This window comes from Triticum urartu, chromosome 2 (genome assembly GCF_003073215.2).
Source record: "Triticum urartu cultivar G1812 chromosome 2, Tu2.1, whole genome shotgun sequence".
Taxonomy (NCBI): Eukaryota; Viridiplantae; Streptophyta; class Magnoliopsida; order Poales; family Poaceae; genus Triticum; species Triticum urartu.
This window is the reverse complement of record NC_053023.1, coordinates 200,845,658-200,917,746: the sequence shown is the minus strand read 5'-3', so window position 1 is coordinate 200,917,746 and position 72,089 is coordinate 200,845,658.

Below are 72,089 nucleotides of genomic sequence, written 5' to 3'. Positions count from 1 at the left end.
TCAACCAAAACTCACATTTGCTGAACTTGGCATATAGTTGATGTTCTCTGAGCTTTCCAAGTACCAAACGCAAATGCTCCTTATGCTCCTCTTCATTCTTTGAATAAACCAGGATATCATCAATGAACACTACGACGAACTTATCCAAAAATTCCATAAACACTTTGTTCATCATGTTCATACAATAGGCAGGTGCGTTAGTCAGACCAAATGACATAACGGTATACTCGTACAGTCCATACCTGGTGGTAAAAGCTATCTTCGGAATATCCTGTTCTCGAATCTTCAACTGGTGGTATCCTGATCGCAGATCGATCTTGGAAAATACCTTAGCTCCTTGCAAACGATCAAACAAATCATTAATCATTGGTAGTGGGTACTTGTTCTTGATCGTTACTTCATTCAATCCTCGATAATCAACAACCATCCTTAACGATCCATCCTTCTTCTCAACTAGAAGTACTGGCGATCCCCAAGGCGAAGAACTTGGGCGAATATATCCTTTTTCCAGTAACTCCTTAATCTGTTTCTTAATTTCTACCAAATCCTTTGCTGGCATCCTATATGGTCTCTTAGATATTGGCCTTGTGCCTGGCAATAGCTCAATCAAAAACTCAATATCTCTATCCGGTGGCATGCCTGGCAACTCTTCTGGAAATACATCAGGAAAATCCCTTACCACTGGTACTTCCTCCTTCACAACTCCTGTTAGGCAATTTACTTGTGTCCTCTTTGGCACATGCCGGGATACATACTTGATCCTTCTCCCTTCTGGGGTGGTAAGCAAAATTGACTTACTAGCACACTCAATATTCCCTTCATACTTTGATAACCAATCCATGCCTAATATCACATCCAATCCTTGAGATTCCAATACTATTAGGTCTGAGGGAAAAACATAGTTACCCATCCTTAATGGTAACCGATCACACCATAGACTAGCCACATACTCTGCTCCGGGCGAGGTTACTAACATGGGTGACCTAAGGGCTTTGGTTGGTAGGTTATACTTATCCACAAATCGCCTTGAGATGTATGAATGCGATGCACCAGTATAAAAAAGAACGAGTGCAGTAAATGACTTAACCAAAAACTTACCTATTACTGCATCGGGCTGAGCTTCAACCTCCTCCGCACTAACGTGGTTCACCTGTCCCCTGTTGAAAGGGTTCGGCTTCTTCCCTGAACTTCCATTGCCATTTTGGCCTTCAGGACATTCATTGGCATAATGTCCGGTCTTCTGACACATAAAACAAGTGACTTGGCTTAGGTCCTTCTTGGCTGGGGTTGAGGGGTTGGTGCGGTTCTGGCCGTTGCTTCCTCCATTGCAATTACCATTCTTGGTGCCATTGTGATTGTGCGTGCTACCTACTCCATGGGTATGCTGGAAATGTCCTCCCGGTCTAGGGGTAAAACGTGGCTTCTGCTGAGCTCTTGAATTATACTTTCCTTGTCCATACTTCCTCTTGCGATTCTCAATCTGCTGCTGCTTCCCTTCAATCATAAGAGCACGATCTACCAACTGCTGGTAGTTGTTGAAGGTTGCTACCATCAACTGCATGCTCAACTCATCATTCAGTCCTTCCAGAAACTTCTCCTGCTTAGCTGCATCCGTAGCAACGTCATCTGGAGCATAATGTGCTAACTTACTAAAGTCCTCCACATACTGGCCGACTGTCCGTCCTCCTTGGCGTAAGTTGCGAAACTCACGCTTCTTCATGGCCATAGCTCCTGCAGAAACATGTGCAGTACGAAAAGCCTGCTGAAACTAGTCCCATGTGACAGTGTCGACTGGGAAAGTGGCTGTGAAATTCTCCCACCATGATGCTGCGGGTCCTTCTAACTGATGTGCGGAAAACTTCACCTTCTTCGCATCTGTGCATCCTGCTGCGGTCAACTCCCTAGTGGTCTTGCAGAGCCAATCATCTGCTACTATCGGCTCGGTGCTACTGGAAAACATTGGTGGATTCAGCCTAAGAAAATTGGCTTAGTGGTCAACAGGTGGTGGTGGTGGGTTGTTGTTGTTGTTCTCCTGATTCTGATTCTGGACTAGCAACTCCATCAATGTGTTCTGCTGCTGGATCAACTGAGTGAGCTCCGGTGGAAAGGCAAATCCGGGGTCACGTCTCGGAGGCATCTGAGGGTTTAGAAAAGATGAGATATAAGAATAGATGGGGTCTAAAGAGAAAACACTACCCATATGCACATGAGGCAAAAGCAAACAATTCACTTCATTCAAACAAACAAGGGCATACAATTGATCTATCTATCGCAAAAGTGCTCAGACTACTATATTTACATGGTGGACTACTACTACTGATGAGGTGGTCTACTAGAAATATTCTTCGGTTGCAGGCTCCATGCTATCTGCTCCAGCTTCATCAACATAATCATCATCGCTACTATCTTGTTCCGAGTCGGTGCCGTCGACGATGATGTAATCTTCCGGGCTAATCTCCTTGGTTTCTTCGTCTTCATCTACTGGCGTAGGGCCTCCCATAAATATTCCGATCTTCTTGATCAGGTCCTCATTCTTCTCCACCAATACTTCAATATCCTCTTCATAATCTTCACGTGTAGCCTTGAGTTCTTCCTCCAGTTCCTTGATTCTAGTCTTAGCCTTCTTCAGATCTATCATGTCGGCGCACATCTGGTTCTCCTGTCGTCGAATGTGCTGGTTAAGCTCCTGGATAAAAGCTGCAATTGATCTATCCTTCCTCGTGCTGATCATCTCCCAGTGCTCATCTCGGCGCCCACGAATCTAGTAGATAGTATCCTTGAGATCATTGCGGTAGACTTCTCCAATGCGTCCCATGGCGATGTGAGCTGCCATGCTCTGTGCTAGACTCCAAGTTGGTTCATCAAAAGAAAACTCTATGGGCTCAGTGACTAGCATGAACGTCCTTCCTGGAACTTGAACTTGAATCATCCAGCGCTCTTCTTCAGGTAAAGTGGTGTTGTAGGTTCCTGTGAAGCTTGGAAATCCTATGTTCAGGTATCTAGTGACTTCCTTCAAGTGACGTCCAAAGGGTGTATCTTCATCCGGTTGTGTGAACTTGTTCCTGACATCCGCCATCCTAAAGAGTAGAAAAGATGAGAGGTTAGAAGAGAAGAGAGTGAATAGTGATCTAGGTCCTTTAGCTTAGTGGTCGTGCCCTACAGTCAGCGTGTGCTCTGATACCATCTCTGTAGCGACCAGACCTCAAACAGTCTGATCTCTATGCTCCGGTGTCATCCCTGGATCAGTAATGCTGACACCACACAGTACTCGAAGGGTTTTTAACAGAGTAGCAATCACACACTTATTACATCGAGTGTCTCAAGAGAGAACTTATTACAATAAATATGGCCTAAGGCCATCTAATAACGATAACAGTGGAAGGCTTGGAAGATAAGTGAGTCCATCAACTCCAACGACATCACTGAGTATAGAACCACGACCTAAAAATCCTTAATCGTCGTCTGAAAAGTCTGCAACATTAACGTTGCAGCCCGAAACGGGTCAGCACATGGAATATGCTGGCAAGGTAACACATAGAGAGTAATGGAATGAAACAGCTATACTATATGCATATCTGGCTGGTGGAAAGCTCTATGGTTACAGTTTTGCGTAGAGCCAATTTTTCCCTACTTCAAAGGAATAAATTTAATTACTATCATGGTGGTTGTTAAACATTGAGAATGGTTGACAGCATTCTCAATCCCAATTAAGCATCATCATTAAACATAACCCAACAAAATTAATTTAGAGTAACATGTTGAGATTCACATGATAATCCAAGTACTAAATACTCAAGATGTCCATAACCGGGGACACGGCTAACCATGATTAGTTTATTACACTCTGCAGAGGTTTGCGCACTTTTCCCCACAGGACACGATCGCCTCCGTTTGGTTTCTCGCACTACATGGTGTTTGAGAAGACGGATGACCGAGACATAGTCTTTCAGAAGCGCTAGCACCTTACGATCGGGTAGACCGTACCAACCTACATCCCCTACACCTGTTAGTCTACCACTGTAAGAGTTCGCATGACTTAGTCAACTATGCTAGAGCCCATAATAGCTTGTGGCTGCACACAGAAGTTTCTAGTATGAATAGTCTCATGATCCCTTTGAGCCCGGGTGGCGCTCCAAAAGAAAATAGGCAAGTCTTGGAATACCCAGGTGCCTCAATCCACCCAGATGTGTGTTTAAGTTGCCACCTTAGATAAACCATTAATTAACAAAACTCACATCTGTCATGGATATCACTCACCCAATCCACATCTACTAGCATAGCATGGCATAATAAGCAAACGTAGAAGTATCTCCCAAAGGTTTGATAATAAACGGGTAATAGGTACTACCTCAACTACTTCCCATCCCACAATTTAATTAGATCCTAATCATGCAATGTGTGAGGGTTGATCTAATGCAATAAAACTGGGTAGTAGAAAAGGTATGATCAAAGTGTTACCTTGCTGATGATCCGCGAAACCTAGAGATTCGAAGTAACAGGCGGCGCACTCCGAGTATTCTATCACAGACAAACAAACAAGCATACAATAAGTACTCATCTAATGCACAGGTAAAACTCAAATAAGAGATCTAACCAGAAGGTTCAACTTAAGAACTCCGGTTGGCAAAAAGAATCAAATCGAACGAAGCAACGAAAGTCAAACAGCGAAAGAAACAACTTTGTTCTAGTAATCTGGATCTAAGGCAAATTTTACAGTAGAAAAACCTTGTTTAAGTTGGTTAAACGGATAGAGGATTTCGAGACGAAACTCTAGGCGCTTGAATAGCCTGATTCCGATAAACGAGCGAAAAGTTAAACTAAAACGAAAATCGGATCAGGAATCGCGATCAGAAAAATCGCGGATTTAATCCGAGAAAAAGAAAAACGACGAATGCCGTTTTTTTTGTATTTTTTCCTCTTTTTTTTTCCCGGCACGAAAAACGAGGCGCGACGAACCTCGGATGGCGGGATCGTCGTCGTCGGCGGCGGCGGGTCTGGCGGCGCTCGCGGATCGAGGCGGGGCTGATGGGCTGGGGCGGGTCAGGGCGGCGCTATTTAAAGGCTGCCCCCGGGCGGTGTCCCGCTCGGGTACGGCTCGAAGTCGGTTCGTTTTTTTTTAAATTATTCCGCTCGGAAGAAAAATAAAAAGAAATACTAAACGGACTCCAAAAATTGCGAAATGAATTTTCACGGGCTTCTAAAATCAAGCCTCACAAGGTGAACATTTATTTGGGACCTAAATGCAATTTTGAAGAACGCACATTTTTCCTAAATTCAAATAAAATACCGAAAAACTCCGAAATAAAATCTTATTTGATTTTATTATTAAATCCTCAATATTTCTTTATTTTGGGAAAGTCATTTTATTCCGTCTCTCATATTTTTGGTAATAGAAATAATTGATGATAAAATAAATAAAATCAAATGATCCTATTCTCAAAATTTGAGAAAACTCAAATATGAAAATAACGAAATCCCCAACTCTCTTCGTGGGTCCTTGAGTTGCGTAGAATTTCTAGGATCAACCACAATGCATAAATAATATGATATGCATGATGATCTAATGTATAACATTCCAAATTGAAAATTTGGGATGTTACAGAAGCGTGCTACTACGAGTCTCTTGGGTTTGTAGATCATCAGCAAGGTAAGTAACACTTTGATCATACCTCTTTATCAACCAGTTTTTATGCATTAGTTCCAATCCTCAAACATTGCATGAGTAGGATATCCTAACATGTGGGTATTGGGAAGTAGATGATGAGGTAGAACCTATTACCTTTTCTTATCAAACCCTGGGAGTTACTTATACGTTATGCTTATACTGCTATGCTATGCTCGTAGACGTGGATTGGTTGAGTGTATCCATGACAGATGTCAGAGTTATTAACTAATGGTTAACTTAAGGTGACTACTTAAATACACATCTGGGTGGATTTGTTGCGGGCACATGGAGAATCTAGTGTTGTCCTAGGATATCCCCGAGTACCCGTGTGATCATCATATGGTTCGCCACCCAGTCTCAAAGGGATCATAAGATTATTCATGCTAGAAACTTCCGTGCACAGCCACAAGCCATTATGCGCTCTGGCATAGTTGAGTATGTTGCGTGACCACTTTCAGTGGTAGACTAACAAATGTAGGGGAAAGTAGGTGTAACTGTCTACCCAGAGTAAAGAGTAAATGCTTCTAAAAGACTGTGTCTCGGTCATCCGTTTCTCAAACACCATGTAGTGCGAGAAATCCAACGTAGGAGATCGAGTCTTGTGGGAAAAGTGCGCCAACCTCTATAGAGTGTGCAAACTAATCATGGTTAGCTGTGTCCCCGATTATGGACATCTTGAGTATCTGGTTCTTGAATTGTCATGTTGATCTCATCACTCTTAATTAATTTTGTTGGGCTATTAATTACTTTTAATTGCGATTGAGTTGAAGGAACCTTCTCAATGTTTATCAACCAACTTGATAGTTAAATAAAATATATTCCTTTGTTGTAGGGAAAAATTGGCTTTTCGCAAAAACCTATTGACCATAGAGCCTCCACCAGCCATATATGCATGTAGTGATAGCATTTACCTGTTCATTGCTCTACAGTGTTATATTGCCAGCATATTCCATGTGCTGACCCGTTTTCGGACTGCAACGTATTTTGTTGCAGACTTTTCAGACGAAGAGTAAGGTGCGCTAGGTCGTTGTCCTGCACTCAGCTATGCCGTTGGAGTTGATGGACTCGCTTTATCTTCCAAGCCTTCCGCTGTTATCTTATTTACATGGCCTTAAGCGATATTATGGTAATAAGTACTCTCTTATGAGATATTCAATGTAATAAGTGTGTGATTGCAACTCTGTTATAAATCTTTTGAAGTACTGTGTGTGGTAGCATTACCGATCTAGGGATGAAACTTATGCACAGAGATTTGACCATCTGAGGTCAGATCGCTACAAGATGGTATCAGAGCACATGCTAATTGTAGGAAAAGACCACTAAGATAAGCCATAGGACACTCTTCGATACTCATTTCTGACTCATCTCCATTTCCACTCTATAGATGGCAGACCTAAGGAACAAGTTTGCTCAACCGAATGAAGACACACATTTTGGACGACACTTGAAGGAAGTCACTAGGTACCTAAACCTTGGAATACCAAGCTTCACCGGGACCTACACCGCCATTTACCAGAAGAGGAGCATTGGATGATTCGAGTTCAAGTTCCAGGAAGGACATTCACGCTAGTTACTAAGCCCATAGAGTTTTCCTTTGATACGCCAACCTGGAGTCTAGGTAAGAGCATGGCAGCTCACATCGCCATGGGACGCATCGGCGAAGTTTATCACAAGGATCTTAAGGACACCATCTACCAGATATGTGGGCGCCAAGAGGATTAATGGGAGATGATCAGCACTAGGAGGGACATGTCCATTGCAGCCTTCATCTAGGAGTTAAACCAGCACATTCGTCGCCAGGAGAACCAAATGTGTGCAAGCATGATAGATCTGAAGAAGGTGATGACAAGGAACATGGAGCTTGAAGAGGAAATCAAGTCTACACGCGATTGATATGAGGAGGAAATCGCAATACTAGTAGAAAAGAATGATGACCTGACAAGGAAGCTAGGAGTATTCATGGGAGACCCCGTGCCAGGAGGAGATGACGACCATCCCGTGGACTACATCATCATTGACGACACCGACTCCGACCCCGACAGTAGTGATGATGATTACGAAGACGAAACTGGAGCGGATATCATGGAGCCTTCCACCGATCAAAATTTCTAGATGACCACCATATTATTAGTAGTATTACCCCGTGTAAATAGTAGTAGTCCGAGTATCTTGGTAACGATAGCTAGATCGATTGTATGCCCTTGTTTGAATTGAGTGGTGTGATATGAATGTGTTTGTCTCATGTGCATATGGGTAATGTTTTCTCACTAGACCTCACTCTATTCTAATCTGTCCCCTCTAAACCCATCAGATACCTCCGAGATGTGACCCCGGATTTGCCTCCCCACTGGAGCTCACTCAATTAATCCAACAGCAGAATGCCTTGATGCATCTACTAGTCCAGATCCAAGGCAACAACAATAACAATAACAACAACCCACCACCACCTCCAGTGGACAACTTAGCATGTTTTCTGAGGCTGAATCCGCCGGTGTTTTCTAGTAGCACCGATCCAATCGTTGCTGATGGCTGGCAACGTAGGATTGGACGGGAGTTGACCACCGCATGTCGCACAGATGCGGAGAAGGTGCGCTTTGCCGCACATCAATTAGATAGAGCCATAGCCTCATGGTGGGAGAATTACACAACCACTTTTCGCATAGCCAATGTCACTTGGGATCAGTCTCTGCAAGCATTCTGCACTGCCCATGTCTCTACAGGAGCAATGAATATGAAGAAGCGTGAGTTTCGCAACTTATGCTAGGGAAACCATACTGTGGGGTAGTACGTGGATGAGTTTAGCAAGTTAGCCCATTATGCCCGAGATGATGTGGCCACTGGTGCTGCAAAATAGTAGAAGTTTATGGAAGGACTGAATGATGAGATGAGTATGTAGTTGATGGTGACAACATTCACTAACTACCAGGAGTTGGTAGACCGGGACCTGATGATTGAAAACAAACAACAACAGATAGAGAGCCGCAAACGGAAGTATGGACAGGGGAAGTATAATTCTGGAGCTCAACAGAAGCCTCGCTTTACCCCTAACTCCAGAGGTTACACCCATAACCGTGGAGGCCATACTCACAATGGAGGAAGTTCACATAACCACAGTGGGCCCAAGAATGGAAATGGAAATGGAGGAAGTAGCAGCCAGCACTGTTCCAACCCAGCAACACCCGCCAAGAAGGATCTAAGTCACATTACTTGTTTCAAGTGCGGGAAGACTGGACACTACGCCACTGAGTGTTCTAAAGCAAAGAATGGAAATGGCAATGGAAGCTCGGGGAAGAAGCCCAACCCTTTCAACAGGGGACAAGTGAACCACGTTAACGCGGAGGAGGTTGAAGAACAGTCAGATGCAGTTATAGGTAAGTTTTTGGTTAAGTTATTTACTGCAATCATTCTTTTTTATACTGGTGCATCGCATTCATACATTTCAAGGGGATTTGTGGACAAGTATAAGTTTCCCACCAAAGTTCTTAGGACACCTATGTTAGTAAGATCACTAGGGGCAGAGTTTATGGCAAGCCAAGGACGTTTTCAGATGCCATTAACCATAGGTAGGCATGTTTTCCCCTCAGACCTAGTAATTCCGCAGTCACAAGTATTGGATGTGATACTAGGCATGGATTGGCTATCGATGTATTGGGGAAACATCGATTGCGCGAGTAAGTCAATTATACTCACCACCCCGGAGGGAAAAAGGATTAAGTATGTATCCAGCCATGCGCCAGGAGGACCTAAGTAAATTATCTCTCGGGACTTGTTCAGGAGGAAGTGCCTATAGTGAAGGATTATCCAAATGTATTTCTAGAGGAACTACTAGGCATGCCACCGGATCGAGACATTGAATTTTTAATAGAGCTGTTGCCAGGCACCGGACCGATATCAAAGAGACCATACCGGATGCCCGCAAATGATCTAGAGGAGATAAATAAGCAAATTAAGGAGTTATTGGAGAAAGGTTACATTCGACGAAGTTCTTCACCATGGGGAGCCCCAGTGCTCTTAGTTGAGAAGAAGGACGGATCTTTGAGAATGGTTGTTTATTATCGTGCGTTGAATGAAGTGACGATCAAGAAAAAGTACCCATTACCAATGATCAATGATTTGTTTGACCAGCTGCAAGGAGCTAAAGTATTTTCGAAGATCGATCTGCGATCAGTATACCACTAGCTGAAGATCCGAGAATAGGATATACCTAAGACAACCTTTACCACAAGGTACGAGCTATATGAGTACACGGTCATGTCATTTGGATTTACTAATGCCCCCGCCTATTTCATGAGTATGATGAATAAGGTGTTCATGGAGTTCTTGGGTAAGTTTGTAGTGGTGTTCATTGATGATATTTTGGTACACTCGAAGAATGAAGAGGAACACAAGGAGCATTTGCGTTTAGTTCTCGAGAAGCTCAGGGAACATCAGTTATATGCCAAGTAAAACAAATGTGAGTTTTGGTTGAAAGAAGTTGGATTATTGGACATGTTATATCAAGAGAGGGTATAGCATTAGACCTTACCAAGGTTCAGGTAGTCACTAATTGGCTAGCACCCACCTCAGTAGGGGAGATCCGCAGTTTTCTTGGACTCACAGGATACTACCGGAGATTCATTGAGAATTTCTCCAAGATTGCGAAACCCATGACGGAGTTGTTGAAGAAGGACACAAAGTTCAAATGGACAGATGAATGTGAGGCAAGTTTTCATGAGTTGAAGAAACGTTTGGTTACAACCCGAGTGCTGATTCTGCCGGATAGATGCAAGGATTTCCAAGTGTATTGCGATGCATCTCGCTTAGGACTTGGAGGTGTACTTATGCAAGACGGAAGAGTTGTTCATTTTGCCTCACGACAGCTTCGACCACATGAATTGAATTATGCCACGCATGATCTGGAGTTAGCAGCTGTAGTTCATGCACTCAAGACTTGGAGACATTTTCTTATTGGAAACCATTGTGATGTGTACACGGATCACAAGAGCTTGAAGTACATTTTCACGCAGAAGGAGCTGAATCTCAGACAAAGGAGATGGTTGGAGCTTATAAAGGATTATGATATGAAGCTACACTATCATCCAGGCAAGGCCAATGTCATAGCAGATGCTTTGAGCCGGAAGAGTTATGCCAATACCCTCGTAAGCGGAGGTTTTCAGCAGGAGTTAGTTGACGATCTCAAGGAGCTTCATTTGGAGATAGTTCCACGAGGTTTTGTCGCAGCAATGGAGGTTCAGTCAACACTATTGGGAAAGATTCAAGAAGCTCAGAAGGATGATAAGGAGATTGCTGAGATAAAGGAGAAGATGAGCAAAGGAAAAGCCAAAGGTTTTCGTGAGGATGAGCACGACACTTTATGGTTTGACGACCATGTATATGTACCCAATAATGCATAAATCATGAAGTTAATTCTACAGGAAGCTCATGTCTCGCCATACTTGATTCGCCCCGGAAACACCAAAATGTATTTGGATTTGAAGGAGCATTTCTGGTGGACTGGTATGAAGAAGGATATTGCCGAGTATGTAGCCGTATGTGATGTATGTCAGAGAGTGAAAGCAGAACATCAGAATCCAGCAGGATTACTGCAGCCTATGCCGATACCCGAATGGAAGTGGGACAAGCTTGGCATGGATTTCATCACCAGATTACCCAGGACACGATCGAGATATGATTCTATCTGGGTAGTAGTGGATCGTTTGACCAAAGTGGATCACTTTATTCTAGTGAAAACCACCTATACGAGGGCGAAGTTGGCTAAGATATATATGACCAGGATCGTATGTCCGCATGGAGTTTTGAGGACCATCGTATCATATAGAGGAACACAATTTACCTTGAAGTTTTGGAATCAACTGCACTAGACTTTGGGTACTAGGCTAGAATTCAGTATAACCTTTCATTCGTAGACAGATGGACAGACCGAGAGAGTCAATCAGACTCTGGAGGACATGTTGAGAGCTTGTGCGCTAGATTATGGATCAAGCTGGGATGATAATTTGCCATACGCGGAATTCTCATACAACAACAGTTATCAAGCTAGTCTAAAGATGGCCCCTTGCGAAGCCTTGTATGGAAGAAGGTGTAGGACACCGTTGATGTGGGATGAAGTTGGAGACCGTCAGTTGTTTGGACCGGATTTGATCAAAGAGCCTGAAGAGAAGGTTAAGTTGATTTGCAACAGACTAAAGGTAGCTCAGTCCAGGCAGAAGAGTTACGCAGATTCAAAACGCAAGGAGGTAGTCTATGAAATCGGAGACAGAGCATATCTTCGTGTGTCACATCTTCGAGGAGTTAAACGTTTTGGAGTTAAGGGAAAGTTAGCCCCAATATTTGTAGGACCGTACCGAGTTTTGGCACGTATGGGAGAAGTTGCCTACAAGTTGGAGTTACCCGAAGGACTGTCATGAGTTCATGATGTGTTTCACATTTCTCAGTTGAAGAAGTGCCATGCAGAGATGGCCGATATTCCATTGAGAGACATAGTGCGCCTGGAAGCAATTCAGTTGGATAGTGATTGGACCTACGAGAAGAAACCCGTCAAGATTCTTGAATTTGCCAACCGAGTTACACGCAGCAAGGTTATCAAGTTTTGCAAAGTTAAGTGGAGCCACCATACTGAGGATGAAGCCACATAGGAATGAGAGGAAGATATACGGAAAGACCACCCGCACCTATTTTCTAGCCAACCAGAATCTCTAGGGAGAGATTCATCTTAAGGGGGTAGCTTTGTAACATCCCAAATTTTCAATTTGGAATGTTATACATAGGTCATCATATGCATATCATATTTTTATTTGCATCTCGTTGCGATCCTTGAAATCCTAAGAAACTCAAGGACCCACGGAGGGAGTTGGGGATTTCACTATTTTCATATTTGAAATTTTCTCAAATTTGAAAAGAGGATCACTTTGGTTTTAATACTTTTCTTTCCGAAATATTTCCAATATAAAAAAATAAAAGAGAGGAGATAAAAGGACTTATACAAAATAAAAGAAATATTGGAGGAAAAACGTTAAAATCAAATAAATATTTTATTTGTGATTTTATTCCTATTTTATTTGAATTAGAAAAATATGCATTTTAGGCCAGAAAAATGTTCACTTTGTTATAAATATTTTATTTAGACGGTGAAAATTGTTTTTGGCACTTTAGAATTTTTTATATTTATTTAGGATTTTCTTTGGCGGATTTCTTTTTAAAAAATGTTTCCCGGACCGAACTGGGCCGAAGCCCAGCCGGCCCAGCTGCGCGCCGACTTAGGAGCCGCCTCGGGCCAGGAGACCGAGGCCGCCCCAGGCTATATATAGCCAAGGCCCGAGGCCGCCTCAGCCCCAAACCGCCGCCGCTGCCAGCTCGCCTCATGGCGCGTGCTGCCTCGAAATCCGCACCGCCGCCGCGCCGACATCGCTAGAGTTCGCCGCCGACCGTTTTTTTCTAGTTTTCATCGGTTTTTCGGGTAAAACCTAGATCTAGATCTAGATCCAGTTTTTTTCGCGGTTCGGTTTTTCTCGGTTTTCCGTCGGTTAGATCGGTTTTTCTCGGTTAGAGCTATTTTGCAAACGTTCGTTCATTTAGATCTAATAACGAGCGAATTCGTTCGTTAGCCTCTGTTAGCGGACGTTCGTCCGATAGATTTTTATTTTTATTTTACTTTCGGCCAGGGACCTATCCACGAATACTTTTATCGCATATTAGCCCCTGATCTTCAAACCCTAGCAACTTTTAACCGTTCGTCCAAATCCAGTGAAACCAATGCCAAAATTTTCATATCGAAGCCCTCTTTCTAGTTAATCAACTTGAACATGGTTTTGACAATTTAAAATTTGGTTTCAAGGAGATTTGAATTCGAAGTTCTTTTGATCGTAGTTTGAGTTTCGTAGCTCCGATTCGATTGATTCTTTTTGCAAATCGAAGCTCTTTAGTTGAACTTTTAGTTTGGATTTTCTTATCTGAGTTTTACCCTTGCATATATGCTTGATTGCTTATGTATGCTACTGTTTGTTTGCAATAGAATTTCCGGAGTGCGAAGCGTGCTACTACGAGTCTCTAGGGTCTGTAGATTGTCAGCAAGGCAAGTAACACTTTGATCATACCTCTTTATCACCCAATTTTTATGCATTAGTTCCAATCCTCAAACATTGCATGAGTAGGATCTCCTAACATGTGGGTATTGGGAAGTAGATGATGAGGTAGAACCTATTGCCTTTTCTTATCAAACCCTGGGACTTACTTCTACGTTATGCTTATACTGCTAGCTATGCTATGCTCATAGACGTGGATTGGTTGAGTGTATCCATGACAAATGTGAGAGTTATTAATTAAGGGTTAACTTAAGGTGGCTACTTAAATACACATCTGGGTGGATTGGTTGCGGGCACCTGGAAATCCAGTGTTGTCCTACGATATCCCTGAGTACCCGTGTGATCATCATATGGTTCGCCACCCAGTCTCGAAGGGATCATAAGATTATTCATGCTAGAAACTTCCGTGCGCAGCCACAAGCCATTATGCGCTCTGGCATAGTTGAGTATGTTGCGTGACCACTTTCAGTGGTAGGCTAACATATGTAGGGGAAAGTAGGTGTAACTGTCTACCCAGAGTAAAGAGTAAATGCTTCTAAAAGACCGTGTCTCGGTCATCCGTTTCCCAAACACCATGTAGTGCGAGAAATCCAACAGAGGAGATCGAGTCTTGTGGGAAAAGTGCGCAAACCTCTACAGAGTGTACAAACTAATCATGGTTTGCCGTGTCCCCGATTATGGACATCTTGAGTATCTGGTTCTTGAATTGTCATGTTGATCTGATCACTCTTAATTAATTTTGTTGGGCTGTTAATTACTTTTATTTGGGATTGAGTTGGAGGAACGTTCTTCATGTTTATCAACCAACTTGATAGTTAACTAAAATATATTTCTTTGTTGTAGGAAAAAATTGGCTTTTCGCAAAAACCTATTAACCATAGAGCCTCCACCAGCCATATATGCATGTAGTGATAGCATTTACTTGTTCATTGCTCTAAAGTGTTATATTGCCAGCATATTCCATGTGCTGACCAGTTTTCGGGCTGCAACATATTATGTTGCAGACTTTTAAGACGAAGAGTAAGGTGCGCCAGGTCTTTGTCGTGCACTCAGCTATGCCGTTGGAGTTGATGGACTCGCTTTATCATCCAAGCCTTTCGCTGTTATCTTATTTAGATGCCCTTAAGCCATATTATGGTAATAAGTACTCTCTTATGAGATATTCGATGTAATAAGTGTGTGATTGAAACTCTGTTATAAATCCTTCGAAGTACTGTGTGTGTCAGCATTACCGATCCAGGGATGACACTTATGCATAGAGATTTGACCGTTTGAGGTCAGATCGCTACAACCCCGAATGAACTTGGGGGTTTTTGATGATTTTACATTGCACTGTTACACGGGTGCATGATCCCTTGGCTGGCAACTCATCAAATTCATCGTACTCGTCCTCATCGGTAACATCGTCGACACCCAGTACCCTTCTCTTCCCATGCATCACTAAATGGCAGTTCTTATGCAAGGGGTCTTCCACAAAGAAAATCTGGGTAGCATCGCTGGCAAGAATGAATGGGTCCGCGTGATATGCCATCATTGTCCTATTAACACAGGTCTTCCTATACTCATCAATCCTTACCTGACCAAGAGGGATCCATGCGGACCTGAATAATGCCACCTTAACTTTCACATAGTCAAGCTCCCAAATCTCTTTGATGGTTCCATAGTATACCCTTTTATCAGCTTCATTTACAGTCATGCATTCTATTCGAACAGATCTGTTCTGATACGAGGTCTTCTGATCATGTTCCTCAGTGTAGAAAGTGTATCCATTTATGTCATAACCTTGGTAAGTCAACACCATAGGTGATGGCTTTTGTGCCAACCACGTAGCAATGTCATCGATGGACCCTTGTGCCAAATGATTCTTCGGCCATTCGATGTAGTTCTTAGTGTGCCCCTTCATCTACACATCTGATAAATGCTCCATTGGTAAGAAGCTTTGGCGTATCTCTGCCAAGTGTTCTTTGTCATAAGCGATGAGAACCGGGCTGTTAAGCAGTACCGTCAAATGGGCTTTCTCTGCCAATTCTACAGGTGCAGCCATTTGCGTGCCAGCAAGGACCGGCTTACCTTTCAGCCTTCCCTCGTGGCAAGAGAGGGGCAAACCTATAGGTCCTTGTTTCATGTTTTTGGTGCAAAACTCAACCACCTCCTCCTCGGTATAACCTTGTAGGGTACTTGCCTCTGGATGTTTTTGATTCTGACAAAAGCGTTTCAGTATTCCCATGAACCGCTCGAAGGGATACATGTTGTGAAGAAACACAGGACCACAATACTTTATCTCGTCGACATGGTGCATGGTGAGATGGACCATGACATCAAAGAATGACGGCGGGAAAAACATCTCTAGGTTTGACAATATTCTTGCAATATCATCTTGCATATAATCCAACTCTTCAGGATTTACAACTTTTTGCCATAGTTGGTTGAAGAAATCACAGAGGTCAATGAGTGTGTTTCTTTTATCTTTGTCCATCAGATTCCTGTTGGCCACGGGAGGATTTGTGTCAACATTACGTGGCAATCATGTGACCTCATGTGTCCCAACTTCATTTTACCTTAGCACACATCCATGAGACTTTTGATGTTTGCGCAGTAGGAAGAGGGTGTCTTAAGTGACAACAAATAGCTGAAGAACTGGGTTGCTTCTTTTGTACTGAAATTGTAACTCTCGCGAGCTTTGATGAATTTGTCATCATGTTCTGCTTCACTCTTGCGTTTTGATTGATCAACAGGCATATCGAGACGTGAACCGTCACCATCCTTTCTTTACCTTTAATCTTGAGCAGAGTACCAAGGATGCTTTCACATACATTCCTCTCTACGTGCATGACATCGATGCAGTGACGTACACGTAGAATCTCCCAGTAAGATAATTTCCAGAACACCGATTTCTTCTTAAAAACTTGACCCTTGGGTGTTTGTTTCACCGTCAAAGGATGGTTCTTTCCAAGCACAACATTAATTTTTTTAGCCATGTTGTGGACCACCTCCCTGTCATAGGGTCTTGGGCCCGCACCTGCCTCTACCGTACCATCAAATTCACCTTTCATCTTTCGGTATGGGTGAGTTTTCCATAAGAACCTACGATGACGCAAATACACTATTTTGTGCGAGTTGGAAGTCTTCTGTTAGTTATCCTATCATCTCCCTTTGTTCTCTGCCCTGATGTGTTGCCTAATACCGGCATATCTTGAATGCTGTGCACCAGCATCGCATGTAGATCGAAAATATCCTTTCTGTAAGCATCATAACATTTTACAGCAGGCACATCTATCCACACTGTCAGCATTTCTTCTACCAGTAGCTGAAAGTAAATGTTGATGTCATTTCTAGGTTGCTTCGGGCCTTGGATAATCATTGACATCATAATGTATTTTTTCTTCATACACAACCAAGGAGCTAGGTTATATATGCACAGAAGCACCAGCCATGTGCTGTGATTGGTGCTCATCTCCCGAAAAGGATTCATCCCGTCAGTACACTCCCCGAGCCTTATACTTCTAGTATCCTTGGCAAATTTTTCAAAATTTTTGTTGATTAATTCCCACCGAGCCCCATCTTTCGGGTGCCTCATAAAACTATCTGCAGTTCGCTCATCATGATGCCACCGCAACCTCTTTGCCTCTCTAGGGTTTGCAAACAAATGCCTCAACCTTGGAACTAAAGGCAAGTACCAAACAACCTTGAACGGGATTCCTATCTTGATCTCATCATCCAATTTGTACTTGTCCTTTGATCTCATGCGCTTGTATCGTGTTCTTGCATGTGGGACATGCACGCAAATCTTTGTACTCACCACGGTACATTATACAATCATTCACACAAGCGTGTATATTTTGTACTTCAAGTTCCAATGGGCAAACAATTTTCTTCGCTTCATTCGTGCTTCTGGGGAGCACATTATCTTCCAGAAGAATTTCTTTGAAAATACCTAACATCTCTGTGAAGCCCTTGTTTGATAGACCGTTTGCTACTTTAAATCTGAGAAGCGCCAGGGTGGCACTCAACCTAGAATATTTCTTTTTGCAACCTTGATACAATTCTTTCTTGGAGTCTGCATCAATGGTAGGCAGATCCTTGTACCCAATCATATCCTTTTTTGGGCCCTCGAAATCTGCAATCATAGCAGCAAAATATGGCATATCAAGATCGTCGTCATCTGCGTCGACGTCTTGGTTTTCCAGTGGGTGTTTCGGCTTTCCGGTGTTCCATTGGTAGCTTGACGCCTCTACCCCGATGTTAGATTCAACATTCATGTGACACTGATCGGGGTTTGGCATCTCGCTGCCCTGGGTATCTTCATCCATGACCTCCTCTTCACCGTGTCTGGTCCAACGTGTATATCCATCCATGAATCCCGTAGAGACTAAGTGCATCTGGACAACTGCAACTCAATGAAACTCTGTATTGACACAATCAGTACATGGACACAGGATGTAATCCGCATCACCAATTCTCCTCTTTGTACTTTCAGCCAAATTCATGAACTCTATGATAGCACTTATAAAATCTGCGGTTTTCCTATTCTTCATCCATCGAGATTGTTCCATCTGCAGCACATGAATGGTAATTAAAAACAAAACAACAACATTAATACACGGATTAACTACTGCCCAAAGATGCCTGCATAAATCACAAGGTTTTATTTTCATAATTACTAAGGGTGCTCCATGTTGTTATCTAGACGTGCAATGAAAAAAATTAATGGCCAGTCAATTTACATGCAGCGTACTAGTACAACAGTACCCTTAGGAATTGAATACCTTAATTAAGCCAGTCACGAAAAGAATATCTTAATTAATTAGCTGCACGGCGACCTCCACCCAGCAGACAGACAAGCGCGATGCGGTGGCACGCCGACACAGTAGGGTCGAGGAGCAAAGCTTAGTGCGGCTGCCGCCTGAAGTTCGACCTCCACTATCCCACCATCGACCGCGATAGATGTGCTCGAATCATGCCGCCGCCGACCTCGATGGTTGAGCTCCTCCTATCGACCGCTGCCGGCCGAGGATTGACCTCCTATGACGCCGCCACCGCCCACCGACCGAGGATTGAACTCTTCTCCGGTAGCGGCTGCCTAGGCCGCTGCCGCCATTTCTATATGAAGAGCGGTTGTTTTTTACGGATATCCGTAGAGCGGCTATTTACACGGTATCTCACTGTAACTCAATTATATGGACAGGGTAGTACATCACATACGGTTATGTAACGGCAACCGTGTCTAACCTATGTTTCCTTCTCACATGATTTGGTGCGGAAATCGTGTGTGACGTTGTAATATCTAACACAAACGACATGTATAAATAGTGTGCCGTATACAACATATAGTGCCATAAGTAGTTCCCAACCATTAGCTTATCTCCACAGTTTCCCCATTTCCCCCAAATCCCTACATAACCTCCAAATTCCCTTGCGTGGCACTGACATTGGGGGAATGCGGACGAGTGGTGCCGATGGTTTCGGTGCGGCTACTGCTGCTCGTATCGCTGCCACGACGGCGGTCGCCACCGTGCACTTTCCTAAGGTCATCAGTAGGTAGGTGTACTATGGATCCGAACCATCCTGTCAGGTTCTAATCTATCCTGATCTTTTTTAGCATGCCCAAAGTATAGCTCCTTGCTGAATCCATCCTGAATGACCCCCCCCCCAAGGAAAGCGATCTGCCGCTGGATCCAGAGCATGACTCCAGACTCCCGCAACACGAGTTCGACTCTGAATTTTGTGCCACCAAGAAGTACCAAAAGCTGGGTTGTGTGCATGGGCACACTCCCTCTCAACATGTATGTATGGAGCGATTCGACATTGGCAGGCGGTTTCTCAGTTGCCCCTTAGAGGTTAGTGCTAATTAAGTTCATCATTTTACTTCAGTTAATGCCACCGCTCATCCTGAATACTATTTAACATTGGCAGGGATATAAGGCTTGTGCTTTTGTTAACTGGCTGGATGAAGAATGGCATGGCAGGGCTCGGAGTGTTATCACCAAGCTCACAGAAGATAACGTAAACACTACAAAAAAGACACATCCGTGACATTTTGGGCCGAACATAATTTTTTCTGTCATACTTATGACACTTCTATGACGATAATTGTGACAAAACCCGGTATCATCATAGATGTGGTGGGGTCCTACTTCTCTGACAAAAAAATATGATAGAAAATGGGCTTTTCATCCTGGGCGGGCCGTAGATGCAGCTGCATGACATTCTTTAGGCCGTCCATCACGGAAAAAACCATGGTAGAAGTAAGGGCGAGGAAAATATCGGGGAGTTCCCAGTTATGGTGGGTGGTCGGGGTCCGAGTGATGCGCGTTTCTCTCGTACGTACACGCGTGTGGGCGAGGCATTGCGCTCTAACTAAAATCGAGCGATGCATTGGGCTCTAACTGAACCCGAGCGATTGCACTGCTGGCTACGCGTTACTGAACCCGAGCAATCGATCGATCCCTTGCTGTTAACTGAACCCGAGTGATTCCTTCGCTACTGCTGCTAACTGCAGCCGATCGATGCTGCATCTGGATGAACAATGAGCGTTGTTGGGGGGATTTGGATGAACTTTTCCTGGTGGGGCGTTGGATGAACAGGACCCCATGGTAGTAGAGGCCGTTGCTACTGGATGAATAGTACCCCGATCGATTGAGTCGGTGAATGAGTAAGACCCCGTGGAGGGCTGGATGAATAGTAGCCGGTGGAGGGCTGGTTGAATAGTAGCCGGTGGAGGGCTTGATGGACAGTAGCCCGTGGAGGGGTGGTTGAACAGGACCCCGTGGAGAGGGCTGGTTGAACAGTAGCCGGTGGAGGAGCGCGTGGTGGAAGCTGGATGAACAGGTGCCCGTGGATGAACAGTCGTAGGTGGAGGCTGGAGGAGGTCGACGTTGGATGAACAGTAGCCCGCGGAGGCAGTCGACGGTGGATATGAACAATATCCTGTGGAGTCTCCTTTTTATGTACGCCACACCCCTCCCGATGAACAGGACTCCCGTTTCGATCGTAGCGCTCCAACACAAGTCCGTTTCCTCTGTTTTGCGGTACGCCACACCCCTCCCGATCAATAGGACCCCGTTTCCACCGTAGGAGTTCCATTTCCTCTGTTTTGCGGTACGCCAGACCCCTCCCGATGATCAGGATCCCGTTCCGACCATGGCCTCGGTCGAACACAAGGCCGTTTCCTCCATTTTGCGGTACGCCAGGCGTCGTTTGCATCGGCTGTTCTGTCCAAGCCAGTTGGCTCCCGATGAACAGCACGCGTTCCGTTGCCTCCCGATGAACACGGTGCATTCCTTTGCCTCCCCATGAACACGACGACGGTGCAGCTTCTCCGTTCCGACCCAGCCATGTACACGAGCCCTGGCTGTACGTATGCGCTAGTAGGCGTTCGAGATCCTGCCCATATGTACATACGTGGCCGTATTTTATGGCGTGTGGTTGTTTGTACGTGTACACGGTTTAGACAGGACAACCTGAACTGCTACGTGGGGGGCTCTACTATGACATGTGCCGCTACTTACTCGGCCACGATTCATACTTGTAGGGAGACCGATCGACCAGTATGTACGTACATGTTCCGACAAGACAGACAACGGTACATACGCTTCACCGTGTGGGTCCCAGCTGTCATGGAGGATAAGGACGCACTTCCTTGCGTGCGAAGATATAGCTGCTGGGTCCTAGCTGTCAGGGGGGATATTTTTTGCATGTAATAAGGACGCACTTCCTTGCGTGCGAAGATGTAGCTGGTGGGTCCCAGCAGTCAGGGGGAGAAAACATTATTTTTTAGGGTAAAAAGGATGCAGTTGCATGCATGCGCCCATGGGCGTGGTGCGTCCCCACTGTCAGCCTCTCACGTACAGTTATCTTCCGATGACTCTTGGTTGTTGACCACATTGACCACACCGTGCCGAGCGCACCAAGGTCGGTGGACGACGGCAAGGCCCCAGACTGGAATGACCTGGAGATGGGGGAGATGCGGCAGTGGAGTCGTAGATGGAGAGGAGTGGGAAACTTGACTAGTTCGGGTGTGCGGCAGCACTGCCGCCCAAGGGAGATAGGAGCAAGAACAGAGGTTGAAGAAGGAGCACGGCTGTTGGATTAACATCCAACGGTCTAGCTACTAGAATCATTTGTTGATTAAGTTGACAAAGCCCTGCATACACGTCTGCTTAGTAGGCCCACAAGTCAGCCACCAAGTCTGCCGGGTCCCAGCTGTCATCGGGAGGAATGGTTTTTTTCACATAACAAGGAGACACTTCCTTCCATGCGAAGATACAGCCATTGGGTCCCAGCTGTCAGGGGGAGGAAACAACTTAATAAGGAGGAACTTTCCTTGCGTGCAACCATGGACCTTGTGGGTCCTAGCCGTCAGGCTCTCCACATAGAGTCCTCTTCGGATGACTCTCGTTTGTTGACCACGTCGCACCAAGCGCAGTGAGGCGGTGGACGACGGCGAGGCCCCAGACTGGAACGGCCCGAAGATGGGGAAGACGCGGTAGTGGAGTCGCAAACGGAGAGGAGTGGAAACTTGACTCGTTTGGGTGCGGGGTGGGCCTACACTCGGCAGAGAATAACAGGAGGTGCGGAGTTGAAGGATAGCCTAGCTGTCCGCGGGGTAGCGTTTAGCTGAGGCTCGCAAAACAACACCGCTGGATGCCGGAGGCTGGAGCAGGCAGTCCCGGCAGCGCTGGGGGAAGAAGACGAGAGATTGAAGAAGAATGCCGGCTGTTGGATGTAAATCCAATGCCTTGCTTAGGCTTGGACCTACTGGCCGACATGTCAGCCAGTCCATTTGTTTTTAGTCCATTTGTTGGGCTGGGTGAAACAATGAGGTATCATCTATGCACCCGTTTATGTATATGATAGAATTTAAAACCCATTTGCATTTTTCTCTAAATCCGCAGACTTGCTGGGCTAGGCGAAAATATCATGTTGGGCTGGACGAAGAAATGTTATAAAAACATAAACACATGATTGCACGTCTATTACTACATTGGTCAGTAAAATCTTTGCAAGCTTATGTACGCAATCACTAGGAGTTAACTTGCCAAGTTATATATAAACAATTATTACTATTATTTTGTAAGAACTTTCAATTTACGAAATAAAATATCATTTTAATTTGATGAGTGAATAGGACGTTTGGTATTTTTTTTAGGGTAGACGTGGGACAATTTGGTTGGTTCTAGGAAAAAGTACTGGGAGAAAACTCAGTTTACATCGAAAAAGAAAATGGGAGAAAATTCAGATATAGGATTAATGAAAACAAAAAATAAAGGAAGTGGGAAGGTCTATGTAATGGTTGGACGAACGACAGGCTTAACGGAACCTTATGTTGTTTCTATTATATATATATGTAATAAAATAAGATATAAATATAGATTCAGTTTTGCATTCTTATAGAAAACATAGGTTTAGTTTTGCATTCTTATAGAAAAATAGAACTGAGCTATGCGTCGTTTTGAAAAAACAAACATAACTTGGGCTGCTGATGTTATAGACAAGCTAGGTTGGGAGGCCCAAAGGCCGCTTGATACCTGCTGGATCCAAAAAATGTTGAAACATGTCATGGGCTGCCCATGTTAAACAACAAAACCTAGGACATGGACCCGGTGGGCCCGGGACTGTCAGCCTTTCGATGAATAGTTGTCTCCCTATTCCTCTTGTTTTGATGACCATGTTGGGAACGACAGACGGCGGCGTCACAGCGAGAGCACCAAGGCAGAGGATGACATCGAGACCTCGGACCGAACGAACCAGAGCGGGGGAAGACGCAGGCGGAGGGGAGTACGAGGGTTGACTTGTTCGGCTGCAGGGTGGGCCGGTTGAGCCGCCGCCGCCGGACAATGTGTAGGAGTAGAGGGATGGCCTGGCCAACGCCATAGGCTATGATGGCCAGCCGCTATATAGGAAGAGGACGAAAGATTGAACAAAATAAAGAAATACAAATGGATAGGTGGTTAGTCCCATATGTTTGTGTACGAGACCTACTGGGTCCACCTGAGAAGGGGAATATGTTGGGAGGAAGGAGATTCAAAGCACGGTAGCCGAGTGAACTAGTTTTTTTGAAACAGACAAGTGAACTAGTTACATACATAAGCAAATAGCCACTAGAAAAACCAAACAGGTTAATGGGTTCTTAAAAGAAATATTTCAGACAAAACAAATAATTACGACACATAGGCTAATGCATGAAACACTCAGATGATAAAGGTGCTTATAAACAGATAAAGTACAACATCTAGACCTTCCTGGCATGCTTGATCATAATGCTGCCACTGTCCATGTACTCATCGGTTACGGGAAGCAGTCACGCCCTCATGTCGAAGATCTGCCTGTACATGTCGTAGCATACATATGTGTCCTTGGCTGGGTAGGTTATGTAGGCTAGATTCAGAGGTACCTCCCACGTGTTCAGGTCCTTTGGTATCGTTGTCTTCTTTCATGTTGGCATATCAGGGGTCGATGATGGTCTCAGCGAGGTCAACCACGGATTCCTTCTCCTGCCAGTTGCCGATGATTATGTATTGCTTCGACAAGCTTGTTGCACTAGATGGCCGAATCGTCGCGTTCTTCCTTCTCTCCATCGTAGCGAAGGTGCAGTTGGCGCTGCCGATGAAACGGGCGAATGCTCCAGAACCTCTGATGGCCCTACAGCCGTGGTACACAAGAACCTTATCCCGCACACATACCTGGGAGACGGCGATCGCTGGTCCTTGTCAGGAGATGAATGGATGGGCACAAGGTCTAGTCCTGCGACCTTGTTCTTTATCGTCTTGTAGGTACTGCTTGAACTCGGCGAGGCAGAGCTTCACCGAGTAAGGATCGTTGGTGTACATCACATTCAACTTGGTGCAGCCATAGGACTAAACGGCAAACTTAAAGGGGAATTCCTTGCTGAAGTCCATATCCAGCAAGCTCACCCCTCAGATCGCCATTGGAGTCTCTTCAAGTGAACGAGTGGGTAGGCGGCGGCAACAGTTTGTTTTTCAGCTGTTGGGCAACTAGATTCACCAGTAAACTGAGTGTGTACATGCGACAATAGTTACTACCCCTCCCTCGCCCGCTGCACACCTGGCAGAAGATGCACCCTCAGCGCATTCAAATGCCTCCATTAAGAAACCTATTCCGGCCACACTTCGGTTCATGAGCGGGTCTGTATTGGTGTTGTAATAACAAGAGTTAGTGGTCACTTTACTTAAATTTAATTAGCTTTAATAGAAATTCATCCTTAAAACAAGCAATGCATTGGCTTGTTCTATCAGTGCCACAGGATCAACATGCACAACAATTAGAATTATTATTCTCAAGACGCACATGATCAGCACATTTGTCGCACTTTCACATAGATAATACTACCAAGTTTGAACTATTTTGTTATGGTTGTTGTCCTCTGCATCATCATACCGTGTTTCCCAACTTGCAAGATTCAGAACAAAGAAATAAGATCCAAATAATAATTACAACAAAGATGCCTACACATCTCATTGATTCCCAGCTTGCAAGATTCAGAACCAACAAATAAGATTCAAATAATAAGTACAACAAAGATGACTACACATCTCATTTATTCCCAGCTTGCAAGATTCAGAACCAACCCATTAGAGCCTTTTGATAAAGTAAATATCAGGATTAAATCCATTTTTTCTAGCCATGTCATACAACCGAAGAACTTGGCAAATGCTCTTGACTGTCACAATATCTCTAGTTGAGTATTCCTGTTTGCACAACACAAATAAGAAGAGCATGATTACTATAATAATGGAACTCCTTGAACTCAACCTCCAGCTCCACTCGGATGAAGCCTGCCTAGAGTTCCATGATTCAATTAATGCGCCTTTTTCTTCAGTTCACCTGAAATGAAGCAAAGGTGGGATCATTCAGCTAGCAAGAAGTACTTGCTCTCGTGAGCTGGCAGGTTTTTCTTTAGTAGTTGCACTAATATTGAGGAACATTAAGGTTGGTTGTCCGGCTCATGTAAGGTGCAACTATAATTTGCTTATCCTTTTGTGCAGTTCCACCAAAATAAAGTCCATTGTTGCGATAGTGACGACTCATCTTGCAAAGGCTAATAAAATGTTGCATTAGATTACCAGCAGAATTTGACGGAGATTTTGGAAACTCCAATCACCATTTTGTGCAGCTCCACCAAAATAGAGATGTTTCCCACGTGACATTTTAGTTGAACTGCACAAGACACTCATTCCAAAAAAGTGTTTTGTGCAGTTCACCAAAAGGTCACGATAGCAACAAGGTGAAATGGATATCCATATCTGCACAAAAAGATAGAAAGTAAACAGTTGCTGGTTAATAAGAATATATGAAACATACATGAAATTAAAAGAAGCATCTTAATTATGTTCATGGCAATCACGCAAGGACAATAGAAATTTTAAAACGTCAGCAATGCTTCATGTTACCGAAAGCATTACGATCAACAATGACATTTGTCAAATATGGGATTACTTTAATGGTGGCATTGCTTGTTTACCAGATATACAGTAAATCAACAGCAGCTAAAGAGTTGGTTTAAGGGCATGGGACCGTGGGGACACCAGGACACTCAGCAGCGTAAAGGAGCAACTTACTTATCATACTGGGGAAAACAACAGGAGTACCATTTGTAACATAGTTTAATTGCATCATATCACTGGAGGCATTAGATTAACAATAACACTGATTAGACATGTCCTTAAGGTAACAATGTGATTGCTTCATTTTACATGCGCCCTTACATTAACAACAACAAAAGGTTGGTATAAGGACATGCGATAGTGGACGCATCAACACAATGTACGTACAAGGAGGCATAAAGTGGTGATGCCGAGTTTGTTCATGCTCTGTGAGGGCAGCAAATCTAATCTTGGAGACCATTTACTATGTGAGGGCAGCAAATCTAATCCTGGAGACCTTTTACTATGTGAGGGCAGCAAATCTAATCCTAGATACCTTTTATTATGTGAGGGCAGCAAATCTAATCCTAGAGACCCTTTACTATGTGAGGGAAACAATTCTAATCCTGGAGACCTTTTACTATGTGAGGGCAACATATCTAATCCTGGACATACTCTGTTGACTTGTCCACCAACTGCCACTTTCTATCCTTTTTCAACCAATAATAGATTTGTTCCTTATCCAGTTTGTACTGCGTTTTCCCGTTATTTCCTTTTTCAACCAAGAGACCAGTCGGGTATCCGGTCTCTACTACTTTCACCATATTATTTCCTCTTTGAATCAAGTCCTAGATTCATGCTACAACTTTCCCCCATTTCTTCATTGTTTGAACCAAGTCCTAGATTTGAATGCATGAAGTAGCTTTACCTCTAATAATACTAAAAATTCAGGTGGCTTTGGAAGAGCCGATGGTAGTAGAAAAAGATGCACATGCAGACACGTGGGGAGCTGGGGCAGTAGAGCAAGGCCGCTTTCGAAGAACTTATACCTGAGGGTCCTCGGGATGTCGGCGGTGGCAGGTCGGATCTACGCACAATAAGGCGGGGAGGAAGAAGGGCTGGAGGATCTCCCGAGCTGGCGCTGTCTCAGAGAGAACCACACAGGCGGAGGATCGGGCCCCTCCGACAGCTGTGGGTTTCCTTCGTCGCCGACAATGACCGCGTGAACGATGCACCTAGTCTACACACACCAGCCGAAGGGATCCGGCCGAATCTGTGACCAGCGGTGAGCAGAGAGAAAATGTCTCTACCTCTGTCTTGTTTAGATCTGGAGAGGCTGAGAGAATGAAAAGAGCACCCCTAGTAAAGCAAGCGCTTAGGCCCCTGTGTACATATATAGTAGAGTGATTATCTTTTCTCTCCACAACAAGCGTTTCAATTTCTGTATGTGGCATTGAAGAAAAGAAACTATCTATTTAAGGTGACTAACTGTACGACTCCTACTTACTACTACTAGTAGTAGTATTGTTCACTTGTGCTCCCCGGCCCTCCATTCATTGAACAACCCCATGGGTGAACAAACATACAGTACTAGTAGTATTTATATAGAACGAACAAGCTCAAACTATTTTCGCGTAGTTAAAAGTTGAGGGCGGGGCTTTTCCCGGGTAGTACGCGCGGCAGTTTTTGCGTAGGCGGTTTGACAGAGAGGCGAGGAGGGTGAGGGAGTAGCGGTTTCAACTTACTTACTACTGAAAGGTCGGGATGTGCAATTCGACGGCGCGTTACTGCTGGAAAGACTTGTGATATGACTACTCACTATAGTCATGAATTACAGGTGGTACGACCGGGGTGATGCCCCTTCTGTTCTGCACTCTAATATGGTGCATGACATGTCGACCCAGATGCTGGCTCTCCCACATGTCGGCGAAGTACGTAGTAGTAAGAAGGAGCAAAGAATCATGCGGCATATACTAGTCACGTCGGAGGAGTGCGAACCACGGCAGCCTAGTGAACCAGCAGTAGAAAACAATGTGCTGATATGTCCATAAAAACAATGTGCTACGGTCCAGACTGTAGAATGTACAGTACTACTCCACGGTGGGAGTCCTATACTAATAAAACATTAAGGCGACGAGGCGATGCAGGGCTAGTTACAGGTGGCAAGAAGAAGAGATGCATCCATCGACGACGTCCACCTCCTCGACTCAGGGCGCCGGCCCACCGAACGGTGGCTAAGTAGCAGCGGCTTTCATGGCCAGGTTGACGTGCTTATGAACAATGGCGTCCAAAGATTCCAGCCACTGGAAGAAGGCCAACGTCTTTCTATGCTCACTGGCCTTGTAGTGGTCTATGTAGACCCTCATAGACGTGGATGTGCAGGCCGACGGTTTCTTGCATGGAGAGGCGCTGTGCGGCGAGCGTGGCCTCGAGATGCATCGCAACCTCCGGCACCTGCAGGGACACCAGGGCTTGAAAGAGTTCATCACCATGGAGGCTGATGAGGGTGGTATGCAATGAGGAGCCTGGGCGCACGGCCTAGAGCAATATAGCAAGGTCGTCCGCGCGCTTCTTGACGGTGCTGAACTTGCGGATGGAGTTGACCATCATGTCGTCCATGCGCGAGGCGAAGCCGGTGTCGGCGAGGGCTACGATGCCGGCGGTCGCTAGCACCGTCTGGAAACACTGCACGGTGCGGGGCCACAGGCCGGAGCCTTGGATGATTTGGCACAGCCGACTGCCACTCGTGTCCATCGCCTCCATAGGTGCTTGAGGCTTCTGGTCACTTGGTCTTGGATTGGAGTGAGCAGTGTTGTGTAGAGACTAGGAGTAGATGGATTGGAGTGGTGGGGCGCCTTTATATGAGAACCCAGTCTCTGTTGCATTCACATCTTGCTGGCTCTATTCTGCTTCTCCAATTAATTCCATGTGCATGTAATTCAGGATGCATCATTGACCGTTCAACGTCTCCGGAATCGCTACCGTCTCCCTCCATGGCAATGGCATTCAAGCACCTATGGAGGCGACTGCCGCTCACATCTATCGTGTGTCAGGAGACGTTCCCGTCGATGACGAGGTGCCTATGGTGACTTCATAAATTTCAAGATGATAGTACTAGTATACTCAATATTGTGCACCACGACCAAGGTGGAGAGGAAAACGAGAGAACTACGTATTTATTTATGGTGTAGATTCACTCATTTTGCTCCATATGTACTCCGTCTCGGTGTAGTCTAGTCACTTGTTGAAATCTCTAGAAAGGCAAATACTCCTTTCTGGTTTACAGGGCTCCATATGTACTCTGCCTCGGTGTAGTCTAGTCACTTGTTGTCTTTCTAGAGATTTCAACAAGTCACTACATAGGGAGCAAATGAGTGAATCTACACTCTAAAATATGTATATATACATCCATATGTGGTAGTCCATTTAGAATATCTAAAAACACAAATATTTAGGAACGGAGGGAGTATCATGCATGCCAACTAGGAAAATTTGATGAGGTGGCATAGAAGTAAATGAAGAAAGAGAGGGTTGAGTATCATATTAAATGTTGTGCTACTACGTGTCATGCATGCTAATAAATGAAGTCATCGATGATACTAACATATGATACTATGCACCATGGATGTGTAGTATCACACACTAGTATCATATGCATGATAATGGTATTCCATTACGACCAACCTAAGCAAAAACCTGTCCTTGTTTGCGAGCCACTGCGTGCATGGGCGAGGGAGAAGGCGTGTAGTAGTAAAATCAAGCTTCTCCTCATTGTATGAGTTGACGTGACACATCATAGCACTGGCCCCACATGTTTGCCTCTAAACTTGGCTGAAAGACCCGTAGTGTACAATACTCCATTTGTTGCAACCACTAACATTTACCCCACCAAAAATTAAAATATATATTCCTGTCTTGACCAGATGAGCGGGAAACTACAATCACCATGATGACATGTAAGGCCAGAAGATTATTTTAATCAAAAAAAGCAGGGAGTCAACCCCAACGATTTTAAGCTTACATGCACGGTACACGCTATCCTAGACTGCTCTACACATGAAACTGCCACACGAGCGTCCGGGCTGCGCTTGGCTCTTCGCCTCTTCAGGAAGTCGAACAATGATGGATTACTACTATAGAGGAGGAGTACTACAGTATGCTTCTGGCCATCTGACACCGATTAAACTGTTGCATGTCCACCGCGTGCGGGAGGGAGAGGGTGTAGCGAACAAAATCTTATCCTAGTCCTGCCAGCCACCACGCTGATGGGCAAGGGAGGGACGCAGGTTCATTGACTTACTGCTCCTGCCTTTGCGTGTATCATAGGTTGGCCCAATAGGTGGGTGGCCCACCTATCATGCAGCCAAAGGCAGGTGCACGAGGGAGAAGGCGTTGTAGTAATCAAACCTCTTGGTCTTGTATGAGTTGACACGACACATCAAAGCACCACACTATATATTTCAATAATTTGCGTTTACTGATGCACTAATTACATCACATGCATGCATGTTGTGACTCTCCTTTTGATACTTACATGTGTTGATTTAATGCACCTTGAAGTAGTATGAATATGTGACGGTAAATATTTGTAATGCCCCGGCCCTAATAAAGTGAGAGATGGTTGTGCACGAGGAGGGCGAGATCATGTAGATGGAACAGGACCCGATGATGGAGCACTCTATGGTGTCGATGGACCTCAGCTTGCTCCACTGCCCCTTGTGCCTCCGCCCCTTGAAGCCTCTAGTGTATGAGGTACGAATACACCTCGTTCGTTTGGCTGATCGATCAAGGTTGAAGGTTTCTTGATTGATGTGCTGTTCGATTGATTTGTGCAGTGCAAGGGAGGGCACCTGGCCTGCGTGGATTGCTGTGTTGAGCGCCCGGGGAACCAGCGGTAGTGCCAGCAGTGCGAGCGCGGTGGTGGTTTCGACGTGCGGAACACGGCGATGGACGCCATCCTCTCCTCGGTGAGGGTGGAGTGCCTGCACGAAGGCTGTGGGTTTTACGTCACTTACCACAAGCTCGCCGATCAGCAGAGCGTGTGTCCGCTCGTGCCCTGCAAATTCCCCAGGCCTGTATGTGGCTAAGAAGGCCCGCCGCTGGTGCTCTCCCACCACATCAGCATTGTGCATCCCATGCCTGTGCACAGGATCCAGTACAACAAGGTTCTCCAGCTGCAAGTGCCACTGTCAGAGCCATGGCTCTTGTTGTTCGCCTAGGAGGACGATCACATGTTTTTTCTTGGTCGGTAGCGTTCTCGACATCGGCGCGCCTATCGTTGTGTCAGTCGTCTACATCAGAGCGGGGTCGTCCCCACTGCCGCACTATGTGGCCAAGCTATGGGTGAATGGCCAGCCAGGGGAGCCCAAAGGCAGGACCGATGCCGTCAAGGTGGAAATGGAGCTGACAAGCAGCAAGGATCCCGGCGACGTCGCCGTGCATGAGCTGACCTTCTTCACAGTTCCTCCCAAGCTGCTGGCCAGGGCTAAGCTGGTGTCCCTCCACATTCAGATTGACAAGCTCACGTCCTAAATGATACTACAGTGCCTTCTGTTTATCTTAGTAATATGCTAATATAGGGGTTAGCTTGGTCTACTTTAGCTTAAGAGATGGTGGGCTTTGGTGTCGATGTAGCAATTACTTCGACATCAGATCAGCAGTTACAGTAATTTTCAATAGTCGAACGGATATTTTTTGTCTGTTGGATATAAAGATCCTTTGGGTAAGAAGTATAACAACTTATAAGAAGTAAGTATAACAGCTTAAATTCCTGTTTGTTCAGGAAGTGTTGCATACTTGTGTGAGTTGACGCGACACATCAAAGTAATACTACTACTAGTAGGACTCCCTCCGACCCTAATGTCTCTGCACATAAGGCTGATCATAGTGGGAGTAACATAGGTGATAACATCACACTTATCTAGACAAAATAGATGATGTGGCATGCAATTAATGAAGAAAGAGAGGCATGTGGTAACATAGCTAGTTACTGTAACATCACACATATCAAAAAAGATGAGTCTACAACCTAATAAATGGAGTGATGCATAACACAACACATATGTTACTACCCACTTTGGAGGTAGTAACATAGACTAGTAACATGTGCATGTTACTACTCTAAGTTACTCCACACTGTGACTAGTCTAAGTCGAGGCGTGGATACCAAGGAGGGCCTAGTTGTGTCTATACTTGGACAACTCACCGACTGTAGGCGCAACAGGCAGATGAAGCTCGTGTCGTGTTGGTGCTGTCTGCAGCCCGCACATTAACCAAAACGTCCCACCTCCATCTTAGCCTCCGCATTTTAAACTTCTCCATCTCAAGGCCAAGGAGCAACGTGAAACCTATGATAGAGCCAATCAGAGGGTTGAGAACACTACAATTCATAGCTACATATCCGTGTGTGAGAGAGGACGAGTGCGTGCGTGCACCTCTTCTCTTCCTGTATAACGTACTAAACTCAGAGTACAAGTGTATGTGGGTGGCATTGACCTAGTGAGCTAGAGATGGTGCGTGCGAGAAGTCCCGAGAGATAGGTGTGTGCGTGGGAAAGAGGGAGAGAGATGATATGTGTCGATGTAATGGGTGTGAAAAAAAGACTAGTCTATAGCTCGCCATGAGGCTATTGCTGTCGAACACCCCAATAACCGTAAGATATGTATCCGACGGTGCTAGTTATTGCACATACACGGTAGTAGAAAAAGAAGTAGTACCATGGCATATGCTACAGCATGGCCGAGAACACGTGCCCACGTTACGCCATCCGGGAATAGTGCCGCACTTAGAAACTAGAACCGTCAATAAATTTTGAGCTTGTGTCTCATCACATTCCAAATTACTACCATGCTATATTTAATTGCAAACCTATTCACACCGATCACAACCTAAACGGTTTCCCACTTAGGAGCGTATTAGTAGTACTCGGTAATAAATACTACTATGCCAAGATGACTGCACATTCCTCCTCAACTCCTCATCCACAAAAAACAATCAAGTCATTCAGCATCGTTCCTTTGCGTCTGCCATAGCTAGTGTGAGTTCTGGGTCGAGAGATTTCCACCAGGGAGAGGCGAGCATGGAAGAGGAAGCACGAGAGATGTCCTGCCTCGCCGCAAAAGCAGTCGACATGTCCAGCCAAGAAGTAGTAGCAGCACAGAGGTCCCGCCGTGCCGCTGAAGCAGCACAGAGGTCCTACCGTGCCGTCGATGTAGCAGATTGGTCCGGCCGCACCGCGGAAGTAGTAGAGATGTCCCTCCGTGCCACCGAAGCAGCACGGAGGTCTGGCCGCGCTGCGGCGGCCTTTGAAAGGACTCTTATAGGCGCATGCATGCGATCGTCCATAGAAGATGGATCAGATCTCCGGCTGGGCGAGGTTGCAGGATGAGGCTACCAGCGTCATCCAACAACTGGGGGAGGGAAATGCGAAGCTCCGAGCCAAGCACGACCTGTTGAGGGCAAAGATCACTGGAAATGCGAAGCAGGCGGAGGAGACCGCTGCCTTCTTGCAAAGGACGGGCGTCATCATCAAGAAACTTATGGACGAGAATGCGATGCTCCGCATCGAGCACGAAAGGCTGGTGGAGGAAGCATAGGATGCTGCCAAGCAGCGTATTAAGGACATGAAACTGATGTAAGAGAACATCGCTGCTTGCCGCGAGAACTAGTCTCTGCGACCTGCAGCGCATAAAGAAAGTAGAGATCAGCGAGCCAGATCGTTGTATGTGTCTTCCTTCTTCTTTTGCCCTTGTGTATTTTAGACGTGGCCGCATGTGGCTTTTTTAATTATCTTCCTAATTATGTAAGACAAGTATTATCCACTCTTGTCGTCCTTATATATATATTCATCAATCTTGCCATAAGTCGAAGTAGATGCTATATAGGTCCGTCGGATCTTACATCAAGATCCGTGCAAAATTTTCTTCTTAGATTTTCTTTTTCCTCTCTTAAATCTCAATCGAGAGAGACATAGCCACGCCATTAAACAGAGGCCCGGGCACCATTAATGGAGACCTGGGGAGAGAGGTGCACGACAGATGGAGGTCAAAGGGCTCTCCTCCCGATAAGCACGCGCAGGGGTCTGATCGCACGCCTCCCGTACTCAAATAGCTACCCTGCACGTCGCCTCCTAGCTAATAAAAAAGGGGACGCGTGGTGGCATGTAAATGGTAAATAGAACGCCCACGGTTTCAATAATACTTGTGTTTCCAATTGTAACGTGACAGCACTTGTTCCAAAATGACTTTGTTGGTTGTTAATGTGTGCGCCTTCGCAAATCGGATAGCAAAATTACCACAACATGTTGGTGCCATGTCATGACACCAAGCCAAGTTTCATGATTTTCATGCGTGTTTTGGATTTAGAGGAATTAAAAAACCAAGTTTCTCAATGTTTCCAACCGAGCCACGACGCCCAGATGTTTGAACTTCATTCCCATTTCTTGCATGGGACCTAGAAATTTACCCGAGGACACACATGTGATTTTTCAACCAGCTTTGGTGCACTGGAGCATGTGCTTGTATTTAAAATTTGAATTATGCACACAAAGGTGACACGTTCCCTCTCAGAACCACGAGGCTTCTTGAGAGAAGCTCGAGTTTGAAGAAACTTATACCAAAACTTGTTCCTATTTTGTCAATTTTTTTACCACAACATGGTAGTACCATGACATGACACCATGCCAAGTTTCATGATTTTCAGGCGTGTTTTGGATTTACAAGAATTTTAAAACCAAGTTTCTCAATGTTCTCGGCCGAGCCACATTGCCCAGAGGTTTGAGTTTCATTCCCATTTCTTGTATGGGACCTAGAAATTCACCCGAGGACACACATGTGATTATTCAACCATCTTTGGTGCACGGGAGCATGTGCTTGTAGTTCAAATTTGAATTATGCACATTAAATGACCAGAAACTCAATTAATGTATAAAAAAGGCCAAACGAACCTGGAATAATTCCAAAATTTAAAAGGGCACTCATGTAGTTCTATGTTGCCTCTATAAAGAAACTCAAGGGGGCAGCGTATATTGTTTCGCACTCAAAGGTGACACGTTCCCTCTCAGAACTACGAGCCTTCTTGAGAGAAGCTCTGGTTTGCAAGAAGCTTATACCAAAAACTTGTTCCTATTAGGCCAATTTTTTACCACAGCATGGTAGCACCATGACATGACACCGTGCCAAGTTTCATGATTTTCAGGCGTGTTTTGGATTTACAAGAATTTTTAAACCAAGTTTCTCAATGTTCTCGGCCGAGGTACGATGACCTAGAAATTCACCCGAGGACACACATGTGATTTTCCAACCAACTTTGGTTCATGGGAGCATGTGCTTGTAGTTCAAATTTGAATTATGCACATTAAATGACGAGAAACTCAACTAATGTATAAAAAAGGCCAAACATGTGACAACCTAGTTTTCGCCCTCCTTTATTTGCGTGATTTTCAGTGGATTGATTTTGAAATTTGGGGTTTTTGAATCCTTTCATATGGACTTAAACACTTGGGTACCCCTTGGCTTTCACCCAAGTGTCCCATTTCCCTCTCTAACCATCATTACCCTCTGGTTCATCTCAAAATAATATTTGGAATATTTTTCCTTAATGAAAAATATTCATTTCCCTCTCTTAAACCCTAGCTAGATTAATGTGCTCCAAAGCAACCCCAATTTTTCTTGCCCACAAAAATGTGAGAAAATTCACAAATATTCGTGGAACCCTAGGGCACCTTCCTGAGCAAAAGTACTGCATGACTTTTTGGAATATTTTTGCTACAGCAACTACCATTTTACTTGCTCCTTTTGGGCTGATTTTTCTTGTGCATCATCACCTTAGTAGATGATTGCTACCCTCCAAAACATAGCTCCCAACTCCCATCCGTTTGACCACAGTAAGCTCTCAAAGTTACTGATCAGAAACTTAGTAGGCTTGTGAAATCTTTTCTACTACGTCATGATCCAAACCAAACCGTGGTAACATTCAAAACTACCACGAACAACATGCCAAACATGAAGTTTGGGCTTTGGTCGGCATAAGGTCAGAGTTCACGCGGTGACCGCGTTCATCCAGGTATGTTGGCATGTGGCCGACGCGCTTTGCGATGCGCCCGAGCCTCTATTGATCGCGTGCTCTCTTCCCCACCTGCCTAAGCGTGCCAAACCTCGCCACCATCTTCGTCTTAGCCCCATTAACTCTCCCCTTGCACACGCCGACGCCGGAGCTCGCCACAGCGAGCACGGGCACAGTCCGACCAACGAAACAGTGCGGTGCGCACTGTGCTCATTGTCACCCCAGTGCCCAGGTGCTCGTCCCCGTTCGCCCACAACCTCCGCGTGAGCTCCGTCTCCTTCTCCCTCTCTCACTAACGCCACTCGTCGCCGGGCGCCGTGTCCAGGTGTCCACCGGTGGAGCCCGAACCCCCCTCGATGCTCGGCTATAAATAGAGCCATCCCCCAGCCTCGTCGAGCATCATCCACCACTCCCACACACTCCACAACCTAGTAGAGGACCGTAGCACGGTCGGGCAGGCCGCAGGCCACCGTCCTCGAGCTCGAGCTCGCCGGCGATCCCCTTGGGTCGTCCCCATAGCTCCGGCCCCTCTCAGGCCTGGGCAACCCTTCCAGGGCCTCCGCCACTCTGCGGTGGTGCCACTCCGCACGGTTGGAGCCCCTAGAGTCGCATCTGCTCGCCGTCGTCTTCGTCTCCGGCGAGCTCCTCTTCCTGTCTCCGCTAGAGAGGAAGATTCTACGCCGTCCGACTACCCCTAGCTACTCTATGGGTACAGGCAGGTGCGCCTCATTCTCCTCTCTCGATCCCTCCCTCTCGTTTTGTCTAAGGAGCCCTCGTCGCTGGCGTTTGCTCCGGTGAAGCCGCGCCGCCCCCTGTCTCGTTTCCCCTCTCCCCCTCATCTGACTAGCGGGGCCCGCTAGTCAGCAACTCAGTACTCGTGCGAAGCGGTACGAGTGGTGGCGCCCCGAGGCTTTACGCCTTCGACGTCACCCCCCTCTAGTCTGTTTATTTAAATTCAAATTCATATTTATCTAGAGAGCTTCAAACAGCTATAAATTTTCAACCATAAGTCCAAATGAATTGATTCTTTTTGCATTGTGTTCTTTGCAAAGAAATCTAGCAGCTCACCAAAAATGGGATTTTCCCCTGCTGTCTAGATTTTATGGTGATTTTTAGAAGGGTTCTTGATGATTTCTTTTTGTGTTTGTAATTGTTTTCAGAGCAGCGAAGCTTATCTTGAGGATCACCAGGAGGTTTGTGAACCTCATCTGCACTAAGGCAAGCCACAACAACATTTTCATGGTGCCACTGCAATATTTGTGATTTTCCTACTTGAATGAATGATTTAATCCATGCATATAGATCATTTTTGTGTTATACATATTCTGTTAAGTGCTTGTTCAAGTTAATATGCTTGTGTTATAGAAAGTTTAGAGCTAACTAAGTTGACAAAAGAGACTAGAATTAATTTTTGCTATGGTAGAAATAATATGGTTATGTATATAAGTAAATAATTGAAGTTATTTTTCTTGCATGAGAAAAATGATAAAACATGTTAGAAAAGATTCTGTTTAATGTGAGGTTTAATCTTCACCAGAGGAGTGTCAAGAGTTGTTGATGGTTATGCTTAGTGTGGATATAGTTGACTCAGTCTTTTCCATTAATATGTGATGCATATGTTATTGTTGCACTTCATGGCATACTATGACACCGGTTAGTTTCAATTTAAGTTGAACCTAATAATAATACAACTTGAATATATCATTGACCGGGTCATGGTGCCACTGAATCGAGTTTTTTCCAGTGCAACCACATTTGCCTGTATGTGAAGGCCTTTATTCAGTCCGTTGTCATGCCTCTGGTCAGTGCCTCCAAGTAGGGAAGGTTATGGCCGTGCGGTACCCTGGCCCGGTAAGCAGACATAACCTTGTGTGCCCGTTGTTGAGTTTTTTGGTACCGGTCCCCGTGAGGGACGTTTTGGCCACGATGGTGGTCGTTGTGTCTTTGGTAGACACGGGGCCACCTAGGACTAGGCCCGTTAGGAGTGGGTCGGAGTGGCCGAGAGAGTGTCATGGCAATGGAGTGGTTTCGTCGGAATGCCGTTTGTCCACCCGAATGGGAGTACGAGGCCATGGGTTCCGTGGTGTGGGTACAGTGCGCTACCTCTGCAAAGTGTATTAATCTATTGATAGCCGAGTCCACGGTTACGGACACGCTTGAAAGTAGGTCACACCATGGGTCAACATTTAATAATAATTGCACACTAAGTTATGAACTCTGCACTGTTGATGATGGCGGGAAGGCCATCGGGTTGGAAAGGACCAAGTGTTGGTCGTGGTTGTGATCGCTGGAAGGATCACTGTTTTAGACCTAGTATGGCTTGAGGTTGTGATCGCCGGAAGGATCACGAGATATTCATGGTTAAGATTTTGAGGTTGGTACGGTGGTGATCCAAGAAGTGATCACCGTTGGTAAGAGGATTTTTTTCTCACAAGGATATGATCACAGCATGTTGAATATATTGTTGCATTATTAATAATTGGTTAAATATCATGATATTGTTTGTCATTATGTTTATGTCTGTTGTGAGCTTGCAAGTACATTCAATGTACTGACCTGGCGTGTCATGCCAGCTTTCAGGAAAAGCCTTGTTGGAGAGGAATGCTGTCCGAGTCTAGATTGTGTCCACATCGGTGTCCCTGTGCTATGGAGCTTCCGCTACGACGTTGTTCCGCTGCCGTGTAGTTGTTATGATCGAGGCCTTTATGTTCACTAAACAATGTACATATTGTTCAGCCGCACCGTGTGTGCCACTTGCCCTCGCTACCTGTTGTAATGTAAACTTTGATTCGCTAGCATCAATAAAGCAGTTGTTTTCTATACCAAGATGTTATGTGTTGCCAGAAGACATGGTCTCTCGGCTGGCAATGCATGGTAAACCGGTTGCTCTGAGCCGGGGTGCCACATAATGAACCCCGAATAATTCCAAAATTTAACAGGGCACTCATATAGTTCTATGTTGCCTTTGTAAAGAAACTCAAGGGGGAAGCATATATTGTTTCGCACTCAAAGGTGACACGTTCCCTCTCAGAACCACGAGCCTTCTTGAGAGAAGCTCCGGTATGCAAGAAGCTTATACCAACATTTGTTCCAATTCAACCAATTTTTTTTACCACGGCATGGTAGTACGATGACATGAAACCATGCCAAGTTTCATGATTTTCAGGCGTGTTTTGCATTTACATGAATTTAAAACCAAGTTTCTCAATGTTCTCGGCCGAGTCACGACGCCAAGATGTTTGAATTTCATTCCCATTTCTTGCATGGGACCTAGACATTCACCCAAGGACACACATGTGATTTTTCAACGAACTTTGGTGCACCGGAACATGTGATTGCAGTTCAAATTTGGATTATGCATATTAAATGTCCAAAAACTCAATTAATGTATAAAAAAGGCCAAATGAACCCGGAATAATTCCAAAATTTAACGGGGCACTCATATAGTTCTATGTTGGCTCTGTAAAGAAAATCAGGGGGAGGCAGCGTATATCGTTTTGCATACAAAGGTGACACGTTCCCTTTCGGAACCACGAGGCTTGCTGAGAGAATCTCCGGTTTTGCAAGAAGCTTATACCAAAACTTGTCCCAATTCGCCAAAAAATATACATATGAAAACATGGTTTAGATTATCCTGAACATCTCGCTACCTAGACTAATGTACTCTGATTTGAATTCAACATAGAATGGATACAAATATTTGAATTGGAGATCGTATGGTACATGCAGTTCATAGTGAAATATGATTACTGTTATATGCATGTATTTTGTTATCAAGATAATATTTAAATTATTGTATAACTTGACAACAATCGTATTCAAGTAAGGAAAATTGATTCAAATTTAGTCCATATGTTAGACGACAATATATATGTTCATAGGGCGGAGTAAAATGTTCATATATGATGGAAGATCAAAATGTAGGACTACATCCATTATAAACCGCAAGGTCACCTAATGATATATTCTAATTCAACATAACGTGAATTCAAAAATTGAAATTCGAGATCCTGGCATTTGTAATCATATAAAAAGGGACATGACTCTTTCTTTTGGTGCGAATTGATTTGTTTTTTGTTGTTGTTGCGGGATGTGCGAATCGATATGGTACTGTACAGGGTAATCTTGTTCTCCCAATTTTTTTTACATTTTTCTTGTAGTTTTTTCAATGACATCTATAGCAATTTATTAAAAGGGGACATGACTCTCTTGTGCCTTGTATGAATTTTTTTGTACACATTAAGTTTGTTCTGCCCAACAAGGAATCCGCGCCTTGTTATCCCGAAATTTTTAAGCTTGAATATCTTTTGTCTCGTCTGCTTTGAAACTCCCGCCTCTTCAACCCATGCCGCGCCTTGTTATCCTGAAATTTCGACCCGCGCGAAAACTCCCTCCTCATCCGAAATTGGTCCCGCAGCCCAGACACGCGAAATCCCCCTTCTACCCCTCAGCCGGAAATGCCAGCTCGACGTCGCGGTGGCAAAACCGGTGGGGGTAAGCTGGTAACTAACCCTAAATTTCAGGCAAGTACGTCCCTAAGCCATGGCTCCCCCTACCTTCCCCTTCGCCCCCTATTCGTACACCGAGGCCGCCAAAACCTGCGAAACCCCACGCTCCTCCATCAGCCTCTCGACCGCCGCCCAGCCGGAGACTCTTCCCCAACGACGTCGTCCACCGCAACATCTCGCCATCCCTCATTGACCGCACCGGATGAGGATCCGTCATCGATCTCGTCGTCCTGCAGGATCAGCTGCCCCGTCCTCCACCTCTAAGGACCTGACCCGATGTTCGCCTCGTCTAGCGTGCCACCTCAATCCCCACAGCGCCGTCTTGACCTACCCCACCGGAACCACAGCACCCTCACCAATTCATCCGATGAAGCCGAGGCCCACTCAGCGCTAGCAAGGAGGTTCTGCACTCACCACTGCATTTTATCTTTTATCAATCTGACAAGGCTGCCGGTGCTTGATACCGAGCAGCCATGGCGGGTCTCCATCGACGGCGCCGTTGCTACATCTTGAGCATGCGTTGGTTTTCCCTTGAAGAGGAAAGGGTGATGCAGCAAAGCAGCGTAAGTATTTCCCTCAGTTTTTGAGAACCAAGGTATCAATCCAGTTGGAGACCACTCGCGAGTCACCTCGTACCTACACAAACAAATAAGAACCTCGCAATAAACGCAATAAAGGGGTTGTCAATCCCTTCACGACCACTTGCAAGTGTGAGATTTGATAGAGATGATAATAATAATAATATAAATATTTTTTTGTATTTTTATGATATAAATTGAAAGTAAATATTGTGAAATAAAATAGATTGGAAACTTATATCATGGAAAATAGACTCGGGAGCCATAGGTTTCATTAGTGGCTTCTCTCAAGATAGCATAAGTATTACGGTGGGTGAACAAATTACTGTCGACCAATTGATACAATTGAGCATAGTTATGAGAATATCTTGGTATGATCATGTATATAGGCATCACGTCCGTGACAAGTAGACGGACTCCTTCCTGCATCTACTACTATTACTCCACACATCGACCGCTATCCAGCATGCATCTAGAATATTAAGTTCACAAGAACGAAGTAACGCTTTAAGCAAGATGACATGATGTAGAGGGATAAACTCATGCAATATGATATAAACCCCATCTTTTTATCCTCGATGACAACAATACAATACGTGTCATTTCCCCTACTTTCACTGGGATCAAGCACCGCAAGATTGAACCCAAAGCTAAGCACTTCTCCCATTGCAAGAAAGATCAATCTAGTAGGCCAAACCAAACTGATAATGCGAAGAGACTTGCAAAGATAACCAACCATACATAAAAGAATTCATAGAAGATTCAAATATTGTTCATAGATAATCTTGATCATAAACCCACAATTCATCGGATCTCGAGAAACACACCACAAAAAGAGTTACATCGAATAGATGTCCTAGAGAATCAAGGAGAACTTTGTACTGAGATACAAAGAGAGAGAAGAAGCCATCTAGCTAATAAGTGTGGACCCGAAGGTCTGAGGTAAACTACTCACACATCATCGGAGAGGCTATGGTGTTGATGTAGAAGCCCTCCGTGATCAATGCCCCCTCCGGCGGAGCACCGGAAAAGGCCCCAAGATGCGATATCACGGGTAAAGAAGGTTGCGGCGGTGGAATTAGGTTTTCGTGGTGCCCTCTAATGTTTTCAGGGTATGTAGGTATATATAGGAGGAAGAAGTAGGTCGGTGGAGCCACGAGGGGCCCACGAGGGTGGAGGGCGCGCCGGGGGGGGGGGGGGGGGGGCGCGCCCCGGCCTCGTGGCTTCCTCGTTGGTTGCTTGACGTCCACTCCAAGTCCTCCGGATCACGTTTGTTCCAAAAATCACGCTCCCGAAGGTTTCATTCCGTTTGGAGTCTGCTTGATATTCTTTTTCTACGAAACACTAAAATAGGCAAAAAAAGAACAATTTGGGCTGGGCCTCCGGTTAATAGGTTAGTCCAAAAACAATATAAAAGTATATAAATAAGCCCATTAAACATCCAAAACAGAATATATAATAGCATGGAACATTAATAAATTATAGATCGTTGGAGACGTATCAAGAATCCCCAAGCTTAATTCCTGCTCGTCCTCGAGTAGGTAAATGACAAAAATAGAATTTTTGATGTGGAATGCTTCCTAACATATTTTTCAATGCAATTTTCTTTATTGTGGAATTAATGTTCAGATCCTAAAGATTCAAGATAAAAGTTTAATATTAACATAAAAATAATAGTACTTCAAGCATACTAACTAAGCAATCATGTCTTCTCAAAATAACATGGCCAAAGAAAGTTATCCCTACAAAATCATATAGTCTGGCTATGCTCTATCTTCATCACACAAAATATTAAATCATGCACAACCCCAATGACAAGCCAAGCAATTGTTTCATACTTTTTATGTTCTCAAACTTTTCCAACTTTCACGCAATACATGAGCGTGAGCCATGGACATAGCACTATAGGTGGAATAGAATAGTGGTTGTGGAGAAGACAAAAAGGAGAAGATAGTCTCACATCAACTAGGCGTATCAACGGGCTATGGAGATTCCCATCAATAGATATCAATGCGAGTGAGTAGAGATTGCCATGCAACAGATGCACTAGAGCTATAAGTGTATGAAAGCTCAACAAAAGAAACTAAGTGGGTGTGCATCCAACTTGCTTGCTCATGAAAACCTAGGGCAATTTGAGAAAGCCCATCATTGGAATATACAAGCCAAGTTCTATAATGTAAAATTCCCACTAGTTTATGAAAGTGAGAACATAGGAGACTATCTATTATGAAGATCATGGTGCTACTTTGTAGCACAAGTGTGGTAAAAGGATAGTAGCATTGTCCCTTATCTCTTTTTCTCTCATTTTTTTATTTGGGCCTTTTTTTCTTTTGGCCTCTTTTTTTTCGTCCGGAGTCTCATCCCGACTTGTGGGGGAATCATACTCTCCATCATCCTTTCCTCACTGGGACAATGCTCTAGTAATGATGATCATCACACTTGTTTTTACTTATGACTCAAGAATTACAACTCAATACTTAGAACAAAATATGAGTCTATGTGAATGCCTCCGGTGGTGTACCGGGATATGCAATGAATCAAGAGTGACATGTATGAAAAAATTATGAAAGGTGGCTTCACCACAAATACTATGTCAACTACATGATCATGCATGGCAATATGACAATGATGAAGCATGTCATAACAAACGGAACGGTGGAATGTTGCATGGAAATATATCTCAGAATGGCTATGGAAATGCCATAATAGGAAGGTATGGTGGTTGTTTTGAGGAAGGTATATGATGGGTGTATGATACCGGCGAAAATTGCACGGTAATAGAGAGGCTAGCAAATGTGGAAGGGTGAGAGTGCGTATAGTCCATGGACTCAACATTAGTCATAAAGAACTCACATACTTATTGCAAAAATCTATTAGTTATCAAAACAAAGTACTACGCGCATGCTCCTAGGGGGATAGATTGGTAGGAAAAGACCATCGCTCGTCCCCAACCACCACTCATAAGGAAGGCAATCAACAAATAAATCATGCTCCGACTTCATCACATAATGGTTCACCATACATGCATGCTACGAGAATCACAAACTTCAACACAAGTATTTCTCAAATTCACAACTACTCAACTAGCATGACTCTAATATCACCATCTCCATATCTCAAAAAAATTATCAAGAATCAAACTTCTCATAGTATTCAATGCACTTATATGAAAGTTTTTATTATTACTGAAAGCAAATTACCATGCTGTTCTAAAGGACTCTCAAAATAATATAAGTGAAGCATGAGAGATCAATTATTTCTATAAATTAAAACCACCATCGTGCTCTAAAAGATATAAGTGAAGCACTAGAACAAAAACTATATAGCTCAAAAGATATAAGTGAAGCACATAGAGTATTCTAATAAATTCCGATTCATATGTGTCTCTCTAAAAAGGTGTGTACAGCAAGGATGATTGTGGTAAACTAAAAAGCAAAGACTCAAATCATACAAGACGCTCCAAGCAAAACACATATCATGTGGTGAATAAAAATATAGCTCCAAGTAAAGTTGCCGATGAACGAAGACAAAAGAGGGGATGCCTTCCGGGGCCTCCCCAAGCTTAGGATTTTTGGTTTCTTTGGATTTTACCTTGGGGTCCCTTGGGTATCCCCGAGCTTAGGCTCTTGGCACTCCTTGTTCCATAATACATCAAATCTTTACCTAAAACTTGAAAACTTCACAACACAAAACTTAACAGAAAAATCTCGTGAGGTCCGTTAGCGAAAGAAAACAAAACACTACTTGAAGGTACTGTAATGAACTCATTATTTATTTATATTGGTGTTGAATATACTGTATTCCAACTTCTCTATGGTTCATAAACTCTATTACTATCCATAGATTCATCAAAATAAGCAAACAACACACGAAAAACAGAATCTGTCAAAAACAGAACAACCTCTAGTAATCTGTAGGTTTCGACTACTTCTGGAACCCCAAAAATTCTAAAATAAATTTCTGGTCGTGATGAATTTATCTATTGAGCATATTCAAAAATAATTTACTAAATATCACTCTCCAATGAAAAATGGCAGTAATTCTTGCGAGCGCTAAAGTTTCTGTTTTTTACAGCACGATCAAAAAGACTTTCCCCAAGTCTTCCCAACGGTTCTGCTTGGCACAAACACTAATTAAACACAAAAAACACAACCAAAACAGAGGATAGATGAATTATTTATTACTAAACAGAATCAAAAAGCTAAAAAATAAAAATAAAATTGGGTTGCCTCCCAACAAGCGCTATTGTTTAACGCCCCTAGCTAGGCATAAAAGCGAGGATAGATCTAGGTATTGCCATCTTTGGTAGGGAATCTATAAGTGGCTCTCATAATAGATTCATATGGTAATTTAATTTTATTTCTAGGGAAGTGTTCCATTCCTTTCCTTAATGGAAATTGGAATCTAATATTCCCTTCCTTCATATCAATAATTGCACCAATCGTTCTAAGGAAAGGTCTACCAAGAATAATAGGACATGAAGGATTGCAATCTATATCAAGAACAATGAAATCTATGGGCACAAAATTCCTATTTCCAACAATAATAAAATCATTAATTTTTCCAATAGGTTTCTTAATGGTGGAATCTGCAAGGTGCAAGTTTAAAGAACAATCATCAAATTCACGGAAACCTAGCAAATCACACAGAGTTTTTGGGATCGTGGAAACACTAGCACCCAAATCACACAAAGCATACCATTCATTATATTTAATTTTAATTTTAATTGTAGGTTCCCACTCATCATAAAGTTTTCTAGGGATAGAAACTTCCAACTCAAGTTTTTCTTTGTAAGATTGCATTAAAGCATAAACGATATGTTTAGTAATACTTTATTTTGACTATAAGCATGAGGAGAATTTAGCACGGATTGCAACAAGGAAATACAATCTGTCAAAGAGCAATTATCATAATTAAATTCCTTGAAATCCAAGATAGTGGGTTCGCTCCTATCTAAAGTTTTAATCTCTTCAATCCCACTTTTACCAATTTTAGCATCAAGATCTAAAAACTCCGCATTTTTGGGACGCCATCTAACTAAAGTTGACTCATCTCCACTCCCATAATTATCAAGATTCATATTACAAAACAAGGATTTGATAGGGGACACATCAATCACTTTTATATCTTCATCCTTATTATCATGAAAACTAGAAGAACACACTTTCACAAAGCAAGCCTTTTTTGCACGCATCCTAGCGGTTTTTTCCTTTCACTCATCAATGGAAATTCTCATGCCTTTGAGAGACTCATTGAAATCATGCTTAGGTGGAATAGATCCAAGTTTCAAAGAATCAACATCAAGAGAAATTATATCCACGTTCCTAACCAACTCATCAATCTTAAGCAATTTTTCTTCAATCAAAGCATTGAAACTCTTTTGTGAACTAATAAATTCTTTAATACTATATTCAAAATCAGAGGGCATCTTATTATAATTTCCATAAGAATTGTTGTAGGAATTACCATAATTATTAGAGGAATTACTAGGAAACGGCCTAGAATTAAAATTACCTCTATATGCGTTGTTACCAAAATTGTTCTTACCAACAAAATTCACATCCATAGATTCATTATTATTCTCAATTAAAGTAGAAAAAGGAATATCATTGGGATCAGTAGGAGTACTCTTATTCAAAAAAAATTTCATAAGTTCATCTATCTTTCCACTCAAAACATTAATCTCTTCAATTGGATGCACCTTTTTACTAGTAGATCTTTTAGTGTGCCGTTGAGAATAATTAACCATAATATTATCTAGGAGTTTGGTAGCTTCTCCTAAAGTGATTTCCATAAAAGTGTCTCCCGGGGCCGAATCTAGAAGATTTCTAGAAGCAAAATTCAATCCGGCATAAAAAATTTGTATAATCATCGATAAATTCAAACCATGTGTAGGGCAATTATGTATTATTAATTTCATCCTCTCCCAAGATTGTGCAACATGCTCATGATCAAGTTGCTTAAAATTCATAATATCGTTTCTAAGAGAGATGATCTTAGCGAGAGGAAAATACTTAGACATAAAAGCATCTTTGCACTTATTCCATGAATCGATACTATTTTTAGGCAAAGACGAAAACCAAGCTTTAGCACGATCTCTAAGCGAAAACGAGAATAGCTTAAGTTTAAGAATATCATTATCCACATCTTTCTTCTTTTGCATATCACAGAAATCAACAAAGTTGTTTATATGGGTAGCGGCATCTTCACTAGGAAGGCCAGAAAACAGATCTTTCATCACAAGATTCATCAAAGCAGTATTAATTTCACAAGATTCAGCATCGGTAAGAGGAGCAATCGGAGTGCTAATAAAATCATTATTGTTGGTATTGGCAAAGTCACACAATTTAGTATTATCTTGAGCCATCGTGACAAGAAAGCAAGCCAACACACAAGCAAACAAGCGAAGAAAAAGTGAACAGAAAGAGAGGGCGAATAAAACGACAAGGGTGAAGTGGGGGAGAGGAAAACAAGAGGGCAAACGGCAAATAATGTAATGCGAAGGATAAGAGTTGTGATGGGTACTTGGTATGTCTTGACTTGGCGTATATCTCCCCGGCAACGGCGCCAGAAATCCTAATTGCTACCTCTTGAGCATGTGTTGGTTTTCCCTTGAAGAGGAAAGGGTGATGCAACAAAGCAGCGTAAGTATTTCCGTCAGTTTTTGAGAACCAAGGTATCAATCTAGTAGGAGACCACGTGCGAGTTACCTCGTACCTACACAAACAAATAAGAACCTTGCAACCAGCGTGATAGAGGGGTTGTCAATACCTTCACGGCCACTTGCAAGAGTGAGATCTGATAGAGATGATAATAATAAGATAAATATTTTTGGTATTTTTATGATATAAATTGAAAGTAAATATTGCAAAATAAAATAGATTTGAAACTTATCTGATGGAAAATAGACCCGGGAGCCATAGGTTTCACTAGTGGCTTCTCTCAAGATAGCATAAGTATTACGGTGGGTGAACAAATTACTGTCGAGCAATTGATAGAATTGAGCATAGTTATGAGAATATCTAGGTATGATCATGTATATAAGCATCACGTCCGTGACAAGTAGACCAACTCCTGCCTGCATCCACTACTATTACTCCACACATTGACCGCTATCTAGAATGCATTTAGAGTATTATGTTCATAAGAACGGAGTAACGCTTTAAGCAAGATGACATGATGTAGACGGATAAACTCATGCAATATGATATAAACCCCATCTTTTTATCCTCGATGGCAACAATACAATACGTGTCATTTCCCCTACTGTCACTGGGATCGAGCACCGCAAGATTGAACCCAAAGCTAAGCACTTCTCCCATTGCAAGAAAGATCAATCTAGTAGGCCAAACCAAACTGATAATTAGAAGAGACTTGCAAAGATAACCAATCGTACATAAAAGAATTCAGAGAAGATTCAAATATTGTTCATAGATAATCTTGATCGTAAACCCACAATTCATCGGATCTCGAGAAACACACCACAAAAAGAGTTACATCGAATAGATCTCCAGGAGAATCGAGGAGAACTTTGTATTGAGATCCAAATAGAGAGAAGAAGCCATGTAGCAAATAAATATGGACCCGAAGGTCTGAGGTAAACTACTCACACATCATCGGAGAGGCTATGGTGTTGATGTAGAAGCCCTCCGTGATCAATGCCCCCTGCCGTGGAGCGCCAAAAAAGGCCCCAAGATGGGATCTCACGGGTACAGAAGGTTGCGCGGTGGAATTAGGTCTTCGTGGTTCCCTCTGATGTTGTTAGTGTACGTAGGTATATATAGGAGGAAGAAGTAGGTCGGTGGAGCCACGAGGGGCCCACGAGGGTGGAGGGCGCGTCCCCTACCTCGTGGCTTCCTCGTTGGTTGCTTGACGTCCACTCCAAGTCCTCTGGATCACATTTGTTCGAAAAATCACGCCCCGAAGTTTTCATTCCATTTGGACTCTGTTTGATATTCTTTTTCTGCGAAACACTGAAATAGGCAAAAGAACAGCAATTTGGGCTGGGCCTCCGGTTAATAGGTTAGTCCCAAAAATAGTATAAAAGTGTATAAATAAGCCCATTTAACATCCAAAACAGAAAATATAATAGCATGGAACAATAAAAAACTATAGATACGTTGGAGACGTATCAGCCATCGCCGACCTCTTCATCCACGGTGTCTCTCCCCCATGTCGTTGCTTCCTCGGTGGTGACTTCCACACTGAACTAGTTGCAGCTGCTCTGGCTCTCGATCGCGCTGCTGCTGCTCCGGCTCTCGCTTGCCTTTTGGCTCTTTTCTTGCTGTTAGTCGCGCTGCTGCACTGCTCTTGCTTTCGTTCGTGTTGTTGCTCTTCTTTGCTATTGTTGTCGGTCGCGCTGCTGCTCCGCTCTTTCTCTTGTTCGTGCTGCTGCTATGCTCTTGCTCTCGCTCGTGCTGCTGCTGCTGCTGCACGACCTCCGGCCGCTACAGGAGTTGCTGCTTTAGCACTCACTCACGGTGCTGCTGCACGACTTGCTCTCTGATAGTCCGTTCCCTTCTAGAGCATCTGCTGATTTAGATCACTGTTTCTGTGCTACTAGTGATCGAACGCGCTAAACATCTATTGCAATGCTTTGCTAGTCATTCAATCAGTTTCAATAGTAAAATTTAGTTTCGACTCTAAAGTTCAGTTTCTTCAGTTAAGTTCAGAGTGATCAGAATTAACAGCATCTGTCGGAGCGGTCGTGGCACGATTGATGTGTTTTATATCTAGCACTTTTTGGTGCTGTATTTTACATCATCTATTGCAGATGATATTAGAGTCCCACTTCAGATTAATGTTGTCTGTCTTGTCCTTCTTTAGCGTCGCCACCGTACACCTCATTAGAGCTGCTCCAACGACGGAACCGTCCATCACAGCGAAGCAGTACCCTCGGCGCCATTTCCAGAGGCCTCAAATCTTCTTCCCCTCCTCTGACAGTCACACCAGCATCACCATCCTCCACGTCCAACCCAATGATGTTGAGGTCGACAAGGCTATGCCAAAGAGGTTGTACACTTGTTGCATCACTTTGTTACTCAGCATTCATGTCAATCCCTCAGGGATCCTTTGCTATGGAACTACTATGGTACTACTATTCGTGCATTTGGTTAGAAGGAGTGGAGCAATGCAAAACTGGAGGATTTTTTCCTTTGGTGTCTCTTTCAAAGAAAATACGTAGGAATTTTACCACTTGGACGTCCTTTTCAAATTAATATGCATGAAGAACAGGACTAATTGCATTACTGGCATAATAAGATTCTTATTTTTTTCATTTTCACGTGGTTGACTTTAATTTAACCATGTTTCTCCATTCATGTGTTCTTCCAATTCATGTGAACCAAACACCCAGGTTGACAGAAATCCTATGTTTCCAAATGCTCTGTTTTGCACGTGCATTCCTGTCCTATTCCTGTGTTTTTCCTGTCCCTGTGTTTATAGAATCCTCCAATTCTAAGGAGCCCTTATAGATTTACTACATTTTCAGATAGGCGTCAAAGAAAACTATGTGTGTTATGTCCTGCTCTTGCCGTGCCGTCATCCACCCCACCCGAGGTGCACCATCAACAGAAGCATTCACTACAATAGAGATCCCCCTGTAGACTTTCTTTCACCGCCTCAGATCATCTTCCCCATTGCCGGCAGCCACACCAACTGCATTACCATCATCGACTGAGCAGATGAACCCGAGGACTACATAGTTCCGGAAGAGAGGTCGAATTCTTTTGTGTTTGCTTACGTTATACATCGTTCATTATTACCTGCTACTTTGTCGTTCAAACTTGAGTTTAAAATGACCATGGGTCTCATATTGAGGCAGCAACGAATAATATCTGTCTACTATCTGGTTCATCTGGGGTCTTCTATGTGGTTCATGTTGGGTGGGCAACAAACAGTAGATGATCCATTCTCTATCTTTTTAAAACTGAAGCTATAATCTACCTGCTATCATTAGTTTTGGATCTATCCACTCGTTTGCTACCATCAGTCTTGATTTCTGCATGCACCCCTTAGGCCTTACAAAATCTAACTATTTTTTATTATGCATATCAGCTATTGTACACAATCGTACTGATCATGTAGAGAAAAAGAGAAGACCATTGCGTGGGAATATAATGTCATGCAGACGCCGCTGCATGGTGGGCGAAGTGCCCCCCTCCCGCCATTCCAGATTGTATTCCAGAGGAGGATAACTATTCTGATGGGGATTCAGAGGGAGCCGACCACTTCTATTTACCACCCGAGGTGTTTGCTCTAACCTGGCATGTTGATGTTGGTCATACCATGCATATGGCACCTCGCATTGCTTACATTATACATCTTATATGTCATCAGCTGTGACGCCCCCAATTTGTCCATACACTAATCATACACGCAAATGTGTACGACCAAGATCAGGGACTCATGGGAAGATATCGCAACACAACTCTAGACATAAATAAAATAATACAAGCTTTATATTACAAGTCAGGGGCCTCGAGGGCTCGAATACAAAAGCTCGAATGCACAAGAGTCAGCGGAAGCAATAATATCTGAGTACAGACATAAGTTAAACAAGTATGCCTTAATAAGGCTAGCAGAAAAGTAGCAACGAGCGAAAAGGCAAGGCCTCCTGCCTGGGACCTCCTAACTACTCCTCGAAGCCAAACTCCATTGAGAACCATCCTTGGAATCCTCTGGCTCCTGGACTCCATCATATGGTCGCAACAACCGGGTATAGAAAGGGGAAAGGGGGGAGCAAAGCAACCATGAGTACTCATCCAAAGTACTCGCAAGCAAGGAGCTACACTACATATGCATTGGTATCAATGAAAGGTGTAGTATATGTGGACGGAACTATAGAATGCCAAAATAATAGGGGGTGTAGCTAGTCCTATCAAAGACTACGCTTCTGGCAGCCTCCATCTTGAAGCAGGAGAAGAGAGTAGATCGTAAGTAAACCAAGTATCATCGCATAGCATAATCCTACCCGGCGATCCTCCCCTCGTCGCCCTGTGACAGAGCGATCATCGGGTTCTATCTGGCACTTGGAAGGGTGTATTTTATTAAGTATCCGGTTCTAGTTGTCGTAAGATCAAGGTACAACTCCGGGTCGTCCTTTTACCGAGGGACACGGCTATTCGAATAGATAAACTTCCCTGCAGAGGTGCACCACATTTCCCAACACGCTCGATCCCCTTTGGCCAGACACACTTTCCTGGGTCATGCCCAGCCTCGTAAGATCAACACGTCACAGCCCCACCTAGGCACAACAGAGAGGTCAGCACGCCGGTCTAAATCGTAAGCGCGCAGGGGTCTGGCCCATCGCCCATTGCACACCTGCACGTTGCGTACGCGGCCGGTGAGCAGACCTAGCAACCTCCCTTACAAAGGAAGTTGCGTTACGCGGTCCAACCCAGCGCGCGCCACTCAGTCGCTAGATTCATGAAGGCTTCGGCTCATACCACAACGTCGAGTACCCATAATTGTTCCTCTGTAGTTGGCTAGTGCATATAGGCCAGTGGCCAGACTCAGATCAAATACCAATATCTCGTTAAGCGTGTTATCTTGAAGTAACCGCGAACACTGACCAGGGCCAGGCCCACCTCTCTCCTGGGTGGTCTCAACATGCCCTGTCGCACCGCCACAAAGATCCACACAGAGGGTCGTTGGGAAAGTATGTCCTTCAACCCCCAATTTGTGAATCAACCGCGGGTACTCAACGAGCCGACCCGACTTTAGTCACAATATTTATCATGTGTATTATGTATAATATATACCCGTGATCAACACCCGACGTGATCACGGCCCGATAGTATAGCATGGCAGACTAACAAGATTATAGGGCCATTGATGATAAACTAGCATCCTATACTAAGCATTTAGGATTGTAGGTAATGTATGAACAACTGTAGCAACAATGACAGGCTATGCATCAGAATATGATTAACGGAAAGCAGTAACATGCTACACTACTCTAATGCAAGCAGTAGAGAGAAGAATAGGCGATATCTGGTGATTAGGGGGGGCTTGCCTGGTTACTCTGGCAAGTAGGTGTCGTCAACAACGTAGTCGATCGGGGCACCAGCAGCGGCGTCAGTCTCGTAGTCTACCGGACAGAACAGGGGGAAGAAACAATGAATACAATGCAAACAGATGCATATCAATGCATGACATGACAATGAGCGTTGCTAGGTGTGCCCTAATGCGGTGTTTCACATTTTTGAACAAATGAATCGGAGGGGGAAAGTTGCATGTTCGTTATGCTAGGGATGTGTGGCGGATGAACGGGCTATGTATCCGGATTGGTCTCGTTGTTTTGAGCAACTTTCATCTACAAAGTTTTTCCATCCGAGCTACGATTTATTTTATATTAATTTTAAAAGATATAATAATTTTTTAGAAATTATTAATTATTTTAATTCAACATTTTCCAGAATAGTGTTTGCTGACGTCAGCATGACATCAGCAGTCAACAGAGGTGTTGACTAGGTCAAACTGACAAGTGGGTCCCACTAGTCATAGACTGTTGACTAACTATTTGTTAACATTTAATTAGCAGGTTAATTAGAGTTAATTAGTTAACTAAATAGTGTTAATTAAGATAATTTATTTATTAATTATTATTTATTTATTTATTGAATTCTTTTATTTTTTTAAACAAACGTTCTGGGGCCGTGGGCCCCATGTGTCATAGGGCCAGGGGGTTTAGCGGGCGCCGGGTGTAGCGGGGCAGGCGTGGGCGCCCGCGGAAGACGAACCCGCCGGGGCGTGAGGCGAGGCCACCCGCGACGGGAAATCCTGCCTGGCGGGGCAGTAGGGGGGGGCGTGTGGGGAAGCCATGCAGCCGAGCGGCGCGGGCGGAGGCGGGGCACGCCGGGAGTGGCGGCTAGCAACGGGGGGAGCATCAGGGCGGCCCATGGCGGAAGCAGGCGGCCCGCAGCGGAGGAAGCAGCGGCCGTCGCTGGCGAGATGCGGCACGACGCACAGCTGTGCGGGAGCGCGTTTGGGTGCGGGGGCGAGGGGAGCAGAGGCGCGGCGCAATAGGGCAAGCGCGGGCACGGGGATGTAGTGGGGGGAACAGTGCATGCACGCGGTTGGTCACGGCGATGCGAGCGGCGTAGTGGGCGGCTGCGGGTGCGCAGCAACGGGCATGGCGTGGACGGGCGACGATAGTGAACGGGCGGCGCGCGGAAGGGCGCAACGAGGCATGGCCAGGGGCTCGGTCAGTGCATGTGCGGAGCGGCCAGGGCACGAGTCGGGGCAGGCGAGTGCACGACAGGTGGGTAGGGACTGTGATGGGTGTGAACTCGCGCGAGCACGGCGGCGGCAGTGAACAGCGTCTATGACATGAATTCGACCGAGAAAAAAGGGGGAACAGACCGAGGAGCTCACCATAGGGCTGGGAGTGAGGTCGGAGAGGCGGGGGACAAAGGGGAGCAGCGTCAATGGGCGGCGAGGTCGACTACCGTGGGCGAAGGTGATGGGGATGGCGACGGCGTAGCGGCGCCTCCGCCCGATTCGAAGCAGGGAGAGGACGAGGTCGACTACGACGGTTCTCCTGGTCAGCTCGCAGCAGATCGGGGAGGCCCCGAGCACGGCAATGACGACGTGGCGGCGGCAGCTCCGTTTGGTGGAGTGCGTGGGAAGAGGACGAGGAGCGGGGGAAAGGAGGCTAGGGTTCACAATGGAGAGAGAAGGGGACTACGGAGTTGACTTGTAGGCGTGGGGGGTGGGGGGAAGGGGTTCGGATGGCCGGCGCGTGGCCTAAGTGCCATGGATGCCCTCCACGCACACCCTGCCTCTCTGTAGCTGAACGTTGGGGATAAGTCTCCTGTTGGGATGGATCTCCTTCTATTACTAAATGGGCCAGCTGTATAGTGCACTCTTTTTCCGCCTTCTTTTTCTGTCTTATTTTTCCAGCATCACTTACTATTTTCTTTTAGTGTTAAATGATTTTTGGTGAACATGAAAGTCGGCACAAAAATCAAATGCAACACTTTGAAAAAGTGCCCAAAGTTTGGGGGTATTTGGAAATTTATAACCATTTGTTTATTTTGAAAATGTTACTTTTGTTGTTTTTGGACCACTAATAATTTCCTAGGGATTTATCTGTGAGCCGAATGATGTTGGATTCTACATGATACTGGTCGGCGGAATTTTTAAAATAATATGAACAGTTTAGTTTTTCTGTTTGAAGAAAAAATAATTTGAATTTATTTTAAATTTAAATTTGAATTCGGTTTGGATCAAAGTGAGGTTTTAGAAAATTAATTGCGATGGTGTGGCACCATTAGTGTGTGGTTACTGTAGCTTAACTAACGGGGTGTTAAAAATCTTCTCCACTATAAGAAATCTCGTCCCGAGATTTTAAGAGGTGGAGTAACGGGAAAGATCTGGTTATGAAATTCTAACGATTCTTCTCGGTCTTGGTTGTCCTTCTCGAAGAGGTCGATCCATTACGTTGATGTCTTCATTCCTCTGCTTCAGGTCATCATGATGAAGTCATCATCCTTTTTTCAGAAATTTCATTGTACTTACGAAAGGACAAGGGGTAACTCTACAACGATAGGATGTTATAAGGGAAAATTATCTAGGGGTATCCCAAGAATGAACATATGAGTATCTCTTGAGTTGAACAAATGAAACATACCGAGAGCAAAGTAAGAAGGTACCATACGAAGTTTCAAGCGGGCAGGCAAACGTTCGATGCCTGAAACAGGGCGTGAAAGGGGTTCAAAGCAACGGAATAAGTATCGTGTCTAATACCAAAATTGATGATCTCACAGAAGGTGGCTCGTGAATTACATACAAGCCCACGCGCGAGGAACAACCTTGGGAACAGGGGGTGTACAGGAGAGTCAGGTTTCGATCTTGTGGAACTGTGGGTTATGGGCCCGCCATGTGGGTTAAAAGTAGGAGGAGCGGTGACATCTTGCATGGTCATGATAGCAATGGCATGTCAGAGGGTAGCCCGTCAATTATGTAGGCAACAATGTCGGTACCAAGGGCGAGGGACGAAGAGAACCATTCTCCTGCTCGTTGAACGAGGCGGACCAATAGGCATAGTTCTTGTCCATCGGTGGTACCTGAATGTCATCAAAAATAGTAACAGGGTCTTGCTGACAGAATTGTACAACGAGGGGTTTACATAAGCAGGAGAATATTACTACTTAGATCATGTAGATCACAAGAAGGGTTAAACCAAACAATGGAAAGGAAAATATGATTATCAGATTAAACTGAACAATGGAAAGGAAAAGGTGTTAAAACACATATTCCAGGGGTATATCCTTCCCAAGGTCAAGCAGAGCACGATATCCATGTTAGGATAGAAAGTAGAAAACCCCTTAGGTAATGGGAGATGAATTTTCATGGGATTACCCATACAACGGTGTTTGGATAATGGATAAAGAAAACTTAGCATTGCGCTTTCAATGCTCTTATTGAAAATCGGAGTACCACAGACATGCTCCGAGATAGCTTGGACATGGCCAACATGTGAAGATCAGACTTTGGAAACACAAAGGATCCATCAGGAATAACTTGTAGAATAAGTCTTACAATTTATCATGGAAGAATGGATAACCTTGCTGAAAAGGGAACTATAACAATAGGTCATCCGGCCAGGTGTGCTAGGCATGACATCATCTTATCGGGTCATATAAAGACCAATGTTATAACTCTTGGAAATATGTTCCAACCATTATATTTGACCAAGATCCAGTTCTGATTGGCATCAGGATACCGCAGACTCGGGATGCCTGAGAAGAGAGGTGCAACACAAATTGTCGAGATGACATTGTAAGATTATCGGGAATTGAACTGTGGAAGCGAGTTCCGAAACAAGAGTTCATCATAAAATCAAGGAGAGGTGAGGAGGTGGCTGATTGACTCAGCGACAATTCATTGAGATTTTCAAAAGATGGATTTCCACACTTATGTGAACAAGGGGATATCATTTTTTAGATCAAATGATATAAAGAGGTATGCTCAAGGAAAGCATACATAGCTAAACATTGGTTGAAAGGTCCACCCGAAATATGGGTTTAGGTAGCATGATCAAAGTTACAATGGTGATTCGATAACCAATGGTTTAAGAATGAATTATCGACCATTAATTTCAAAGCAATAGGGTTCCTAGAAGTTTTTGAACTCGCACAACATAATTCAATTATCGTTTTCCCGGTTTGAAACAATGCGGGGACCAAGGAATGAACATATATGGCAAGAAGTATAACCTATATCAAGAATTCTAAAGAGGTGGTGAAATTCCCATGATGTTCTTGACATAAAAAATAAGGTAATACTCCAAGGTAAAGGACAACAAATCCTGGATAGCAAGGATCTCTAGGTATACCCAAAACACGAACACTTTTGTGTTGAACAGAAGGAAATAAAGTGGTCGATGATAACAGCAATCATCGAGGACAAGGTTGTTATTTCTCATCATGAATTCAATTGATATCTTGGAAGATCTCAGAATGTTGATGATGATCATGACACATTTGTCGAGAGGTTTCAAGAAGATGTAACCGATCAGCGATGACATCAAGTCAACGGAATGATGAAGCGAAAAGTTATTGAAACCATGGGTACGACACAAACTCGGAATCAAGCTTGTTTTTCAAGGCGAAATGACATGACGAGGAAAGTCGACGTAAGCTTAGCTTATTGTCCAAAGATATGCTTCGGTAATAAGGAACGGGTGGCACAGTTAAAATTTAGTACGATAATGATATAGCCAATCAGGCTAGGCATGACTTGAAGGGTTATTAAACTCATAAGCAACGAATATTATTGTAGCTTAACTACCAGGTTGTTACATCAGCTTAGTTTAGATTTACTTTGTGTGAATGCCACCTGTTTGGTTTCTATATCACACTCCCACCGTTCCTAAACATTTGTCTTTTTTATAGATTTCAACAAGTGACTACATACGGAGCAAAATGAGTGAATATACACTCTAAAATATGTCTATATACATCCGTATATGGTAGTCCATTTGAAATCTCCGAAAAGAAAAAAATTTAGGAACGGAGGGAGTATATGGGAATTATGGAATGCCATCTTCTTTAGCCAGGTATCATATATGTGAATCATGCAATGCCATCGTGTTTAGCGACTCATCGTATATGTTAATTGTATCATGCCATATTTTTTTCATAATGTATTCCATTTGTCAACAATGTTTATACATTCATCTACTATTCCTGTGCATCAGCCATTTGATTCGGTCATGGGAAAATTTGGAGTGAAAACAAGGTCTTCTGAGCAGTCAGTGCTACCTGTCGATGCAGATTTCTTGATGGTTACAGATAGCTCCTTAGAGGAGGATTTAGAGACAGATGACTAGTCGTATTCCCCCCTCCCCCCCGAGGTGCATGCTCTAACTTGGCAGGGTTATATTGCTCATATCATGCATACGGTGTCTTGCATTGCCATGCCATCTGCTTAGATTAGACATGCTTTGTGTGAATGCCTCGTGTTTGCTTTCTATATTAGATATGTGAAATATGCAATGCCATGTTTTTCAGCCAGTTATCATATATGTGAATTATGCACCGCCATGTAGCCAGGCATCATATATGTGAATGATCTCATGCCATCTTTTTTTCATTACCTATACCATTTGTTGACAATCTGTGTATATTGAACTACTCTTCATGTGTATCATCCATTTGAGCCGGTTATGGAAAAATCAGGAGTGAAAACAAGTTCTTCAGAGCAGGCAATGGTACCTGTTGAAGCATATATCTCGATGGTTACAGGGAGCTCCTCAGAGGAGGATTCAGAGACAGATGACCAGTCCTATATCCCACCTGAGGTGTATGCTCTAAGTTGCAATGTTTATATTTCACATATCATGCATATGGTGTCTTGCATTGCTTAGTTCAGACATCATATGCACAATATTGAATTCCGTTTGCTTAGTTTAGAGATCATACAAGAGAGTGCCAGCTGCTTAGTATATGAATCAATTATGTCAATTCTATTATGCCATCCTGTATACTTAGACAACATGTATGTGAATTATTTCATCCCAACCTATTTTAGAAATACATCATATAGTTTTGTCATGTCATCCTGTTTAGATACTCATCATATGTTGAATTATGCCATTATATCCTGTTAGGTTATCCATCATATATCTGAAACTGTGTCATGTTATCCTGTTTAGTTAGGCATCATATATTTGAAATTGTGTCATGCTGTCCTGTTTGGTTACACAACACATTTGTGAATTACCACATCTGTCTATCATACAATTTTTGTATGTTCAATTTCTTTTCTTCTTTATCAGCCATTTGAATTGGAGGGGGTGATCGCAGTATCTCAGGGAGCAAAAACCCGTTCTTCACAAAAGACAGTGCTACCCGTTGATGCAGATAGAACCATGGTTGTACTATCCCACAAACTAGCCCCACCACACATAAATCGAGACTCTGCCAGATTGCACACTTACACCGTTGGGCAGAGAACCAGCTACAACCCATCTAACCCCAACCCCAGCAGATAGTAGCCCACTTCTAGTTGACAAAGCACCATGTCCACCACAGAGTAACCCCACACGAGCTGTTTGTAAAGCAACTGCAGTGCCCAAAGCACGAAGACCACCACAATGAACCCAAACTCCACGTTTAGAGCAGAAGAGCAATTGTTCTTAGGTCAGATTTTGTAGCTATGGTCCATACTCCTTTGCTGTTGCATCACTGTATTTACTCATACCAACTACTATCGAATTTGAAGGATCCAATTGAATCTCCAATGGTGCAATAGGTATGTTTTAAACCTATTTCTTTAACTGGATTGCTGTTCTAACTTCTTGTTCTATGTCGATTTTAGTTTCAGTTGTATAAGCAATTATGTTCTCATGTGATGCACATTACAAGTGTTGCCAATGTTGTGTAGTTTCTCACACTTATATTCTGTCTATGCTATTGTGTCTTAAAAATATATGAGTTGAACTGTGTCTCTGTCTTGATTTGGCAACATCAACTAGAATTATATGGACAATACAATGACCATAGTACATAGATATATGTTTGTTTCATGCTGCTATCCTGTCCACCTTACTACTGAACATGTTTACCAAAATGAGTTTCGTATACTACATGCTAAACATGTGATGTGTATGCTTGTTTCTCTTGTAGTATGCGAACAAAATATTGGAGAAGAGCACCCCACTATGCAATGGTAAAGAAAGTAATGCAGATAAGGTTCAAGATAGTGAGACAACCCTGTTGGTCTCCAAGAAAGGTGATAACAATGATCTTGTAGACAGTGAGAAAACCCCACAGTCCCGCTTTGATGTAGTGTTTGAGTTACTGGCCAGTACTGCATAATCACTTCAGCTTCTTTAGTCTCAGCTACAAGCTGAAAGGCATCAGTCAGCTGTGCTGCGGCAATAAGCCGAAGGACTGAGGAAGTCCCTGCAGAATTCAGATGCATAATTTCTTGTGCAATAGAAAATGCTGGAGGATTTATGTGCCAAACAAGAGAAAGTTAACAAGCTTGCTAAGCATATTGCCAGCATTATGGGTACCCATGATATTATTCCCTGAGCTCTTCTAAAGTGGTTTCAGTTCTGGACTTGTTTTGCTACGACGTTTATTTGCACTGGTTGCCAAGTTTGACAACCATTGTATATGATATGCAGCTTTGTTCCCTATATTTGCACTGGTGGCGAACTTTGATGCCCAGTGGATGCAATATGTGTAATAGCCGCCGTAGCCTAGCATAAGTCGCTTGCTTATTTATTTCCTTGTTGTCTTGTTTATTTGTTTGCTTGTATTCAATGTAGTTCTTTTTCCGCGGTTTGCTAGCGGCCGCAAGAATCTATTTTTTGAAACTAGTCCACAATAACCATGGACTACATATTTACTATAGATACCATGGGCCTACTACGGGCCGTAGAAACAATGGGCCTTCTAAGGGCCGTAGAAACAATGGGCCTTCTATGGGCCGTAGAATCAATGGGCCTTCTACAAACCGTTTGATCTATTGGCCAAACATGGGCCAATAACAGACATCATTATGTGCCGTAAACGGGCTAGATTTGGAATCGTCCGTTTATGGGCCGACCATAACGGGCCGTCGTTAATCTGCCGTATTCGATGATGCTACGAAAACGGCTCAACGGATTAACGGGCCACAAACGGGCGATTGTAACCACGGGCTGAATTAGGCCCACAAGCAGAAAAGGCCATTAACGAGCCGTAAGTAACCGAATGCTGGAAATAAGCACAAGAATAAATGGGCCCTTAATAGGCCGAAAAATAACACGGGTTGGAAATGGCCCAATGGAATAATGGGCCGTTAATGGGTATAAAGCGGTACACTGTTCATTACGGGCTAGATTCATCACGGGCCGTTAATGGGCCAAGAGTTACAAATTGCCTCATATGGGCCGAAAGAGATCATGGGCCATATATGGGCCGGAAGTTACAACAGGCTGGGATCATAATGGACGGCCCAGATGAAGCTACTGAGCTTAATTCCGGTAGGCTGTAATGGGTCGTGAGTTAGCGGGCCGTAAATGGGCTATATACGAACATGCCGTTAACAAGCTTTTTGTGGGCCGGCCCATTACTGTTTGACCAAGTCAAATGGGCCGGCCTTTTCACCGGAATGGGCCTCTGTTGGGCCATGCCACGTGTTGACGTATCATAGGTGGCTCATGTCCAATGATTGGATGACATCTGTCCCAACGGTGAGCCAAGACGTGTGTCCTCCGACCAATGACAATTTTACATGTGGAAAATCCTCATTGGTCCGGGCTGTTAGCGGGTTATCGGATCCAAAACCGGACCCGATAGCTTAATAGCGACCTGTTATGGTGGATGCCACGTGTCGGTCACCCTTGACGAAAGCACTTCCATGACGCGTGATTTATCGTCATGGAAGTGGACACTTCCGTGATGATAATTTTGGTAATGTCATGGAACACTTCTACGACAGCACAGGTATGACTATCCTGATTCTGTCATAAAATTGTCATGGATGTACATGCATGACTGAAAATGTGACCTACTGTGAGAAACATTTATCATCACGGAAGTGTCTTTTTTTGTAGTCAAAGCTGAAGAAGAAACTGGCTGATCTGGAATGTACAATCAGTACGATGAAGTACGAAAGAACCAATCACAGGCAACAGATGAAAGCAAGAGACAAGAAGGAACTAGCATGTGTAGTTGTGGTTGTCGCATTAGCCATGTTCTATGTGCTGTTTGCAATGATGATTAGGGGTTTTGTTTGATAATATTGCTAAAGCACATCTAGATGTGCTCTAAGTAATGCACATCTAGGTCCTATGCCATTGATGTTACGCGGAGATTCGTGCAGATATTTTTCTTTGTCTTCTTTATTTTCCTTTCTAGTTTGATTATTACTGGCTTTATCAATAAGAAGAGCTCAATGTACTACTTGCCAACTTTCCTACTCTGTTTGTACCGGTACCGGTGCATAATCCCAAAACTCGTTCCTTGTTTTTGTCCTGAAAAAGGAAACCAGCCAAATTGCAAATAGAAGTCCTGTGCAACCCCGGGAATTTGGAGCGACTGGGTACAGATAATTGCGGTTGATTATATCAGCGGTTAGATAATACGTTAAACCCCGCTTCAATCCCCTCCCCCCACGCAAAAAACACCGCTTCAATGGGCGGTTCCTCTTCTCTCCATACCCCTCTTTAGTGTCCACCATCTTCATCATCCCCGTTAGGTCACGCTACACACTAGCACACTCTCTGCAGCTATTTCTAGCGACAACGAGGACGACAGTTTGGCCAGCAGTATGGCGCCTGATGATAGGTCAACATCGGAATCATCCCGCTCATATTCCATGAGTCCGGCGTCGAGCCCAGGCCTCGATTATATCTGGTTCATGGAAGGGACGCCGCCTCCGGAGTCGTCAGACGACAACCAAATGGACGAGGAGCCATCGGAGGACAAAGAAGAGGTCGACGATGATGATGATGAGGAATGGTCGAACGAGGAGGAGGAGGATGACAGCAACGATGATGACGACGGCTGTGGCGATGAAAACCAATGATCAGAGGCAAGAAGTGTCCTCACCAAGATGATGTCGCGGGGCCATCCAACAACAACAGGAAGAAGAAGATGGACTAAATTAAGCAGACTATATATATCACTGTTTATCCTGTCAATCTCATTGCAAACGGTTAGTGATATGTATTCGACAGAGATCTTCTACATTATTTGACGAGCACACAATTCACAAAAAAACACCTTATGGGCTATCTATAATGATCGCACACAATTCTGATTGCCGACCTGTTTGCTGGGTATCACACACATCTTGTGATGCCGAATCATTTGTGTTCATGTCAATCATCACAAACGGTTCATCAAGGTGAACTATATGCCGTATATCACACACACACCTTGATCTGGCTGCCCATTTATGTTGTTCCGTCTCATTGCTAACAGTTCATATGGATCAACCGTATGCCCCTCGTCGCACACGCAACTAAATTCTGAACCATGTTTGATGTATCACTCATCACAAACATTTTGTATTTTTTTGACGGGTTTTTTACGTCACCGTTTGCGATTAATGCATTGCACACAGTTTCGTCAAAGGGTCTCTGATCGTAGTGTCACGTTAGCAGCATCCTGCATGAGTGAATGTTCGTTAAGTCTTATTGCTATTACTTTCTTCATGACTTATACATATTCCTCTGACTATGAGATTACGCAACTCCCGAATACTGGAGGAACACCTTGTGTTCTATCAAACGTCACAACGTAACTGGGTGATTATCAAGATGCTCTACAGGTGTCTTCGAAGGTATTTGTTGGGTTGGCATAGATCTAGATTAGGATTTGTCACTCCGAGTATCGGAGAGGTATCTCTGGGCCCTCTCGGTAATGCACATCATGATAAGCCTTGCAAGCAATGTGACTAATGAGTTAGTTACAGGATGATGCATTATGGAACGAGTAAAGAGACTTGCCAGTAACGAGATTGAACTAGGTATGATGATACCTACGATCAAATCTCAGGCAAGTTACATACCGATGACAAAGGGAATTACATATGTTGTCATTGCGGTTTGACAGATAAAGATCTTCGTAGAATATGTAGGAACCAATATGAGCATCCAGGTTCTACTATTGGTTATTGACCAGAGATTTGTCTTGGTCATGTCTACATAGATCTCGAACCCGTAGGGTCCGAATGCTTAACGTTCGATGACGATTTGTATAATGAGTTATGTGTTTTGCTGACTGAAGATTGTTCAGAGTCCCGGATGAGATGACGGACATGAAGAGTAGTCTCGAAATTGTTCAGAGGTAAAGATTGATATATTGGACGATGACATTCGGACACCGGAATGGTTCGGGTATATTTTTGAGAACCGAGGGGTTACCGGAACCCCCGGGGAAATATTGGGTCTTCATGGGCCATAAGGGAGAGGGGAGGCAGCCCACAAGGGTTGGCCATGCCCCCCTCCCATAGGGAGTCCGAATTGGACTAGGGGAGGGGGGCGCCCCCTTTCCTTCTCCCTTCCCTCTTTCCCCCTCCATGAGAAGGAAAAGGGGGGTCCTACTAGGAATGGAGTCCTAGTAGGACTCCCCCCTTGGCGCGCCCCTTGGTGGCCGGCCTCCTCCTCCCCTCCTTTATATACAGGGGCAGGGGGCACCCCAAAGCAAAATAGTTTTTCTCTTAGCCATGTGCGGTGCCCCCCTCCATAGTTTATTCCTCCGGTCATAGCATCGTAGTGCTTAGGCAAAGCCCTGCGCGGATCACGTCACCACGCTGTCGTACTGGAGAAACTCTCCCTCGGCCCTCTGCTAGATCAAGAGTTCGAGGGACATCATCGAGCTGAACATGTGCTGAACACGGAGGTGCCATACGTTCATTACTAGATCGGTTGGATTGTGATGACGTTCGGCTACATCAACCGCGTTAACCTAACGCTTCCACTTTCGGTCTACGAGGGTACGTGGACACACTCTCCCCCTCTCGTTGCTATGCATATCCTAGATAGATCTTGCGTGGTTGTAGGATTTTTTTGAAATTACATGCTACGTGCCCCTACAGTGGCATCCGAGCCAGGTCTATGCGTAGATGATATGCACGAGTAGAACACATAGAGTTGTGGGCGATAATAGTCATACTGCTTACCACCAACGTCTTATTTTGATTCGGTGGTATTGTTGGATCAAGCGGCCCAGACCAACCATACATGACCACGTTCATGAGACCGGTTCCACCGACTGACATGCAACTTGTTTTGCATAAAGGTGGCTGGCAGGTGTCTATTTCTCCAACTTTAGTTGAATCAAATTTGACTACGGCCGGTCCTTGTTGAAGGTTAAAACGGCACACTTGATGAAAAATCGTTGTGGTTTTGATGCGTAGGTAAGAACGGTTCTTGCTAGAAGCCCGTAGTAGCCACGCAAAACTTGCGACAACAAAGTAGAGGACGTCTAACTTGTTTTTGTAGGGCATGTTGTGATGTGATATGGTCAAGACATGATGTGATATAAGTTATTGTATGAGATGATCATGTTTTGTAAAAGTTATCGGCAACTGGCAGGAGCCTTATGGTTGTCGCTTTATTGTATGAAATGCAATCACCATGTAATTGCTTTACTTTATCACTATGCGGTAGCGATAGTTGTAGAAGCAATAGTTGGCGAGACGGCAACGATGCTACGATGGAGATCAAGGTGTCAAGCCGATGACGATGGAGATCATGACGGTGCTTTGGAGATGGAGATCAAAGGCACAAGATGATGATGGCCATGTCATGTCACATATTTTGATTGCATGTGATGTTTATCTTTTATGCATCTTATTTTTCTTAGTACGGCGGTAACATTGTAAAATAATCCCTCACTAAATTTCAAGGTATAAGTTTTCTCCCTGAGTATGCACCGTTGCGACCGTTCATCGTGCCAAGACACCACGTGATGAGCGGGTGTCATAAGCTCTACATTCACATACAACGGGTGCAAGACAATTTTGCATATGTAGAGTACTCGGGTTAAACTTGATGAGCCTAGCATATGTAGATATGGCCTCGGAACACTAAGACTGAAAGGTTGAACACTAATCATATAGTAGATATGATGAACATAGAGATGTTCACCATTAAAAACTACTCCATCTCACGTGATGATCGGACATGGTTTAGTTGATATGGGAGTTCTTAAGTAATATGATTAATTGAACTTAAATTTATCATGAACTTAGTTCGATAGTTTTTGAATATCTATGTTGTTGTAGATCAATGGCCCCTTCTACTGTTCCCTTTAATTTTAATACGTTCCTAGAGAAATCTAAGTTGAAAGATGATGGTAGCAACTACACGGATTGGGTCTGTAACTTCAGGATTATCCTCATTGATGCACAGAAGAATTATGTCCTGGAAGCACCGCTATGGACAAGGCCTGCTGCAGGAGAAACTCCAGACGTTATGAACGTCTGGCAAGCTAAATTTGATGACTACTCGATAGTTCGATGTGCCATGCTCTACGGCTTAGAATCGTGACTTCAAAGACGTTTTGAACTTCATGGAGAATATGAGATGTTCCAAGAGTTGAAGTTAATATTTCAAGAAAATGCCCGAATTGAGCGATATGAAGTCTCCAACAAGTTCTATAGCTGCAAGATGGAAGAGAACAATTCTGCCAGTGAACACATACCTAGAATGTCTGGGTACCATAACCACTTGACTCAGCTGGGAGTTAATCTTCCTAATGATAGTGTCATTGACTAAGTTCTTCAACAACTACCAGCAAGCTATACAGGCTTCGTGATGAACTATAGTATGCAATGGATGGAAAATCCAATTCCCGAGTTTTTCGCAATGCTTAAGGATGCGATGTCATTGACTAAGTGTCGGATTTCGGGTTCCGGCAGACCCTTGAGGTTCGAACACTGGGGTGCACGCGGAGCTTTCGTCTCCTACCTACCTGCACCCCTCCGTCTTGCTAGGATCTAAACTAAGGAAAGAACAACACAAGAGACAAAGGGTTTATACTGGTTCTGGCCACCGTTGTGGTGTAATACCCTACTCCAGTGTGTGGTGTGGTGGATTGCCTCTTGGGCTTATGATGATGAACAATACAAGGAAGAACAGCCTCACGAGTGTCTGTTCTTGGCTGGGGAGATGAACTGCTGGGAGGAGCTCAGTCGCCCTTCTCTCTCTCTCTCTCTCTTTTTGCCCTTGGTCCGTCCTCCCCCCTGTCTAGCGGGTGGCTGGTCCTATTTATAGGGGCCCTGGTCCTCTTCCCAAATATCGAGCAGGAAGGGAGCCAACAATGGCGGGTTAATTTGAAAGGGGACAGCTAGTACTAGCTATCCTGACAAAAGTAGTCTTCGCCTGCGCAAAGCTCTGGTGATGACGCCGTCTTGGGCTCCACGGTGACCTCCATCTCGTAGTCCTCCTGGTCTTGGTCTCGTTGCACCGAAATGGCAACCTTTCCCTGATGCCTCGGTACTCCGCGGCTGCGCTTGCCCCCCTTGCACCAAAGAGGGAAGGAGGACACTGCGCGGGCTGGCACCCGCCTGGAGCCCTCGGTCATCATGGCTTGCGTCACGGGCACCTCGTGAGGTACCCCGCCTTGATCTCTCTGCCTCCTCGTGAGCCAGCCTGACGAGGCCGTGCCTGAGGAGGCTTCGTGTCGTCCACCCCGCGAGGCTTGGCCCCTCGCGAGGGTCTTGGGTTTGTGTTGGTGAAGATGGGCCGTGCTGGGCCTCCCTTCGAGCCACGCCACAGGCCGCAGGCAGGCAAGTCTGGGGACCCCCGTTCCCAGAACGCCAAGAGTAGCCCCCGGGCCCAAGGCGTGCCCGGACTTGGCCGTGCAAGGAGGCGGAAGGGCAAGGGTGAAGCACCGCGGGCCCTAACAGCTCGCGGCCTTGGCCGCCGCGTGGCGGCTGATTGGACGTGGGCGGCACTGTTCCCCCACGCCCTCCTTATTTTGTGCCATGCTAGGCGGGCCCGTAGTTGTACACAGCCCTTCCCCTTTTTGGTTGCTCGTGCGCCCTCTGTCCTTCCTCCACTCGAACTCCGGTTTCTGTTCTCAACTCAATCTTGAACCTTCCTCCCCCCTTCCCCTCGCCATGGCTCCGACGAAGAAGGGAAGAGGGAAGAAATCCGTGTCTCCGCCTTACCCGCCGCCGTTGGCGGCCCCCGCCGAGGGCTTCGGCAAGGTCAGCTTGGCCCTGGCCACCATCTTCAATGAATGCGGGAGGACGACGGCCTGGCCCGCATCCCACTTCTCCATCGATAGGATAGCCACCGAGGTCCCGTATTTTGCCGACGCCCTGTGGGCGGGTCTGGTTCCTCCTTTTTCTGATTTCTTCAATGCCGTGCTTTCCCATTATCAGATCCACATGATGCATCTGGGTCCTGAATCCATCACTCTCCTTTTGGTCTTCGCCTTTGTTTGCGAGGCTATGATGGGCATCCTTCCTTCGCTTGCCTTGCTGCGCCACTTCTTCTCACTGCGCCTTGTTGACCCTACCCAATGTTGGGCGTGTGTGAGCTTCATTGCAGCGCTTGAGACGGCGTCCTCTGGGATTGACTTCAAGCTCCCTCCGCCCGCGGCTGAGTTTCACGAGCGGTGGCTGTATGTGGATGCTGGGGTGCCCAGCCCCCTGCTGTCGGAGCCAACTTCACCTGCTGTCCCCAATTCGGGCTGGGGCCAGGAGACGGTTGAGAGCCCCCGGCTCGTCTTCGTCTGGCACCGCTTCGCGTTCTTGAGGTCGCTTGGCACGACAGCACCCAAGGTGATGAAGGAGTTCCTGCTACGCCGCGTTGCTCCTCTCCAGCGTCACTCCCATCGGATGTGAGCCTTCAGCGGGTGCGATGATCGTATGAGGTTCCAGGAAGAGGACCTGACGCCTGAAGTGCTGAGGACGGTGCTCTTGACCCTGATGAGGGACCCCAACCCTGGCAGTATCCAGCAGGGAGGGGCCTTGCTGTACCTCTGCTAGAGCGGGAGCGATTTCATGAGGCAGATGGCTATCTTCGATGAGTGGGGGCCGTGCCCCGCCGGCCTTCAGGGGCCTCGCGAGAACCCAGTGGTGGTGACTGCCCTTCTAGTCGGCCAAGGCGACTCTTCCTCAAGTGGCGGAGCAGGGAGGCACGAGGCGCCAGAGGCCGAGGGGGCTCCCGGCGGCGTGACAGCGCTGGGCGAGGCTCATGAGGAAGCAGTTATCGGGGCCTGTGCCGCCGAGGTTGAGGGTGACAAGCAGCTGCCCTCCGCGCCTACGATCGAGGCCACTGAGGCTCCGGCGGCTTCTCTTGGTGAGGCGATTGGCAGCGCACGTCAGGCAGGCGCCCCTGACGCAGATTGCCTTGACGCTCCATCTTCGTCGTTGGTTGATCCCTGCACCCGACTCTTAGGCCGCTTCCGCGTGGACTTTGAGGCCCTACGGAAGAGAACGGAGGACCAGGGCGACGATTACCCTTGTCGCCTGCTGAAGCATAGGAAGTACTTCGCCACTAACAAGTAAGCCTTCTCCTTTCCCAGCTCCCGATCCTTCTGTTGCTCTTACTGACCATTGCTCTGCAGGCCCCTTCCAGCCGAGCTTGCGGAGACGGCTGAGGAGCCGTCCCCCTTGGCCTCGCCCCCTCCATCGTCCTCAAGCGCTCCAAACAGTGGAGCCCTTGTGGTGAGGGCGATCGACGAGGTGAGCCGTCCCGAGGCGTATTGTGGCCCCGCGCGCCTCGCGATCCTTCGCGGGCCTTCTCGTGGCATAACCAGCCTGCCATTGGCTGAGGTGCTTCCTGCGCTCTTCACCTGGGGACGGGCTGGCCCCAGGCCGGGCGTCTGACATGGCGTGCCCGGCCGTCGCGAGGGTGCCAGCCCCCAGCCCCCAGCCCAGAGGGGGGGTGCTGACTCGCGGCCCCCGGCGCTTGCTTGGGGCAGATGGTGGTGTGGAAGACGTGCTTGAGCGCGCTCGGGAGCATCGCGCCCTTCGCCAAGGATTCCTTCGGAGGGCGGCTGACGTGGTAAGCCTGCTTGGAGAGGAGCTTGCCGATGAAGACGCGCGCCTTGAGGCCGAGGGTCTGCGCCTGGCTGCAGAGAGGCGTGAGCTGGAGGGCGCCATCGCCCTCGCGCGCCGTCAGCGCGATCTTGATGACGCAGAGGCCAAGGCGTCGCTGGTGGCCTCTCGGGAGGCCCGATCTTGGGCCGCTAAGGAGGCTCGGGAGGTTGACCGGCGGAGAACGGCGGCAGAGGAGCGGGCTCGGGAGCTCATGGCCTCGTGCCACTCGCTGGAGGAGCAGGTGGAGCTGCACGAGGCAGCCCTCGCGTCGATGAAGGTGGCCTCCGGCGACTCAGCAGAGCTCCAGAAGCGTGAGGAGGCGCTGACGCTGGAAGCCGCCGAACGTACCCGTGAGTACGAGCGCCTGGAGACGAGGGAGCGCTTGGTGACGCAGGCGGAGGATGATGTTGCTGCACAGGAAGCCCACGTCCAGGACGTCGAGTGGCCATGGCGCATTTGAACCTCGAGCACGAGTTCGAGGAGAAGCTGGGGTTGATCCAGGCCGAAGCTGAAGGCAGGACTGCTGCCTTGAGGGCCAAGCTGGAGGAGGCGACACGGCGGGCCGACGCTTTCCGGGCCGCTCTTGAGGTGTCGCAAGGTGAGTTAACCGCCTCCCAGGCAGAGGTGCTCCTTCTCCGCCAGCGGGTGGAGGAGGCTAAGGTCGTCGCGGGCCAGAATGCAGACGAGATCCGTCAGCGGCGGATCCTGGAGCATGAGCACGGCCCCATGCTTGCCACGCTCTGGGAGAGAGCCAACGCAGCCTTGGGCAACATCTGCGAGGTGGCTGTTGGCGAGCCGCACGCAGTCAACTATGCTGGCAATCTTTAGTTCTTCACTGACGTGGTGACGCAGCTGGAGGCGCGGTCGGTCAGGGCTGACAGGTTGGTGGAGGAGAGGAGCCGCGCCCTGCTTAAGCGCGCCTTTTCTCGCGTCTTCAGCCACCTCCGGAACATGGATCCCCACTTTGATTTTGACGCCGCCATCGCCCCAGTCCACCGGGCCATCTGAGGCGACCTGGCACACTGGATGGAAGACAATGTGGAGGCTCTTATCAGGGCCTTCGCTTTGGACAACGACGACGCGATCGTGGCGGCCAGCAAGGGCGGCGTGGTGAACGGCCCTAACGCCGCTGACGGCGACGCGGACAGTGACGGCGGTATCAGTGACGCCAGCAACGTCTCGGGTGGAGCTCCTGAGAACGCATTGGGGGATTCATCCGACTGATTGTGCATCGCTCCTACTTCCTTACCCTGCATGAATAGAACTCAGGTTTCAGCCTGATTGTAGTGAGAGCATTTTGAAGGGGGAGCCCCTTATGTAAAACTTGTGTTCATCGTATTAGTAGACGCGACATTGCCCATGCGCCCGCGCCAAGTGGTTGGCCCAAGCGATGCGCCCGCGCCAAGTGGTTGGCCCAAGCGATGCGCCGGTCGGCTAGTTTACCTTTGTCCCGTGCTGGCCCTGAGGCAGCCTGTCGGAGGTTGTGGTGTCTTGAGTGTTCCCTGACTGGGTTCGTAGGATCTGCAGTAAAACACCCTCCTGAGAGGTCACGTCCGCGGCAGTCTGGGCTGCGCGCAAGCTAGGCCCGTCCTGGCTCGCGAGGGGCTTGCGAGGGGACGCAGCTGAGGCGAAGCGGTAACCAAAACGCGAGAAATTGCTCGAACGAGACTAAGCACCCCTTCCTTGAACACACGCAAATCTCAAATTCGAATCCAACTTGAATCCAGCGGGGGAAAGCGACAACCAAAGGGAAGAGCAACGAAAGCAAACAAAAGGCCGCGTCTGGCACCTAGTCTAGTCTT